General features: G+C 39.7%; 2 protein-coding genes and 3 long non-coding RNA genes across 5 annotated transcripts in view; 3 read left to right on the top strand and 2 right to left on the bottom strand.

Moving 5' to 3' along the window:
- Positions 1-11,215: 11,215 nt before the first annotated feature.
- On the bottom strand, positions 11,216-15,367 carry LOC148116506 (uncharacterized). The gene is made up of 2 exons (XR_015730341.1): positions 12,478-15,367; positions 11,216-11,534 (listed from the first exon to the last, which is right to left on the bottom strand). It is a non-coding gene; the product is annotated as an uncharacterized LOC148116506 (long non-coding RNA).
- Positions 15,303-17,608, top strand: LOC117665184 (uncharacterized). Its single transcript, XR_015730344.1, has 3 exons — positions 15,303-15,467; positions 16,717-16,915; positions 17,338-17,608. It is a non-coding gene; the product is annotated as an uncharacterized LOC117665184 (long non-coding RNA).
- A 4,319-nt stretch (positions 17,609-21,927) lies between these two features.
- On the bottom strand, positions 21,928-27,343 carry LOC148116505 (uncharacterized). Its single transcript, XR_015730351.1, has 2 exons — positions 25,564-27,343; positions 21,928-22,559 (listed from the first exon to the last, which is right to left on the bottom strand). It is a non-coding gene; the product is annotated as an uncharacterized LOC148116505 (long non-coding RNA).
- Positions 27,309-64,250, top strand: PHRF1 (PHD and ring finger domains 1). Its single transcript, XM_087880701.1, is given in 19 exon segments — positions 27,309-27,463; positions 29,914-30,028; positions 36,060-36,173; positions 36,770-36,993; positions 37,526-37,609; positions 38,099-38,220; positions 39,463-39,563; positions 39,936-40,108; positions 41,814-41,943; positions 43,315-43,439; positions 43,630-43,817; positions 45,989-46,111; positions 53,068-53,222; positions 55,958-58,648; positions 59,602-59,687; positions 60,179-60,442; positions 62,905-63,033; positions 63,261-63,353; positions 63,355-64,250. Coding segments are annotated over 18 exon segments (4,941 nt in total). The 5' UTR covers positions 27,309-27,463; positions 29,914-29,937; the 3' UTR covers positions 63,403-64,250.
- A 4,357-nt stretch (positions 64,251-68,607) lies between these two features.
- Positions 68,608-69,236, top strand: part of LOC117666063 (uncharacterized) — a 15,230-nt gene continuing 14,601 nt past the window's right edge. The window contains exon 1 of the mRNA XM_087880693.1: positions 68,608-68,713. Within this exon, the coding sequence (XP_087736819.1) occupies positions 68,695-68,713 (19 nt within the window). The 5' untranslated portion in view covers positions 68,608-68,694. The remainder of the gene's footprint in view (positions 68,714-69,236) is intronic.

Genomic DNA, 69,236 nt, shown 5'->3' with positions numbered 1-69,236 from the left:
TGTGTAAAGAGAGACAGTAAAAGATGACTGGTTGCTACCATTTCAGCCAGATAAAGTTCTCTTTTACAGTGTCCTATGCCTGATCCGCTATCCCACACAATTTCTCGCTATAGATAACGAGATAAATTTCTCGTTATCTCTTCCAGAAGTTCTTTTCTCTGCAACTGTCAGTCTCCAAAACCAAGAAAGACACATGGTGATTGTTCCAAGCTGGGTTCTTTATTGTCCTGCGCCTATAAATAGAATTCTGCCAAACCGAAGTACATTATGATTTCCATCAAACATATACGCTGAGAACTATTAGGGAAGGGCTGTCTTCTCCCTCTTTCTCTCACACAAAATAGCTGTGGACTGAGCTCCCTCTGATCGTTCTGGAATCCAGTCTACCTCATTCCAACACATCAACATAGCACTTCCCTCAAAAATGCTAACCACGAGTTAACAAGCTCAGTTTTGTGAGCATTAATTAATTCATTACAATCTAGACTAGTTCCTGCTGCTTCTTGAAACTGACTAGACCTTAATCAGTTTCATAGCGAATGCTTTTGTTGTCAGGCCCATGAAATTTGGTTATAACTGCACACACTGTTTGGAAAATGATTTTTTTTAAATTTCTGTCATATTTGCCAATGCCATTAACCAAGGTTGTCATAAACAAGGAGTGGCTGTAATGTATAAATATTTGAATATACATTTCTATCTTACCTTTCCAACAAGTCATGACAAGTAGGTGTCTGACTTTTGCTGCTGATTTCCATTATATATTTCAACTTATGGCTAAGACCTTTTTTCTTTATTTTCAGAAAAAGACTTTGCATGTTTTGCCAGATTCCAAGATTGAGGCTGTACCAATATGAACCAAAAGCTGACCATAGTTAAACAATTTTTTGCAAGCCACTTTCCTATTGATCAGAGATTTACTAGTCCTTCTCATTGATCATTTCTATAGTTGCTCAGCAGCCTGTTTCTGGTAAATATTTATATTTCTGCTACATGTATAAACAAGCCCAGAGTATTAGTAAGCTATTAGGCTTAATTTTCAGACAACTCATTGCCACATTATTTCAGTTTAGCATGAGACACAATACAGACCTTTCTGTGGAAAAATTACTGAACTCATCTTGTGGTGTGATTTAAGAACTAATCTACAGCTGATGAAAGGGCAAGACAAGACTGCTGAAATTGGAGAAAAGCCGAAAATTCATGCTTTGTCCTCTGAATGGCCTTGAAATCATGTCATCTTTCAAGAAGCAATTTCCTCTTCTCTTGTTTTCCCCCACCCATACCAAATATATTGCTGGAAGGATTGGATGCTGCCTTCATTAGCACTGACCTTCTCTGAATAGAAGAAATATTTTCATGAATCACAGTATTTTTGTTATTTGTCATCTGGATTGACTATTAAGGAGCAGGATGCACAATTCTTAGAGGTTCAGATTATCTGGTGTTCCTAACAATGAAACCATATCTCAATAAATACGTATTATTTGGTAACTTCTACAAAATCTCCCTTCTCTTTGTATCAACCAATCATGAAAACAGCCTTAGAAATTTAAAATTTTTTTAGAATCAAATCAAACAAAAAAACATAATAAATAAAAATACTAAAATACATAATAAAAGCAGAATTACAGCTCCTTCATTACATTATGAAATAATCACTATATTAGTCAATGAAGCATATATGTAGGACAGGAAGACGCTAGCAAGGAGGAAACATTACATATTTATTACTGTAGGTCCACTTTAGTAAAAATATGGATTGGGTGAAATCCAACATTTATACAAACAGAAGACAAGTGTACTCCATAAAAACTTTCCAACTCCTAGCAGTGCCTTATGTTGTATTGAACCATATTATCCTATCATATTATTCTAGCAGCTCCGTTATATTCCCTTGATCCTCCTGGCTTATGGTGTCTTACAAAGCATAGTACATTTTACTGAGCTTCAGGGAGGCAGAAGAACTGCATAAGCTCCTACATCCTCCAGTGAAATTCAGACAATTTCTCCTTCTTGCTACAATCTGGCAAGGAATACATTCCAATGCTCCATAGGTCTCCTCATGCTTTTTGACAGAGGCAGGAGGAGATGGGATGTGTTCTGGGCATTAAAGTCCAAATTTTAACTTGCCATTGTGAAGTTCCACAACTTCACAACATTTTTTGCATTGTTTATTTTGCTTAAACTAATACAGGGAATCCTCGAGTTACGACCACAATTGAGCTCAAAATTTATGTTGCTAAGTGAAACATTTGTTGAATGAGCTTGCCCCATTTTATGACTTTTCTTGCCACAGCTGTTGAGTGAATCATTGCATTTGTTAAGTTAGTAACATGGTTGCTAAGTGAATTTGGATTCCCCATTGATTTTGCTTGTCAGAAGGTCGCAAAAGTGGATCACATGACCCTGGGACATTGCAACTGTCATAAATGTGAGTCAGTTGCCAAGCATCTGACTTTTGATCACATGGCCATGGGGATGCTGCAATGGTCATTACGTGTGAAAAACGGTCATAAATCACTTTTTTCAGTGCTGTAACTTTGAACGGTCACTAAATGAACTGTTGTAAGTCGAGGACTACCTGTATTAATTGGGCAAAAGCCCTTAACTATATTAGTGGGTTATAGCCATATATTCTGTACACTTTCATGAAAGAAATGCTCACTACAGCACGATTAGACCTTGTTAAGCAACCACAATTGGGCTGGCAATTCCAAAAGCACAGCAATTGCTAAATGGCCAATTACATGAGCCCGACAGGCTTACATTACCTCCCATTCGATTGTTAAGTGAGACATCGCAGGATTGTGACTTTTGATTTTACTTCGGTGTTCTCCATTAAGACTGTTTGCTACAAGCCAGTTGCGAAGCACACAAATAGCAATCATATGACTGCAGTTTTAAATCTGAGAATTAGTCACAAAACTGTTTTTTTAAATACTGTTGCTAAATGAAACAGCCCATAAGTGAGGACTATCTCTATTTCACATACTGTTGGGCAGAATAACATTATTTTGCATTTATTTGTGTTTGGTGATGGAGTTCATACTTGGGCATGCAAAAAATTCCAGATTCAACTCCAGATAAAGTTAAGAGAACCCCTCTCTAAAACTGCAGAAACTGCCACCAGTCATAGCACCACTCTTAAGCTAAATGTCCAAAGACTGATGCTACAGTAAAGTTCCCTGCATAAAGACACACTTTTCATATCTGCCTTGCAGCTGTTGCCTTTATATACTCCCTCCTTTTTTTCCCTGAAGAACACACAAATAGATTCACAAAGTACAAGCAGTCCTTGGGTTAACAACATCCAATGTAAGGGCAAACCCTAGATATGAGTGGGCTGCCTATTTGGCAGACAGTGTTCTCCTTTCCAGCCAATGAAGTGAAGACGTGCATTAATGCAACCTGTTTTCAGCGGTTCCTGAAAGCATTGCTCAATTTAAGCACTTTGTCAGCTTGAAAACGAACAACAACATCTGCCATTTTAGCAATTGGCAGTCCTTTGTAAGTACGAGTTCCAACTCAAATACAAATTTGGATTAGACAGAGTTAGGGTACAGAACTCATTCTTAACCAGGGACCACACTGTATACTAAATAAGCAGTTTGGTTTTATAAAGCCAGCTCTGAAGTTTGCAAACCATGGCTTATGATTTAGTATGTCATGCCAGCCCAGCTAGTGTAATATAAATCAGTGTTTTTCAACCTGTGATCCGCAGACACTGGGAGGTCAGCGATGTCATAACAGGGGGTTTGTGAGAGCTTGAAGAAATGTTATGATCTAAATCTTCAGTTAAGTCTTGGGGGTCCGTAGCCACAAGAGGAATTTAAAGGGGGTCCGTGGTGAAAAAAAGGTTGAGAATCACTGGTGTAGATTATTCAGTAAACCATGGTTAAATCAAGCATAGATTAGCATGTAGTGGAAACTCAACTCAAGAATGTAATACACTAAGACTGATGATATTTTCAAGATCTCTAAAGAACCAGGTATAACATCCTGTTTTTGTCAGATGGCATCTTTAAACATTGTACCTTCAGTTGGTCAAGAGAAGTTGACCAGCTTCTTAGAGAATAAAAATCATTTTCAACTCAAGCAATTTGAGATTGCCTAGCAATACCGTTTAGGTAGAAATGATGAGATTCAGCGAAGTACATTCCAATCTCTGATTGAAATGCCTATCCTTAATTGATGCTCCCAAAACCTCTATGATTGCCATTATGGGTTGGATCAGATGAGTGATTATGATCCAGCTGGGAAGCTCACTGAACATTAAGTGCCGGCTCTCTTTGAGCAACGTTTTGGTTCTACAAGTGAAGAGATGAAGGCCTTCCACCTTACGACTTCATGTGCTTTGACAGAATTTTCAAAACTAGGCACATAGGCTGTATCAATAATACATTCCTGTCATTGAATATTTTATTAATTTGACTTCTGCTGCTTGCTGTTCCCATTTCAAGTATGCTGGGTTGTTTCTAATTAAAATTTTATGTCATGAATAAAATTCATGCTCACTTCAGGGGAGGGTTTGCTGTTCTTCCTCTCAACAATTAAAGCAATAGGGGGCACTTTTGGCCACTGTAAATGGCTCCTAAGGACTGGATGGAAAATGAAGAGGACAATTGTGTCAAGGGAGGCTTTTTACATGATTCCGAACTTTCGTATAAGTCAGTTAGTACTACCTACCGAGTTTTCAGCCAACAGAACATGCCGACATGAAATCTACTATCCCTGCTGCTGATTATTGTTCTGCCTCTATAGCCTCAGTTCTAGCTAGGTGTTCTAGCTAGCAAGATGGAAGTCCTGATTTTGGTGCATAGGGTGTGTTAAACAATGTCAGTAGTTCAACCCTCTGGCTTTGACACCCTCTCCCTTTTGAATGTCCGCATCCAGGAAGAAACCATCTGCCAAGCACAGCACTGGTATAGTTAGCAGAAGGTTTGGACAGATGGCTAGATTTAGCCATCGGCCCAAACTTGTACCTGCAAGCCAACTGATTAGCAGGCTTCCCCAGGTGTGGAATTTTAAGAACAGTAAATCTGTGAAGTTTAAGCCATGCTGATGGTATTAGCAATTGGCAGTTACTCCCTGTTCAGTGGGCAGGGGAGTATCTAGTAAAGCAGGAGAGCTTTAATCTGACTCAACCAAGAAATATTACTGGCAATATAGAGTCCTTCCTCCGGTAACATATCCCCCCTCCTCCTGCTGCCTTCCGTGCTTCTTCAAAATCTATTCTGGAGAGTTTGGAAGTCCATCAAGTAGTGCTAGGGGATCCAAAGAAACAGGGAGTCTGAATCTATTGCTTTCCTTTCTCTTTGCCAAGGGGAAGCATTCTTAGCTCTTTCTGAGGTGAAAAAAGCTAGCTCTAATTCGCTATTGTGCAGTACTCGAAGGAAAACCACAAGCATCAGTTTTTCAAAAGGTTATCAGATGGCTCTTATTAAAGGCCTTTCTTCCCCAGTTTGCTTTTTAGCTTCTAAAAATGCCTTTTGCAATTCGATGTAATCCCAAGGAACCCACTTATTTCAATTATAAACTTATTTTTATGAAACTGATAGAATTATCTACTTATAAAGGGTTAACAATGAATCAGCTAGTGTCAGTTTGAACTGAATCCTTTCAGCAGCCAATGGCTTTGATTTAGATAAGCAGTCCCACAAAAATGTTTTTATGGTTGTAGATTATGACTTATATTGCCATGCACGAATATAAACAGTGCCCTGCTGGATCAAACCTCTGGCCCATTTAGCCTACAGCAATCTGTTCTTACACTGGCTAACCAATGGCACAAGGAAGCCCATTAGTCTCCCAACAAATGGCCTGCGCTGGCATCGAGGCTAATAGTCCTAACTGTACTTTAATATGACTGCTGTAATGAGGAATGTCAGATGCTCAGAGCTATTTCCTGACCGGAGTGGCATACAAATCTAAGCAAGTAAATTTTAAAAAGCCCACCATTTACGGGAAGCCCACCAATCCAATTGAAGCTGCTGCTTGGGAAAAAGGAAAGGTCCTTAATTTTTAACCCCTTTTTGCAGTGGTTGTACCATTCTTGCTATGCTAGGTGGCCCTCAGTTCTTTGGAGATGGAGCAGATTTTCAGGGGACGAAAGGCTGCAGCAAGAATTGACAATAATCGTCTCTTAGAAAAATGGAGCTCCATTCAGAGGATCTGCATGTCTGATACAAGGACAAGGTGGTAGTAGAAATTGTTTTCCAAACAACTGGTTTAATTTAACTGATTTAACCTATCAATATTAAATAGAAGAGTTTTTAGTGAATGTGCAGCTATTTTAGAGTGTCTTTTTCCACGATCATACTTATATACCATACTTACTTTTAGGAAATGCCATTGGATGTGGCTCAAGAACACCAGCTCACTGCCATAGCTTTTTTTTTAGAAATCAAACCCTTAGTGCTACATAACCCTGTTATTAGGATTTAATAAGATCAGTAATAGTAGCCCTTTAATTGTAATGCAAAAGAACAACACTATTTTGGATAGTTGTTATCATATGATGAAATTCTACATTATAATTTAGGAAATCAGGTCCTGGGAATCAATTTTATAATTTTAATTAAAGAAGGCAGTTTACAGAAATATCTAAAGAATATATAGTGTAGAAAGCCAATTGTAAAATCAGACATTTTCTCCAGGTAACTAAAAATAATGTGGGAAAGAAACAGAAAAGGGGAGCAGAGAGAGATTGTACTGCACCTTCTCAATATTGTGGATTTAAATTCTGATCTGTCCCAATCAGCATAGACAATGACAGTGATAAGTAAATTCTAAAACACCTGAGAGGATTAATGGCTTCAATTCACTTTTACAAAATCACAAAAAATGCCATCAGATATCACAAAATTTAATGAAAAAAAAAAGGAAAATGAAAGTACTTAGACAAGGCATAGTAAAAATGAAAGAAAAAGACTATTCATTCCAATAAACAGTGTAAAATCTAATCAGTAGACCAACAAATTGGATGAAGATTCATTGGATTAAGATTCAGCACGAGAAATGAATATATCACTGTATGAAGTAGATGAAAATTGAATGGAACAATTTGATTTATGAAGTACAAATATATAGTTTATATTAAAAGAGGTCAGCAGAAATATTTTAAAAACAGGTTTTCTGAAACCTAACACAAAACTTCCAGAACTATCCCAGCTATGAGGAATGCCATCTGAGTAATAATAATTGTGAACCACTTCTTACCACACCCAGCTAGGTGGCAGAATTTAGCCAGTGCACTCCTGATGTTACCTACGGTAATCTACGTAATGAAACATCTGCAAGAAAACAACCAAGCTCAGAGAGCACCAAAGACCCCTCATTTCAACTCTTGAGCTACAAATATTATCCTTTATTGGAATTTAGCCAATCTTGGCTAGTCTCAAGAAGCCACACAGAATTGGACCTAGTTAATTAGTACACCTGGATTGAATGCCTTCAGAAATACCAGAACTATAAGCTAATTAGGATCTTCAACAAACATCTTAGAAGAAGGCAATAGCAAGTCTATTGAGACACTAAGAGGCAAGCCAGGTTTGAAAGGGTTTACTGTTTATCCTGTCCGCATTTGCCTATATATGCACATGGACACCCATGCACGAACACACACACACACACACACACACACACACACACACACAGAGAGAGAGAGAGAGAGAGAGAGAGAGAGAGAGAGAGAGAGAGAGAGAGAGAGAGAGAGTGTTCAGACAAGACATTAAACAAAAACTTGACTTTAGTGAAGTCCTTACTCTAATATTAGTAAAATTCCACAAGCAGTAACATTTGAGTAGGAACAGGGCTATAAAAAATGAGGTGACAACTGCTGGAATTGCTTCTTTTTTTAAAATAATAATAATAATAATAATAATAATAATAATTATTATTATTATTATTATTATTATTATTATTATTATTATTATTTTTATTATTATTATTTTTATTATTATTATTATTATTATTATTATTATTATTATTATTATTATTATTATTATTATTTTGTCAACAAATAAGAAAACAAGTAACAAAGTAGACACAGACATGGACACATGAAAAAATTTTGGCACAAAAAAAAAGGATATAAATTAGCAAAACATAGCCATAAACACATAGAATGATTACATATAATTGGGAACAGTAGAACAGGGATGGTAGGCACGCTGGTGCGCTTATGCATGCCCCTTTAGGGACCTCTTAAGAAACATGAAAGTTCCAAGGTGGACAGTTTAAGGTAAAAGGTATGGGGATTAGAGAGACTAACAACAGGATCAGGTAGATTGTCCCAGACATTTACTACTCTATTGCAAAAGTCATATTTCCTACAATTAAGATTAGAGTGAATTACATTGAGTTTAAATCTATTGATGGCTCTTGTATTATTATGGTTGAAATTAAAGAATTCACTTACAAGTAGAACGTTTTGGTAAATAATCTTATGAACTAAGCATAGGTCGAAATGTAGATAATGTAGTTCAAGGCTTTCTAGACCTACGATTTCAAGCCTGGTGGTATAAGGAATTTTATTTCAAGCAAAATATTTGAGAACTTTCCTAGAAAAATATCTCTGGACCCTCTCTAATGTAATGATGTCTGAAATACAGTGAGGGTTCCAGGCAGGTGAATAGTAATCAAGTATAGTAACTTGTATCTTTACTAGTGATGCAAGTTAAACATACAAATGATGATCCATTACTAAATCCCCATCCCTCCAGCTTTCCAACACAGGATTTTAACCAACTTTGGAATCTCAGCAAATAAACAGGTGCATAAAAAAGCCAGATTACAGAATTCTGCTATTCTAGGGCAGAAGGAATAGGAACAATATCCCCAGCAATTTAATTATGTAGCTTATTACTGTACCATCAAGGTGATGTTTCATTAGCTCATGGACCAAAATATTTCCCCCTTAACTATGGCTTCATAGAAAACATCTATGTGTGAGATAAGGGAAAATCATTTGTAGTATTTTAGGAGAAAGTGATTAACTTGCTGAAATTATTTGTGATGAAGGGGGAAGTTAATTACTTTATATGCAATATTTATTTTCTTTTTCTTTACTATATTATCTTTTCTTTCTATTTTTTCTTTTCTGCACTTTCTATTTTACTATTTTTGTCTTTTTTTTAAAGATTGCATTAGTTTTCGTCTTTATATTTGTAATGTTTAATAAAATGACTACAAAAAATATGTATCTAGAGGACAAAATGATACTTTCCCTGGAAAACAGAATCTAGGCAGTTCCTGGTAACAGACTGAAGCAGTGTAATTGGGTTTGCTCATGCTGAGATGAAAGCCAAAATGGAAGACACCCTGGACTCGGTAGATCAGAGGTGGAAAAAACAAAGGAATCTTCACTCAACATGCAGAGGTGGGCAAATTCTATTGTTCTATGAATGGCCTGTTTCAGGCCCTGAATTATTATTGGTTCAGAGATTAACTTTCCCCCAAATGCTAGATCCCTTAAATGGTGGAATTGGCACAATTTGAAGAAAGAAAGTAATATTTTGGAGCTCTCTAACAACCTTTTGCGTATAACTAATGCTAAACCCCTTTTTAAAAAAACATAGTTTAGAGAATAAAGCATAATTAGCTGGCTTCCTCTAATACAGTAAAGCATCCAAGATGATTTACAAACTATACTGGTTGTATTATGTATCACATTAAGCGACAAGCAAGCAAGTCATCATTTGGCTTACTATGATGCATCAAACTAGTCATTACAATTTGAGTCATGTGGCACCTTGAAGCATCATAGATTTATTATATAGCACACTGTATAGGGACTACACTACGCTCTTCTTTTGCTGCAGCATTTAAATGTAAATAGCCCCCTGGAAAAAGTTATTCAAGTAAAGTTATGGCAGGATTCAATCACAATGACTGCAAAAAGTATTTTCCAAAAAGACAGCTAAGATTAAATGCAGAATCATATGCTGGGCAGGAATGTGCTTTTTCACTAAGCTGGTCCCTTGGCAAGGGGAAAAGCTGGTAAATTATAGACTGTGGATGGAGAGGCAAAAAAGGAAAAAAACCACCCTAAATCTGGTTCCTGGGATAAAGGCCTCACTCTGCCAGGGCAGTTTATATCAACTAGGCCACAGGATCCTTTTCAGCCAACCTGGTTGGAGGGTACTCTATATACTCAGATGGTTTTAGCAGTATCAGCCAATCTGGATCAGAACATTCTGGCTGTTTCTGGATGACTGAATGCTCTGTCCTGGTGGAATTTTCTGCCAACTAGTTTTAAGAAGCATTACATAAGGCTGTGCTTACATTTTTATGTAAGAAACATGTGCCGTTCTGGTGCTCTCGGCCCAAAATGCTATTTATAGTCTCTTGGGATCATGCTGGTATACTTACAGACTCCATAATACATTAGAAACCAAAACATTTCATTCATCTTTGCTTCATCCTCCAGCTGCCTTCTCCAGAAAAATAAAAGGAAGGAAAACAAGAGTATCTTAGTGAAAAAGACATTAAGAAATTGAACATCCTTCTATGCAGATTCCTTACAGACTGAAAGCATTTTCCTATCTGCTTCTCAGATTGCATAATTTTGTTTTTCTATTTTGCTTAAGGAGTTTACAGTTCAATCCTGAAAGGGTTTGTTGTGGGCTTGACTCGTCACCAGAGTTTTCACATTTACAATACAAAGTTATTGATTATCTCAGTTCTTAACATGCTGATAACTAATCACACAATAGATTAGTAGGCACTTACCACTGAAACTATTGCCACATTGAGCTCCTGAAGGAAAAATGCGACATTAATCTAACAAATAAATATTGCTTCTTAGTACAGATATAAGCAAGAGGTTTAGAAACATCCCTCTCTTAAAATTATGAAATTAAAAAAAATATATAGAAAGTCATTTAATCTTTTTTGAGCATAAGCATGTGAGATTCAGGATAGCAGTGAACAGCACTGAATATTAAAAGGTATTTGACATTAAAGTATTGTGTCAATGTTGTCTATTGTTATTATTTTTATTCTGTTGGTTTTGGGTGTCCTGCTAATTCTGTTTATTCTGGATGTCCAACACCCAAAGCTGCAATTATGAAATGGTTAGCTATATAAATCAATATAATAAATATATCAAGGACTGACTTTGCTTAGTGTTCTAGGTCAGTCAAAGCTGACTGTGTGGCAACTATAAAACTATAGAGGCCCCACTAATTTGAGGATTATGATCCACTATAACTCACAAAAACACTTTTTATTAAAATGTACATAAATAGATTGCAAAATATTTGAGGTAGAGTAAGTTAGGTTGTTGTGCACCTGCTTTTTACAATCAGACTTTCTGTAGGCCAGACTTTCTACAGCCTGCAAATCATCAATTGCTTTTTGTGCTCATCAGATACATATGAGAATGTCCACAAACCAGCACAGCTTTTAACTAGAATCTAGTTAAAAGAATTGTTACTTGTTCAGAGTAATCTGTGTTTCCATCTGCGCACTCCTTTCTTAACATTTTCAACATCATCTTCCTGAATGTACCAGGATTGTGAATAAATAAACTGTGAGAAAGTAAAATAAAATTATTTTAATAATGAACCACTACAGTCTGTTGTATTGGGAATTTTGGAAGATAATTATGTTGGGAATTTAGCGTAAGCATTCCAGTTTAGCAGTGTCATTAATGGATGCTTAGGTGGTCTCTCTCTCTGTCTCTCTTTCTCTTAAACTTAGTTCCCTGTTAATAATGTGGAAGTTCCATTATTTATTTGTTGAGACTGTTGCAAGAAATGATTAAATTATAAAATACACAAAAAAAGCTTAACAGAAGAAATTAAAGTGATAGAAACCATGGAAATCTGATAATTTCTGGTTGAGGCATACAGTGAATTGGAATAAAAGGTTTCTATAACCTAAAACTCTTATATAAGAAAGAAATATTTTCATCACACTATATTATTTCCAATGGACTAAATAAATCCATTCACATATCTAATATAAATCCATTCTCAAACCTAAGCCCAAAATTTGGTATAATCAACATTAAAATACCAATTATAACTTATGAATCTTCACTCCAATATATGCTGCATATTAGTAAGTTATGCTTTTTCCTCCTTCTATTCAATTGTGCCCAATTCTCAGAGACTGTCCAGACAATTCCCAGAAGTTTTTTGGCAAGTTTTCAGAAGTGGTTTCCCATTGCTTCCTTCCTAGGGCTGAGAAAAATGACTGGCCCAAGTTTACCCAGCTAGCTTTATACCCAATGCAAGAGTGAAACTCATAGCCTCCATTTCTATGCTGATGCCTTAACCACTACACCAACTGGCTTTCTAAATTATGCTAGTTCCACTTAAATTCTATTATATCTATTGCAGTTTATGTGAAGCAAATTGGCCTATTCTCAGCTGGCCTATCTCAGATGCAACCAGTCTATAGCTTTTCTGGATGTCATCCTTCAGCTACTTTTCTGTTTTGATTCATTTATGTTTCAGCAAAACTAACCAGTTCAGAATAAAGTCCTTTTCCCTTGTCAGAAGAGCAGCTGCAAAATGAGGCCCAGGGAAAGGTGAATTTTTCCCAGTGTTGGATGAAACCGACCATAAACCATTCCTCTTTACATTCTGGTATAAAATAGAAAATGTGTGAAAATAAGCCATTTTGCAGTGTGCAAAAACTGTCTGGAAAAAAAAGGAACGATGACTAAAAATTGCACGTCTGAGCCGACACATTTTATGGAAGATGACATTGAAAGGAAGAAAAATTAAACGGCAAATGTAAAGCTAGTTTTCTGCATAATTTTGAAGTATCTAATAAATGATTTAAAACCGTGTTGCTGTTTTCATCAAAATTTGAGGATAGATTCCACAGTGCCTTCAATAGCACCAGCCAAAATCTGCCTCAAATGAAGGAACAAGAATTCATTCTGGGAGGAAGATAAATTTAGGAAGGAGGACGACTCCAGAGATAGATCTTACATATAAAAAAAGTAATGGAAATTAATGCTCCCAAGATTAGTCTCCTTACCTGTTTGAAGAATTCATTTCTTCATTACTGCCATGACAGATCTTAAACTCAATAAAATCTCCTTTATGGAAGTTTTCAAGAAAATAATGTCTGTCTGATTGGGTGAGATGCTATCTGTACGTGCATGTTTAAGGGAGGGGATGTTCAATTCCTTACTTATTTTATAATCTTTCTAGGCAGATTTAGATCTCATCACATAACCATTTCACAGGAAGAATCTGAGTCATTCCAACTAAATCCAGACTTTTTCTAGTCTAAAGTTCCTTGAAAAAAAAAAACCAGATTGCTTAAAATGATAACAAATGCATTTCATTCTGAGTCTTTCCAATACACTCAATGGGAAAAAACATTCTGACTGCCAAGTCTGCTTTCTTACAGTAGGTATGGTTGTGCAAGTTGTTAAAAGGTTGGACATTCAACTTTTTAAGAGAAACCTTTCTCCTTATGGCATTCAGGTTGGAAGGGCAGTCATCAGGCTCCAAGATGTAGCTGCTTCTAGAGGGCAGGTGAGTTACAGAAGATGACACAGTGATGTCCGAGAAGCAGGTTAGCCGCTGTCACACGCACAGTGGGGACATAGCAGCACAATGTGCGTTAGTCAGTGGCTCACCTGCTTCTGGAGAATTAACCAAACAGGCATCCGCTTCTAGGGTACCAATGACAGGCAATCACCCTATCTCACCCCACCTCACCCTCTAACTGAGCACCTGAAATAAAAACATATATCAGCAGGATCACTGTCCTTATTAACTGTTTGTCTGCATTATTTCAGAAATTTAGACCTGATTCTAAATAATTTCAAGGGAGCTTCCTTTTCAGTCTCCTTGTCTTGTGTAACACAATAGCAAAACAACAAAACTTTCGGGCCACGGCTTTCCTTTCTCCTATGGCTATGCCCTCCAGATCTGCACTTCCCCTCATTCCTCAGGACAGTATAGCTGTTGGATTTGAGTCGGGGAGCATGGAATTGTAGTCTAACATAACAGGAGAGCAGAGGACTGTTTTATATTCATCCTCAGCTCTGTAAAATATAAACCCACTCTTTAAATAAATTTAGGGGACCTTCCTCTCCATCACCACTCATTCCCAAGACAAAATTGCTTGGGAAAATACTTAGGAAAATACTTTTAGCTACACTACCCCAAGTGTTTCAGAAAGGCAAGAGATGCTACTGAGAGGAGTGGGGTGGGGGGGAACTGTTGCAATAAAAGTCCCCTCTCCCTCTGGAGAACAATTCACCCACTTGTCAGAGTAGTAACAAAATTCTCATTGATTTTTAGCGGAATGAATCGGATCTTTGGTCCTGCAGAGATTTCCTTCGGGGACCCAGGACATACATCCAGGGTATTCGTCCTACTACATTATAAGGCAACTTGATGCTTTTATCACTTTCAACCCCGCAGCTCAACAAGCGGTTCTCCAACATCCTCCAGGAGCAAACAGCGATCCTCTCTCTCCACGCGATCCTCAGCTCAAAGGGCGTCAAAGGCAGACCGGATAAACTTTTTCCAGCGATTAGGCAGGGCTGGTTCTTCGGGCAAAGCATCACTCACAATTTGCAATTTCAATACCCCGCGGGCAAACGCGCTACAAGCAAATCGCCACACCGAAAGTCGAAGCGCTCTTTTTTTTTTTTTTACCTGCCGGGCGAAGTCAGGTCTGTCCGTGACCTCGTTCGAACCCCACCGACTCCGGTTCCCCGGCGAAGGTCCTGCCGTCTTGCTTTTTTTTTTTTTTTTTAAATTCCTTTTGCCGAAGCTCTCCCGTTTCGGAAAGAAGGGACTTTCCCTCTAATTTGCGCCCGTTCGCCAAACGGAGACCGCGTCGGGAGTCCCACTTTCACTCTCCGCGGAGTTCCCCGAAGTACCTGAACTTCGAGGAGCGCTTGCCTGGCGCTGCCTGGTACAGCTTCGCGCTTCTCCTTCCCCAGCGCCAGCTTCCGGGATTCAAGCCTTCAGGGACCGTTTTCCCTTTCCAGCCGGAGAGGAAGAGGGCGGTGGCAAAAGCCTCTTGTTCTCTCCGCGCTCCCTAAGCCAGCCAGCCCAGCCAGCCCAGCCCGGCGCGGCGCGGCTCACACACACCAACCCATGCCGACCACTGCAGCCGTGCAACCTGCTTTCCCTTTTGCTCCCCCGCCCCGCCCTAACTTCATGCAAATCGAGCTCGTGACGCGACGCTACGACTGGCCAATGGGAGCTGCGTCCGGCTACCCGGCAGTCGCGCCCTCCGCCGGTCTGGCCAATCCGAATAGATCCTCTCCGTGCCCGAGGGCCGGGCAACTCCCTCCTTCCTTTCCCTGTGAGTTACAGCGCGGGGTGCGGCGCGTTCGTTTCTGCACGTCCTTACTTTAGGGAGGAACCAACTGTACTTGCCCGGGCTTCAGTACCGCGCTCCCACACCTCCCTTCCCCTCAATGGTTGCCGCCAGCCAACCTCTTTTTTTCATTGGGGACAAGCTTTCACGCCAGGGTGAGTCTCAGGACTCCGTACGTTGCTTTTGACGCGCGTGCTTCGGCTCGCCGCCTTCTCTTCCCCTTTTTCGGGGCGGGTGGGGGGGGGGAGGATGCTAAATGGTACAGCCCGGCTTGGGCTTTGCCATGAGGACAGTGTCAGTGTGCACGTAGCAAGCGCAGAAGCAGCAGAAGGACGGGTCCCAAGCGGCGCGCGGTGCCGACGGGGCGGGCGCGCGCGCGCCCCTGGATGTTCCCCGGACGGCCGCCGAGGCAGCTGCTGTTTGCAGCTGGCGCGCGCTGTCCTCAAAGGCTCTTTGAGCTCCGGCGCCGAACCTTCCATGGCCCCGTTCTAAGGAAGGGGAAGAAGTAAAAGGAATCCCGCCCCGCTCTTTTTACCTCATTTGCTTTTTTTTTTTTGCTTTTTTTTTTTTTTAGGATGCGCGTGCGCGAGCGTGTGTGCGTGCAAAAAGCTCAAGGGACTTAGTTATCTTTAGTACTGGAACAGGACATTCAAGACGCTGCAAATCTTGCATGCTGCCTGGGATGGTGCACTTACTTCATGGGCACCCCACCTGAGTCTCCCACTTTACACGTTGGCGTCCCTTGTAGCTCCAAACAAAATCTTAGCTGGCCTTTATAAACCAATAACGCAGAGAAGATGCATTTAAGAACCCTGAAGAAAAGTGATCCACCAAGCAAATCCTTCTGGAACGCTTTTTCTGAAGCCGCAGATTAAAATATTGTTTATTCTTAATATTAAAAAGAGGCAGGATAGAGTGTGTCTCCTAAAGGAGAAGAGAAGAAGGCAGAAAGCAGCCCCCGTTTTCCTGCCATAGGAAAATAGCCTCAAGCAGAAGCTTAAGTGGCTGGTCTTTAGGAACCGAGATTTTGTATCCATTCAGAAAGACGGGGCCAATTTATTCATTAGACTCCAAATAAGCAACACAATTAGGCATGACAAAGCTGACAAGATTAGCTTGGACAAACACCTGGGATTTGCATTTCCCCTTTTGCCTGTAGAGCCAGCCATGACCCCTACATGACCCCCCTAGGAATCTGGCAACAGCCATTAAAATATTAAAGGACACATTTTTACATAAGAACAGGCATCTCAATCACAAAGCCCCAAATAATGTATAAAAAACTACCTATTCTCAAGTCCTATTTTGTCAGCCACCCCAGAATCATTCTGCTATCAACTAGTTTCTGGATACCAAATAAACAGAGACTTCCTTTTCTTCAGCCTGCCTCCATTTTATTTCTAGCGTCCTTCTCTCGGCTTGGAACCGGACTGGATTTTTCTTCCAACAATTTAGCACACCAGATGGGACTCCAAGCTAACCTGACCAACGGATCTGGCTCAGGTAAACCTCCACCTTGATGGCAGCAGACCCCTTGTGTCTGTGGGTTTCCTGGACCGTGCCCGTTTGGAGCAAGGGTAGTAAAGGGCTGCTTGGAAAGGAGGTGAGTACCTCTAAATTTTAACTTTTAAAGCCCAGGAGAGCAAGGGAACTGTGTGTATGCCTGTGTGTGAGTGAGAGGACCCTTCTCCCAGTCACAGCTGGATTCTGCTCCTTCCATGCCTTTCCTAGCCTTCCCCCAGGCTGTTCACTAGTCCCAAAGAACCATGACTGACAAGAGTCTGGAAAGCAAGAGGGTTTGGCTGGAGTGCAGGACCTTCTGTTAGGGAAAAGGGAGAGGCTGTGTGAAAATGGAACGGAAAAGGTGCACATACTACTGCAGGGAAGCAGAGGTGGTCCAAGAACCTTTTTTGGTCTGAAAACTGCTGGCAGGCTGTTCCCTAGGAAGGAGGGACCGTACTCTGAGAAGGGAACCAGAGTCCTCCAAGACCCTTTGTTGTTGTTTTGGTCTGAAAACCAACACAGGTGGGACAGGAAGCTTGTAAAGAAGCTTGGCTGCAAGGGAGACCTGGCAGAGCCAATTGCATCTCTACATCGGTTATAGAGAAACATGAGAAGTTCCTGCTGGAGGGTCTTGCCAGAATCCCCACTAGGAGACTTGCTTGACGCTTGGGATGAGAGGCGATGGCTGGTATGAGGAAGATATGAGCAAGGAAATTATGCAAGAGATGGACTTTGCTCAGGGACGCTTGAAAACCAATTTGGCTAAATAAAGATACTTAAAAGAAAAGAAAAATATAGTAACATTGATTTTTCTTCCCGTCTAGATTTTTGTGTTTCCTAATTTAGATTAACTAAGATTTATGGTGAGAATGACCAGGGTGTGTAAACCTGAGGGTTCTGTTTTCCCTTTCTTTTCTCTTTCCCTTGTCTTTGTGTGTGTATGTGTGTCAAAGTCTTTGTGTGCCCTCAGGGTAAATGTAACTGTTAAATGTCTCTAATCCCTAGAGACAAGAATTTAAAATTCTGTTAGGAAAAAAATGTTAAACCATAAAAAGATAAATATCTTCACCCTAGTTTGCCTGGCCAGCAAACTGTGTCCATTTCCCCCCCCTCACTGTGCCTTTAAGAACCGCCCAAAGTTGTCAGGAGGGAATGTTTTAAGCTCATTTAATTCCATTGGTTAGAGATATTTCCAAAAGAATGTAAAAAGGTGGATAATGAATATAATAGGAATGTCTGTTTGTCACAGTATGAGTTTGGTGGGAAAAGCATTATAATGGTGGTTTAATCTACCAAACCATTCTTAATTTTATTACATTCCAGAATTTATTATGTGGCATTATAGAAGAGCATCGCACATTTGTGCAAATTCAGTTAAACATAGTTGTGTACATATATATAACTTCTAGACTGATTGACTCTGTCTCATATGTAGTTTGCCACATGAAATCAACTATTCTTACATATGAACAAAAATGACAACTGGCCATGCGCTCTAGCAGTCCTTAAATAATTTGTATGATTTGTTACTTTACAATGCGGTTTTCAGAATGGAAACACTGCACCAGCATTGTGTTGCTTGCTCATGCAGAAATAATACATGGTTTTTAAATAAACATACAAATAAATAAATGTAAAATCCTTAGGAGGAATAGGATTAATATATCCAGCACTTTTACTTTGGCCCTGCTCTTGAAGAAGATCCTGCTGCATTTTTTACCTTTAACCCACCTACCCCCGTTTCCCCGAAACTAAGACCAGGTCTTATATTAATTTTTGTTCCAAAAGACACATTAGGGCTTATTTTCTGATTTGGTCTTCTTTTCAGGGAAATACTAAATGCATCCGTCTGGCTGATAATCTTAACTGGGGCTTATTTTGGGGGTAGGGCTTATATTACAAGGATCCTGAAAAATCATGCTAGGGCTTATTTTCTGGTTGGGTTTTATTTTTGGGGAAACAGGGTAGGTGCTGCCTTCCTATGGGCCTATTGCATGCAGAAACCTTTGGGGCCCAAATCCCAATTACGCTGAAGGGATTAAGATACACATATACTAGCATGGAGGAATGTGAAGATCTTTGTTGCTCTGACCCCTTCCTTCATTGCTGGATGATAATAAAAGGCATTCTGGGCCTTTCCTTCCTTGCAGTTCACATTAGCATAGGAATGTTCTGGCAACACCAGTATTCCTTTCTGAACACATGACATTGGTTTATTATCTCATTCCACACCCATGTTTTAAACAGCCTAACACAGATTCTTAATATTCAGGAAAATAACTGGTTCTTCGACATTGAGCCATATGGTTTAAACTTTATAGTGCTTCTATGCCCCTTTAGAGAGATATGATCATGTAACCAGGCATCTTTGGTCAGACTTTGGTACATTTCCTGGAAGGAGTTTAGCTTAGTTTAGCAAAATCAGGCCTGCCTCTTACCAGTAAATCAATACAAGAAAGGCTGAATTATGTTAAAATTCTTAGTGCGGAAAAGCTCCAACTCAACAATCTTGCAAAAAAGTCACTGTAAGTATTCAGACACTATATAGAAGATGCAACAGGACAATAAGCACAAAACTGAGTATGTCTTTCATATAAATACTAGAATAAACCACAAGTACATGAGGGTTTTTCTCGCTGATATACTTCCTGAGCTGGGCTAAATCAGGGTTAGGCAACTGTAGCTTATGTGATACATGAATGTTGCCATCTCCATGTTGGCTGTCCCCAGAATTATCCTAAATCCAGCCCAAAATATCCCTGGTACACCTTTGCTGGGCTAGCATCAATTTTATTTTTGTTTTATTTTGTTTATTTATTTTATCCCACTTATTTTTTTTATAAATAGCTCAAGGTAGCAAACATACCTAATACTCCTTCCTCCTCCTATTTTTCCCTACAGCAACAAACCTGTAAGGGGTTTTGGGCTTAGAGAGAGTGATTGGCCCGAAGTCACTCAGCCAGCTTTCATGCCTAAAGTGGGATTAGCACTCATGGTCTCCTGGTTTCTAGCCTAGTGCTTTAACCATTAGACCCCCGACAAAGCTTAACCTTGGAGGAGTCCGCGTGCATGAAGAAAATTCTGACTAATATTTATGTGAATAAAACCCTATGAGAACACTGATATGTTTGCAATTTGGCGTTCTCTGGATTTCAATCAGATGCAATGTTGAGATCCCTTTTAAAAATCAATAGATTAAACCTTTATTTGCCTTCATGTGACTCACTTATGTGGCTCAGAGAAAAAACCTTTATAGCCAGGCAATAAAACGGAGCACTTCATGATGGTGTTTACGTGGAAAATGTGTCTGTAGTTCTAATTATCCCAGTGTTTAGCTGTGCGTGACATACAGAGAAGAGGACACTGAGTTTGGAGTAGATTCAAATCCATTCTGTGAAGACAAAGGGTGTGATCATCCTGGTCAAAGTCAGGGATTACACATATCACTATCAAGAAATAGTCATGATTCCCACTAGAAGAAATGTAACACTGGTTCTACAGGATAGATTATTTTAGTCCATAAAAAAAACCTCACATTATTAGACAGATTGAGCAAGTTATTTAGAAAGGGTTTCCATCATTGATTTTATTTAGAAAACAAATACTTTGTCTCTTTCGAGGATCCCTATGGAAAAATGATCCAAATTTGTTAAGGTATACAAGCTTTTTCTTAGAGTAATTGATACCTCTTTCCTATCTATGTTGTAAAGTTAGAGAAGGGCAGGCATACTTATACTTACTTCTTCACTTCCAAGAAGAACAGTGGAAAAGACTTTGACATGATGAAGATACATGGAGAAGCTGAGGTAGAATTTCCCCCTCTCCAATTTCACTTTTTGGGGTTGATTAAAAGTTTTTTTTTAAAGTGTATATATATTCTTTAAAAGTTGTTAATTCTTACTCCATCTAATTACTCCGTTATCCATTAAACATAAGCAGAAAATAATTTTACTCTTGTTTAAAGGTTTTGGAACATTCAGTGGATCTAAAAAAGAGAGTTGGGGCCCACAAGGGGGCAACTATTTTGGATTTTGAGCAATGCTTGCTTTCTCTTTTTAATAATATGTGTTCCTGGCAATGTGGGTCTGAGCTTTCTATATTTTTAGGAAGTTAAATATTATAATCCTTTATTCTGGAGAGTGCATTTGTCCAAACCAGACATGTACGTGCTATGCTGATGTGCATGTCCATTTTTAGAGACTCACCAAGGCCTATGAGTAATATTTTATATTGCTGAGAATGACATTAGCTATTAACAGTTGTTGCCTTGCCTTTCATGTACCTTACTAGTATAACTTACTATAAATTATTTAAAGCATCTGGAAAAGAATAACCTAAAAACTACATTTGCTAACTAGTATAACATTCTATTCAAACAAGAAAAAGCAATCAAATATTCCACGATACCAGGGTTGCCTATATTTTAAGATTGTACATGTCTGGGATTTTGAAAAGTTTATTCAAATGAGTTGCTAAGGGAGATGTGCGGTGAATCCCAAAATATTGAGCACAGCTTAGTTTGGGCTGTCAGTCAGTCCCTCTGTCTGTTTTTTGACTTCCCTTCAAAGTATTTGCATCACCTTTGCATTTCTGAACTGCCTAATACTATATAATTTTATGGGTTATAATCTCGCACATATCATTACTTGGACTCTAAGATTATCTCCAGTGGCTCTCAACTCTGCTAACCATATGGAAGTGTTTGCCATTGTCATAATTATGAATATTTCCAATTTAAGTTCAATTTATTTCCAATTTAGATATCCCAGCCCTGGGATATCTTGGTGGTCTCCTATCAAAGGTTAATCAGGGCCAACTTCTGTTTTGCATGTTTTTTTTTCAAGGCCATCCAAAGTGAGGTAGCTGTTGCTATCTACAGAAAAGGCACAGCAGAGAGTTTATGGAATGGTCTTCCAGAGAGGCTTGTTTAGCATTTTTGGATCAAAAGCTGGGAGGGATGATAAAGTGGAGTCCCCATTGGCAAAGCCTCTCTTTCAAAGACTCCCTATAAAAGTTCTTTATAATAAACAGCTACTGGTCAGAATGAGCTACCCGATACCCCTGAGTCTCCTAAATCTAGCCTGAGGAGAAATAGAAAGGTAGGTAAGATCATCTGCACATACTTACTTTTATTATCTTAGAAGCATTTTGGTCAGAAATGGTTCTTAAATTTTTCACCTTACATTTCATAGGGATAGCTGTCTTATTTCAATGTGAGGAACGTCTTCATGTGCTACAATTAAGAATTTCAAAGTGCTATTTAAAAAGTGACATTAAAAAAAAATAAACGGGGTCCTAGAATAAATCATGGGAGTTCTTCAAATCAGAAGGACACTAATTGGAGGAAGAGAACTGCAATTAATGAAAGAAACTGATTCGGGACTTCTCAAGCTCTAGGCTGATTCTGCAAATCACAGAGCCTTCTTTTCCAGCAGTTTCGGATGAACTGTTGTGTTTTGCAGCAAGAAAATCAACAACCTCCTTTTTTGTGACACTGCAGTACTTAAAATGACATCTGGGTAGTCACTTTTTCATAGTGAGATGTTTTTGTTTTCTCCAGAATATTCAATATGTCTGTTTCCTCACTCTTCTTGCTTCAGCTCACTGTTGAAGATGTTGGAAAGGGACAGCTGACATGCACATGTACACCATGCTTAGCTGTATTTAGTATCATTGGGGAAATGCACCCTCTTTTTGTAAAAAAATTGACAAGGAAGCAGTCTCGGAAGCACGATTTCTGCTGCCTGTACAGAAAGGAAAGAGACAGCTTGCTTTATACATGTTCCAATTTTCTTGTGTTATTTTTTTCACCCATACCGTCCTAACTAGGTTTTCTGGCAAACTCTATCCAATGCTATTCAGATAATCTGACTTTGCATATAGAAGGCCCTAGGTTCAGTTCCTGGTAGTGCTGAAAATCTTGATAAGACAATGATGAAATAAATGGCCAGATTTATTATATTGCAGATTCTTCTATGAAGATGAGCCTATGTTTGAACCAGTTGAATTAATGAATTGCTGAGAACGTTTACACCAAATTAGATTTTAATCTGGATCACAGAAACTATAATTCTCTTGCTTTTGCTCAGGTTCCTCTAAATCCCATAGGATAAAAACTGTATCAGAATACTTCTGCAAATAAAAAGGGTAATTGTTGGCCTCTCCTTTGAGAAACAAACATGAGGACTGCACACCTGGTCTAGTCACTGTGTTGCTAATCCAGAAAGAGAACACAGTTTCATTCCTGATTAGGTGCCAAAAGATTATACTTTTCTTTCTCTTTCTCTTTCCCATTTACTGTTTAATCTTATAGGATGGGCAGCTATTACAAAATACTGGGATGAAGCATTCCAATAACAATATCAGAGAAAATGTATCATAATACATTTTAGTAATTATTATGCTCCAGTACTCCGTATTTAAATTGTTGTGTTTCTTTTAATTAATCAGTTTTCTTCCCCAAACCTTTAAAAATTCTTAAAAAGATTTTGTTGTAGAAGGAAAGTACAAATCTAATAAAGAAAAGTGGAAAGAAAGGAAAAAGATAATAAAGTGCAAAGGAAAAAAAAAAGAGCTCCAACTTTTTCAACAGATATTAACAAAGCCATCATTTCCCCTTCCTCTTAACTATTCGAGAAATCCAATCTTTTCCCCTAATCTGAGGACTTCTAAATACACTAGATTTTCCAGACAAGGTTTTTCAGACTTTTTAACCATTGCCTCATTCCCAGTGCTGGGAGAAAGCGACTGGCCCAAGATTACCCAACTGGCTTTATGTCTAAGGGGTCTAGAATCTCCCAATCTCTTTCCCTCAGTCCTGGGAAGGAAACAATGGCAAACTACTTTTGAAAACTCTTGCCCAGAAAACTGCAGGGACTTGTTCCACAAAATGGACAGGATTGAATAGAAGAACACCCCCCGCCCAAGGCAAATAGTATCTTAGATAAATAATTTGGAAACTGGTGTGAAGTACAGTCTCTTTCTTACCCAGCATTGCAATCCCAGCCTGATTTAGGGGGATCCGCTAAAGGAGCGGTCACCAACTGGTGGTCTGTGGACCACTGATGGTCCGCGAGAAAATTTTGGTTGTCCACAGAAAAATTATTTGCATTTTTTATATTGTACTAAATCAGGGTCCTCAAACTACGGCCCCTGGGACAGATACGTGCAATGAATGTTTGTATTGCTGCAGAGTCTCTCCCTTCGTGGTCTTTTTGTGTGGGTCGGAGGGGGACAGAAATTCTGACTTGGGGTCTGCTTCAGCCTCCTGGTGCAGGGCTTTGGGCAGAGGCTGGAGGGAAGTGTTGCTGGTGGCAAAGAGCCGGAGGACTTTGTTCCAGTGGGACTGCATCATGGCCTGGGACTGGCTGACCATCTTAGCCTGCTGAGCCTCCAGGCGCCTGTACCTGGCCTTGCACTCCTGCAGGTCTTCCCTCTGCTTGGAAAGCCTATGCTTGTAGTCCTCAGTGAGGTGCTTCTAGTGAGCCTCCTTTTCGGTCAGATCCAATTTGAACTGAACTGTTTCACCAACTCTTTCTCTTGATGGCTGCTTAGCTCCAACAACTGCTTCCTGTTGGGGCCCTAAGGAGCCTGGGCGGAAAGGCAAGGAGTGGCTGGGAGGGGAGGGGTTAGTAGAGGCTGGCGAAGTGCCTCTCGACGTGAATGACATCGATTTGGCCACGCCCACCCAGTCACATGATCACCTAGCCACACTCACCCAGCCGGTCATTAGGCAGATCATAGTCGTCCGCGGGATTTAAAATTATGAATTTAGTGGTCCCTGAGGTCTGAAAGGTTGGTGACCCCTGAGCTAAAGCAGCTCTTATCTTTGAGGGTGGGTGAAGGGGAGAGAGTTCTGAGGAGTAGTGATTGCTTTATTTATTTATCTGGGAGGGCACTAATATAAACCGATACACAGCAAATGGGAAACTTATCCTTCCCTGCATGGAGACGTGCTTCATTCCTAAACATCAATTGGCAATCCTACATTTAGGATCTCCTCAATCTTTCAGTTAAGCATCCTTTCCCTTTAAGATCCAGAATAACGCTAAAGCAGGGCCACCTTTTGGGCCCCAGGGACCGGTTCTGTGGAGGGAGATTTTTCTGTGGACCAGAGAGGGTATGGTTTTGCATGCTACCTGCATCCCGCGGATGGGCCTTTGCTTGTTTGCGCAGCCCAGTGTCTGGAATGCTGCGGGCTGATGCCAGTCCGCAGACCAGGGCTTGGGGACCCCTGCCCTAAAGTATTTATCAATTTTTCTGGCAATGGTAGGTCACCAGCTTGATATGGAGCAGGTTATTAATGAAGACTGCCATTTTGTTTGGAATCAGAAATGTATTGTGATGCCATTTCTTGGGGAACTTGATCATCTGAACAATCATCCAGCCAGAAAGGTTATTGTACAATAAGTGGATATTGTATACTTGGATTTTTGAGTCATTCCTTCTAAGGGCTCAGAAAACTAAATCACTATAGAAGAAGTGGTGAGATTTGCTTCTCCTTTCCTCAGAGTGCTTCAAAAAGGAGAAACTTAGAGGGGTAGAAATATTGTGCCTTCTCAACAAAAGAGGAACTTAACGATTAGAACTGTAATATAACTTCTGCCTGAAAATAAACTCTGAATAGAAGTAAATGTGTATATAACTGTGCTGTAAAATGACTGATGGGAAAGATGATAAAGGGTTATAAAATTATGCCTGTTAGGATGAAAAGGGAGCACGCTTTTCCTCATAATTATAAAACCGTACCTTAGCAGGAAAGCAAGCAAGCATTTCCTCTAACACCCAAGTAAATGGATGGAATTCATTGCCAGCATCTGCACGGAGGGCTGCCTAGTTTACGATCTGAGCCATAAAACCGGATTAAGCCAAATTCGAAGTACTGTACTCCTGGCATCAGCCGATAGCAGCTTGATTCGTTTCCTACTCTTCTACAACCGTGGGGTGTACGGTACAACACAGAGGCAGTAAGCGACGTAACCTTTCCCCCTTTTGGGCCGCGTTCTTTCCATCTCCAAACGCGTATTGATCTCGCTGAGCTATTTGGAGCTTTAGTTACACCGCGGTAGGTTCCTGTTTGGGTTAGCGACGTAATCCTTATAATCCCGAAAGCCCTAGCAGAGAATAACGCTGGCGTGCAGCCCTGTCGTCTCCCCCACCCCCCTCCGCCCGGTTCCGCGGGGTTTAACACGCACGGCTCGCTCTTGTCAGACTGAAGCGTGTGGTGTCACGGGAGGGATATTGCAGAGACCTCTTGTGGTGGAAGGCTTGCGCGTTTCTTCTAATTGGAGGCAAACGTTCAGACGTTCACAGGACACAACGCGAGGGAGCGCTTAAACTAAGAGAAGGTCCAGTGGCATCTTACTTGGCACCTTTATTTGACTCAGTGCTACTAATTAGCTAGTAATGTTAATTAAGGAAGACTAACGTTTGTGTTTTAACGTTTAGCAGAACAAATAATCCCCTACTTTCACTGCTTTAAAGAATCCCAAAAAACTCCATACTCTCGTCCTGAACTCAGTGCGTTTGGACTGATTTAAGTCTTCCTTTTCCCAATTAATACATCCAGATATGCACCTGTCTAAACCACCATTGCAGCTTGCTTGCCTTTTACTGAGTTTGTTGTGTGAACTCGACTGTTTGTTTATTAATCATGCTTTGTAAGAAGTGGGTTCACACAAGCCGATTTCAAGAGCATACGGCAGTGTATTTAAATCAACTAATTGTAATTTATTCCACAAACCTTGGTTAAATCACGGACTACGCAAGAATATATTACCTAGAATCTTAATACTAATTTAAAAATCGGCACATTTTAACTTTCTATCGAAATCATTAGTAGCTTTTATGTTACTTTCTCGTAACTTTTGAGAGGGATTTTCGACCTTTGCGTGAAAGATTGTGTTGCTTACACTAAATGACCTGCATGCATCACATTGACTTGTTTCTTGAGTAAGTTTCCACAAGACCGGGCTATCCGAAGGAGCAAAATGTGTGTTCGCTTTTTGCAACTAGACAAAAATAAAGCGCCTCGAATAATGTCCGGAGTCCATGGAAAGAAATCGAGCTTTGCTTTAGACTGAGTGCACTAAACACAGCTATCCATATCAGAAGCTGAAGGTGATGCCTCCAGTTAAAAAGATCGCTGAAGACCTGCTTGGCAGCAGCTGCCGATTACAGTAAAATGTTAATAAACCAGATTGAGAATAAAGCAATTTGGCAAACGCCACGGCAGCAATCCTATGGGTAGCCCTATGGCCAACTTCACGCCGAGATCGTCTCCGGAGCCACCTGCGGCGGGAGCAGATTCGAAAGTGCAGCTTGAACGCGAATCTTCCATAGGAATTGGTACAGCCGGAACAACGATCCATGCTTTATCACGATCCGCTCCTCCCCCGAAGCAAATGGAAGAGTCCTATAGACTTTCTCTTCCCCGCATCTGGCGGATTAAGCAATGTGACCGCCGGAAGAGAATCCATCCTCTTCCGGGTCAGCGCAGCGATTGGAGGCGTTTTTTGGCCTTCAAAGGAGGCCCAGCTTCGCGTCGCTTCGGTTCCTTCCGTTTACCGACGGTAGTAACGGCAACGGGCGCCCCCGCGCACCCTCCGTCCGCTTTTCGACATTATCCCTCGGGGTCGCCTCCTGGCAGGTGAGTGGAAGTCAGCCGTCCGGGTCGTGGTGCATTAGTGCGCCCACCCACCCCCGGATACGACCCCTCCAGCTGTCCGGGAGGAGAAGCAGCCAGGCGGCCCGAAATTAAAGATGCGGGCAGGTTCCCTTACAGATGTACAACCGGCGACGGGCTTTGGGAGCCTTGCGAGGTTGCAATCTGCGGCTGCTGGCCCAGAAAGAGCTGGGGGTGGGTGGGTGGGGGATCGAATCTGCGAGGACTTCCCTTTCCGTGTCGTTGTGTTTTATTGCCACTCGTGTTTCTGAGCCCGGCGTGGATTGGAACTTGGGCGACCGCCCCCCCCTCCCTCCCTCCCCCACGTTTCCCTCCGCGTTTCCCTCTCTTGGGCAATGTTTTCGTCTCGCACTTAGTGACGTGGCCGCAACGCTTGTGCTCTGCGTTGTTTTCGCCTGGGAGTATCGGCCACTCGTGCCACGGAACTCTCCATGAAGACCGAGCTGAAACAAATGGAGCGACTTGTTCGCTCCTTAGTCGAGTGTGTTAAAACGTGCGCACTTATTATTTATCTTCGAAACGCTCCAAGGCCGCTTACAAAAAAATGGTAGAAAAAAAGAAGAAGCGGCAGAGATACAAGAGTCACAGCGGCGGTTAATAAAAAATGCCAGGGAAAATACCAAAGGTCTCAGTTTGGGGCAGGAAAAGATGTTAAGTAGGAAGGGCGGTGTTGACTGGGAAGGTCTTAAAAGCTTCTATTCCTGGAAAATGTCTTTTAGCTTCGCTTGGCAAGGAGGGGTTTGCTTGAAGGCTTCCGAGGATGGTTGGAGAGCCTAGGCAAGCCCATGTGGTCCCTTGAATGGTCATTCAGGGCTTTAATATACCATAGTGTTTGCTCCATATGCCGAACAGATTCGGTATAATTACAAACAATTTTGGATTGAGATTCTTCAATAAAGATTTAAATATGAAGATTGATTTGTGTTTGTGTAGGTCAGGACAAAACCAGAAATGGCTAAGGCTTCCAGTGCAGCAGGAAGGGAGTATGTTAGAGGAAGGTGTTAAAATATTAATCAGCAAGGACACATAATTTTTAAAATAATTTTGCAACAAAATCCTAATGTATATAATTATCTGAAAGTATATTATGAGTAGATCCATACATGTGTGTACACGCATATAATCCCCATTATGTTCAATAGGACTTCCAGATAAGTCAGAGCACCAACAGATAAGCAACAAATATCCCCTGATTAATATGGGTTTAGATGAATTGATTGTGGCATGCTGTTTCTTAGCATACACTTTATTAATTTTTAACTGCCTTGCACACACAAAATTTAATCACCTGAAGTTTTCATGTAAAATCCTTGCAGCATTCTAGTGTATTAGTATTGTATTTGCAGGCATATCTTTTCCGATATTTCATTAAACTGATTCCTGCAAATGTGAGTAAGAATCTAATATGGACATACAAATGTATGCTTTTCAAATCAGCAGTTAGAAGCTACTTTGTGTGTTTGTCTCTCTGTGTGTGTTACTTTTGTTCAACAAAGTTGGTAAAGTCATGTAAAACCTGCATTTACAAGGAAATCCTGAAATAATGTGTATTAAAACCGAGGAGGGTTCAGTTTTTAATTTTCATTCAACATATTTTTGAAAATTTGGCTATTATAACCTGGTGATGTAACTGTAGAACTGAAACAGAAAATCTTATTATTGGGTTCATTTGCCCCTCTGCTATATTTTGAACTAGAATCCATAAAATTAACATGTTCTTCGTTGCTTTTGAATAAAGAATAGAATAGTCTTTTTCAATAGAAAAGAATGTGTCTGGTTCATGGGCCTCAAATGTGTGAAGGAACCCAAGTCCTGGCTGTATGAGTATTGTTGGCTGAAATATTTCCGCAGCAGCTATGCATTTTAATTTTTGTATTTATATCTATAATTGCTGTTAAATAGATTAGAAATAAGGAAAAATATTGCGTATGACATTTGCTAGATTTATATTCTGCCTTTCATTTAAGGTAGCAGACATATTATTCGTTCTTTGTATTTTTCTTCACAATTGTCCAAAGGCACCAAATGAGCTTCTGAGGACGGACTAAAGCAGTGGTCCCCAATCTTTGTGGCTTGGTGGCCCAGCAGGAGGGGGGGAATGGGGAAATAGTCCGTACAAGTGGTGGGCCGGTGTGCGCATTTGAGAATGCAATGCCGATCCACTACTTGTGCAAGTCAAGCTGCACGCACATGCGCCAGCCCACCACTCACACAGCACAGTTTTGAATAGGCCACGGCCAGTAGTAGGCCATGGCCCAGAGATTGAGGACCCCTGGACTAGAATATGGGTCTCCCTGATTTCAGTTCACCACCCTAATCATTGTTCTACAGCAAGGGTGTCAAACTCTATTTCATTGAGGGTTGTGGAAGGTTTTTTTTTTTACAAATAATTTCATTCTGCTTTACGCTTGTAGGAAGCCAGTTCCAAATGCCCCGCAATGGATGAAGACAGCCAGGATGAACTCATAAACAAGAATGCTGCAGTAGGCAAAGTTAAAAGAACAAATGCGCTGCTCTTTAGTGATGCAGGTAAATGAAATTACTTGGTGTGCATTCCAACTTTCTGGTCTTTAATCAACTAGTATTTATAATAAAATATCTCCTAGTGGTTTTGATAATTCCTTGGCTCCATAGTTGTAAACATTTAAACATAGACATGGTCTTGTAAATGTTTAAGACAGTGGTTCTCAACCTTCCTAATGCCGCGACCCTTTAATACAGTTCCTCATGTTGTGGTGACCCCCAACCAGGGGTGAGTTCTAAATTTTTTTACTACCGGTTCTGTGGGTGTGGCTTATTTTGTGGGCATGGCTTGGAGGTCATGTGACTGGGTGGACGTGGCTAGCTGGTCATGTGACCGGGTGGCCATGGCTATGTGTATAGGGACTACTCAGAGGGCTGAAAAAAGTCATTTCTGACAGGTCCTCGCACTTTTGACCGGTCTTCGCACTTATGACTGGTCATCATTTATGCCCATTGTAGCATTCTTAACAACCATGTCACTCATTTCACAACTGCTTTTCTTCACGATGGTGACAAGATAGGGCAAAAACGTAAAATGTGAGGACAGTCGTAAGTTCGAGGACTGGTCAAAAGTGCGAGGACCAGTCAGAAATAACTTTTTCAGCCCTCTGAGTAGTCCATGTGCATAAAAGGATACAGCAATAGAGAGGGATGAAGGAAGGGAAGGGAAGGGAAATTAGAGTAGGAGTGAGGGTAAGAGAGGGAGGAAGAGAGGAGGAGAAGGAGAAAGGAAGAGGAAGTAGGGAGGAGAAGAAGAGGGTGAGGAAGAGAAAGTAAGAAGGAAAGAAAAGAGAGAGGTGGTAGGTTTGAGGAGAAAGATTGCTGTACAATAAAAAAGATGAAAGGGAAGAAAGCCAGCCCCAAACAAATATAAAGATATTAAGATAAAGAATGAGTTGTTAAACTTTAAAGAATAAAAGAGAACAAATATGAATAAATAACAATAATTAGAAACACACATACAAACATACAATGTATTTTCTTTGAACAGAGTATTTGGCCGGTTCACAAATTTAAACAGTGTTTAGTCATTTCAATTAAATTTACAATTTCTATATTTTCTTTTTGCCATATCTATTCCTCATCTATTTTTGTAAAAAACCAATATTACCCTTCATCCTCATCTCTAATCTTAATCAAATTCAATTTTTAGGTTTTTTTTAGGTTTTTTTTGATTTGTATACCGCCCTACTCCCGAAGGACTCAGGGCGGTGAACAGCCAACAATAAAATACATAAATACACAAAATTTAAAAACCCGATAAAATCAAATTAAACTTTTTGGCCCAGACAAATTAAAATACCCCAATAATTTAAAAACAGATTAAAATTTACATATTTTAAAAAGGGAAGAGATCAGGCCAAGCCCGCTTGATGGAATAAAAAGGTCTTCACAGCACGGCGGAAGGAACGCAGATCCGGGATCCTCCGTATCTCCGGGGGGAGCTCAATCCAGATGGTAGGTGCCCCCACAGAGAAGGCTCTCCCCCTAGGGGCCGCCAGTCGACACTGTTTGGCTGACGGCACCCGGAGGAGTCCCTCTCTATGAGAGCGTACTGGCCGGTGGGAGGCTATTGGTGGTAGTAGGCGGTCCCGTAAATAACCAGGCCCTAAGCCATGGAGCGCTTTAAAGGTGGTAACCAAAACCTTGAAGCGCACCCGGAAGACCACCGGGAGCCAGCGCAGCTCGCGCAGGAGAGGTGTTACATGGGAGCGCCATGTCGCTCCCATTACCACCCGCGTGGCTGCACTCTGCGCCAGTTGGAGCCTCCGGGTGCTCCTCAAGGGGAGCCCCATGTAGAGAGCATTACAATAGTCCAGGCGGGAGGTGACGAGGGCATGAGTGACCGTGCGTAACGAGTCCCGATCCAGAAAGGGACGCAACTGGCGAATCAGGCGGACCTGATAAAAAATCCTCCCGGTCACGGCCGTCAAGTGCTCTTCTAAAGACAGCCGTGAATCCAGGAGGACGCCCAAGTTGCGAGCCCTCTCCGTGGGGGCCAATGATTCGCCCCCAATAGTCAGTGATGGCGTCAACTGGCTATATCGGGACGTCGGAAACCACAGCCACTCGGTCTTGGATGGGTTGAGCCTGAGCCTGTTCCTCCCCATCCAGATCCGTACGGCCTCCAGGCACCGGGACATCACTTCAAGGGCATCGTTGGGGTGATCCGGGGTGGAGATGTACAGCTGGGTGTCATCAGCGTACTGATGGTACTCCACCCCGAAACCACGGATGATCTCGCCCAGCGGCTTCACATAAATGTTGAACAGGAGAGGTGAGAGGACCGACCCTTGCGGCACTCCACATATGAGGGGCCTCGGGGTCGACCTCTGTCCCCCTGTCAACACGGACTGCGACCGGTCAGAGAGAAAGGAGGAGAACCACCGCAACACGGTGCCTCCCACCCCTAACTCTTCCAACCGGTGCAGCATGATACCATGGTCGATGGTATCAAAAGCCGCTGAGAGATCTAACAGGACCAGGACAGAGGAGCACCCCCTATCCCGAGCCCTCCAGAGATCATCAACCAACGCGACCAATGCCGTTTCCGTGCTGTACCCGGGCCTGAAGCCCGACTGGAACGGATCCAGATACGTCGTTTCATCCAGGTGCTGGGGAAGCTGTTGCGCAACCACACTCTCAACAACCTTTGCCACAAAACGAAGGTTGGAGACCGGACGATAATTTACCAACATTGCCGGGTCCAGGGAAGGCTTCTTGAGGAGAGGCCTCACCACCGCCTCTTTCAAGCGAAGCATTTATAATCCCCTGGATGAACTTTATCCCCCCTCTTGACCCCGGGCCCCCCACCCCCCATGCCATGCTCCACAGCCTTACCTGGCCCTCCCCTTAGTGGGTTATCCCCCATACCCACGGCCTTACTTCTGATCCAACCCCCCCCCCCTGGAACCCCTTAAGACATTTGCTAAAACTTTATCTAAAAAACCCCTCAACCCCCTCTTCGTGACATGCCACCTCTCTGGGTTCCAAAGCCCTTCATCGAGGTAGGCCTTCGATAACATGGAAGGCCAGGCTTGCGAGAGGGGGGAGTCTCGCAAGGCAAAGAGCTCAGCCGGTGAATACATTTTTCCCTTCTATTCTATATTATACCCCTTCCCATTGTCATCTATTTTTATATCCATCCTCACATTGGTTAATTGTGTAATATTACAGTTGTTTAATATAAATTCAACATTTTAATATAAATCAATTAGTTATATCAGTGGTCCCCAACCCCCGGTCCGCGGACCGGTGCCGGGCCGTGGAGTACCTGGCACCGGGCCGCGCAGCGGCCGGGGGACATGAACGCTGCAGCGCAAAGGCTCCTGGGCCGTGCGCAAAAGCTCCTGGGCCGTGCGCAAAAGCTCCTGGGCCGTGCCTCCATCCCTGCGCGCGCTCAGCGGGCCGCGGCGATAAAAAGGTTGGGGACCACTGAGTTATATAACTACCTTTTTTGTATATTAATCAATATGAACATGAATATTCCAATTATTTCCATGCAATCCAATTTCTTACAAATCAATTAATTATATTTACCAATAATAATAAACCAAATAATTTCCCCCATATATTCCTCCAAACCACAACTTAACCATTTCTGCTTTCAACACAATATACAATTAATAGTATCTCAATTATTACAATTCCCTAGTTAAATAGAGCTTTTTTTCTTTTGTGTTTTAAAATCTTGAACTCTCCTCTTTTTCCCTAAATTTCCCATTGTTTGCACCTACCTTTTTTGGTGAGGAAAAAGAAAAGAAATCTGCCTGCCTAATTTTCCAACATTGCAGCAACAGCAAAGCCAACAGCCTGCTTTATTTTCAGTTTCGTTTTTCAGCATAGCTAGGGGAAAAAATACCTGCTCCAGCAAGCAGCAGAGCCCTGAGCAAAACAGCTGAGAGCAAATCAGCTGAGAGTCGGGAGCCGATCTAATCAAGGGCTAATTAGCCTATGCTGAAGCTCCACAGGCCAATAAAATTACAAAAAAACACCGAACCATTTGTTAAATTGCTGGCTCACCCGCCCCTCACCCACCACTATTTATTGGCAATAAATAGTGGTGCGGAGGGGCGGGGCAATCCAGCAATTTAACAAACGGTTCGGCCGAACCCCTTAGACCCGGCAGAATCCCACCACTGGTTATAGGGCGGCCCTTTGAAGCCCCGCGGCAAGAATTTAAACAGTTTTTTTTTCCTCTAGCCATCAGCTGGGACTCAGGAGGCAGCAATAGATTGGGAGTGGGCGGGGTAAGCGAACGGCTGGCGATCCAACAGAGCAGAGAGTGAGGGTGAGTGAAGGTGGGGGGGTGAGAGAGGGCTTTGGCGACCCCTGTGAAATGGCTGTTCGACCCCCAAAGGGGTCGCGACCCCCAGGTTGAGAACCGCTGGTTTAAGAGGTCAAGGAGCAATTTGCAGTACAAAATTCATACTGTATGACTCCTGCCTATTCTTTTACTCTAGGCCTTAGCAGCTTTATGGGCTAAGTCTCTTAAGGTATTGACATAAATGCATTCTTAATCAGACTGGAGCCTGAGGAATTTAGTGCCAGAAATTATGATATACATACAATAATCTCTAGCACTCTCCTAACTTGGCAACCAATCTCCAAACCATCTTAAAAGTGGTAAAATTACTGGAAGGGACTTCATCTTCCCACAAGTGCTGAAAGAAAACCCTAATTGGTGGGCTGCTGTTTTGACCCCCTCTATTTACTAACATCAACATTTCTCTGCAGATCTCCAAAGAATGGACAGATTCTTTTATTTTTGCCCATTCAGTCATGTCTAATTTTCAGAGACTGCCTGGATAAGTCCCTGCAGTTCTTGGCCTGATTTTCAGAAGTGGTTGCAGAGAGCTTAAAGTGAGAGGCTCAAGGTCACCCTGTTGGTTTTGTGCCAAAGTCCTTCCTTTTCTAGCCTTGTGCCTTAACCATTACACCAAACTGGCTCTTAATTAATTAATTATAATACCTTACAAAAAGGACAACAAAGCCAATCTAATCACCATCCTGTCGGCTTACTATGTATAATTAGCAAATTATATTCTAAACTTCTTTTTTATAAGCTTGCTGATTTACTGGTCGAAAAAATAATCTTAGCAGTGCAGCAACTCAGTTTCAGATAAAGTTTTTCTATTGTGGTTCAGTGTGTTGCTCTGCAAAGTGTATTAACCTTCCTGGAGGCATTTTTTCATTCTTTACATTCATGTGAGAGGTTGTGGCGAAAAGTAGCAGCATAATCTCCATTGACCAGTGGCTCCTGCAACCAATTTTGATCTTGCATGAATGGACTACAGTGCAGGTCCAATATTCAAAAGGAGAACTGACCGACCCTATTCCAACTTCTAAGGGAGTAAACAGGGATGCCTCCTGTCCCCTCTATTATTTAATTTATGCATTATTGATTTTGTTCAAGCCCTTACTAAAACCAAATTTCACCCCTCTGCTCTGACAAGTAAACCAATCTCCATTCTGTTATATGCCTATGCTGCTGCAACCTTGTCTGTTTCCCAAGTAAAGCTGCAACATAGCCTTTGGGCCCTAGCATCCTACTGCCAATCTGAAATGCTAGAAATCAACCATGTGAAAATTAAGATCCTTGTATTCACCAAACTACCTGGAGGATCAATAATGATCAAACTGAGGAGATCAAAGCTTTCAAATGTCTTTCCATCTATTTCCAGTCATTTTCCCAGGAAGCTTCCCTTTCAAACCCTTCTTTGCGATCCCAATCAGCACTAATGCAATCCTTAGATATTCAACCCACAAGGGTAATAACTATGTGCCCGCAGCAATTAACCTTTTTGAACCCAGAGTGCTAAGTGTTTTGTTATACGGCACACAATATTGCATTTTCAAGGACATTGGTGGGGCCTTAGAAGCTGTACAATCTTAATTTCTGAGATCCTTACTCCAGATTCTCCATTTGGTTGCTAACACCCTTTTCCAGGTAGAATTCAGTCAAAGCCTTATTTACTACTTTACAGTCTAGTTGATAATGTCCTTTCTGGATTTTCTTTACTCTGTTTTTCAAAAGAAAGCAGCGATGGAAATAGCGGAGATTCTGATGACACAGGAAGTGAGGATGAAGGTGATACTGATGAAGATGGAGACGAAGAGAATGAAGAAAGTGAAGATGAAGATCTAGAAGGTGATTATAACAACTCTTTCAGTAATATTAATTAAAGAAGTTTTACATTCAATAAGTGAGCTATTTTTAAAGCTACTTTAGATGAGAGTTGTTGCTAACTTGCCTAATTTGCATCAAATCACTATAATTGAACTGTAGACAATTACATTTCTCTTGTAACTGTTTTGGTTGCTTGCTAGTCATTCGTAGTATTGCAGGCTGCCATCCAGGCATGGAATACATATGTTTGCATGCATGTGCGCGCACGCATACACACACAGAGAGCTGCTCTTTGTCACATACAACGTGAGTCTTATACCTTGGCCCTCATCTTTGTTATTGGCAATCAGGATTTGGGAGGAGATATAAATGTTACACCTGATTCAATTATACATGATTTGTGCATTTCTTGCTAGTAAGTCTGGGTCACCAATGACAATGGAAATACCTAATAAATATGTATCCAATATTACACAGATAGTTTTCAACTATTGTATAAACTGTCTTACTCTTTTCTACTCTCTCATGTTCCAAATAAAATAATTTTCCAGCCTTCCAGAACAGGTTTGGTGATATGTATATATGAGATTTTTTTTTGTTTGTTTGTTTTTGGTAAGATACTGAAGAGGAGGAGGCAGAAGATGACATGGAAATGACTTCTGAGCAACCAGAATATTCTATTAAAACAAAGCCCGAACTTAATGGAGAAATTAATTCTTCTACTGATGAAGATGCTGAAAACTGCCCAATATGTCTCAATACATTCAGAGATCAGGCAGTTGGAACACCTGAGAATTGTGCCCATTATTTCTGCTTGGATTGTATAGTTGAATGGTCTAAAGTAAGAACTCATTTAATTGATAAAATTATGCTAGAGTTGATGCTATTTTGTGAGCACTGTGACTGTTTCATAATGTGTCTTTTTACAGGTCATATTTGGTTGGTAGCAAATAATCATTAAAGATCGTCTAAAGTTCCCCCAAAAAGCTAATTTGTATATATATGAACTTGGATTATTTTAATTATCATTCTTTTTCAATTCTTATGATTAATAATTGCTGTCTGCTCTTAAAATAGTTTACTGTTCTCTGGTTAGAATTGAGAAATATAAAGCCAGATGTTATAGCAATGAAACATGCTGACAATGTACACACAATTATTTCAGTTCAGACTTGTTAAGCTATGAAAATAGAAATATGTCAGGTTTTTAAGGCAGGTCCTCAGCTATACAATCAGTAAGAATTTAATCAGTTCAACATAACCAGTTGAACAACTATGAATGTTTAATTTATTTAAAAATGGAGATGCTTTTGAAATTGGTAACACTGTCCCTTCCTCCTCTTCCCCCCTTCCCCACCCCCTTTTTTTTACAGAATGCCAACTCTTGTCCCGTGGATCGGATCATTTTTAAATCTATTTGTGTTCGTGTGCGCTTTGATGGAGAAATTTTGAAGAAAGTAGGTATTTTGTTTTCTTAAAAATAGCAAAAATCAGAGTGTGTTTTGCAAAACATAAACAGCGTTTTTGAAGTTCTTCTGAAATATATATACAATAAATACCTTACTGCTCCTTGTTTAATTTACTTTCATTGACCCATTCATGAAATAGAAACAAGCAACAAGTAAGAATATGTAGAAAGAACACTTAACATTTGGAAACTCTGATATTTAAACTGAAAATGCTTTAGGTTTAATTTTTTTTTAATGATACCCTTTGGGCATGCTTGAGGGAAAAAAAATCTTTATAAAATGGAAGGAAAAAAATCCATATAAAATGGAAAGAAATTAACTTTATAATGTGGTGACACCTTAAATCTGACATCATGATGAAAGAACACACAAAAAGCTCATGTTTGGACAGAATTAGACAAAGATGAGTTGTGCCTACATGAACTGTACTTGTTTTACAGTGAACAATGCAAAATTTCCTTAAAATGTTTTCTTTAGATACCTGTTGAGAATACAAAATCTCAGGAAGATGGTCTGGAGGAAGATCCCACCTTTTGTGAAGTGTGTGGTCGAAGCGACAGAGAAGATCGCTTGCTGCTTTGTGACGGATGTGATGCAGGGTAAAGGAGTCCTTGCCTTTAAAAATCTATGTTGATTGTAACATTTGTCAAATGCTTCTTGAGATTAGGATTCCACTTGAGGGTGTTAGTTTGCTTTTAATATAGACAATATCAGATTTTTGCTGACATACCTGACCAGGTGTCTCCTTTAGATTTTTCCAGCTATTCATAATTTGCATGTTTGAAGAGTGACAAGGATACCTTGCTGTATCACTGGAAACCTTAGGCAGAAATGTAATTGCTTTCAGGTGAATCTGGTTATAAAGCTTCACACTTGCATTGTGATTTCTGATGAAAGGGCACTTTGTACTTACTTGTCTACAATTATAGTTTTACTATTAGATCTTTTGACAAAGACGGGTTGCTCAAAGATGGACAGGGTGCAACCACAGTGAGCTTTCTTGTTTTACTCTGCAGTTAGAGGTCATGAATATCTAAAGAGGTACCCTCATACAGAAAATTTCAAAATATATTTTATCTCTTTCCTTAGCACCGCTCCTAGTTAACATACCTTATAAATGTGTTAAGTAAATGATCATTCTAATTGGAACATACAACTTTTTCTGGTTTCTTAGATTTTTGGTGTTTTTTCCGGTCTACCAGGGCAACCTGGTCTACCCAAATAATGGATGGAACATACTGCTTCCGCTTTCGCCTTTCGGCCCCAATCCAGGAATCTTCGCAGGTAGTAGTTTTCCCAACAAACCATCAAAAATAGCTTGTCGCGAAAGCGACTGCCTGCAAAGGCTCCTGGATTGGGGCTGAAAGGCAAAAGCATAAGCAATATGCCCCGTCCCATATTTGAGTAGATCAAGTTGCTCTGATAGATCAGTCTCGCCATAAAAAACACTTAATCTCTCCCCTGGAGTAGCCGACAAAGTGAAGAGACCCCGTGGCTTAGAGGTTAATACATCTACCTAATATGTAAGTAGCCCAGGTTTGAATCCCAGAAGGGTATGGCTTGCTGATGAGAGCTAAAAAGCTTGAAATGGATCTATACTAGCCTCCCTTTATTTGTCAGTAAATATAAATCCAACACAAAAATAGATTTTTGGTATTTTGCTAGCTCTTGGAATATTTGTTAATTCCGATATCAATGAATGTTATGATATAGTTTGAATAGGAAATTGTGCATGTACATCACTCTGTATGAAGGATTAATCTGCATAATAGGCAAAAGGGCCTGGTGTTCTCTTCTACCTTTACAGTTTTGTAAGAATCCCTTGTATACTCTTTCTTTAGTTACCATATGGAATGCCTTAATCCACCTTTAAGCGAGGTACCTGTGGATGAATGGTTCTGTCCACCATGTGCACCTGCAAATGCTATGCCTGCTGAGGCTGGCAAGTATTTTCTTTATAACATATTTTTAGTTTGAATGACAGAGATTTGGACTTTTTTTACCATTACAAAACATACTGGAATTTAATTTTAATGTTACTGTAGTTTTATAGAAGTATACTAGCATGAAAAATTTTGTGAAAAGATTTATTCTATGTAGTGCTGTTATATGGCAGCAAAATTCAGTAACCAAATGTTGCTTAGATATAGACAAAGTTTTCAGAATGGTTGAATGTCTTGCATACATAAATTGTTAATATAAATATCTATATATCATCTCATTTATTTGTAAACTGTGTAGCGCTTGGTCTCTGGAAAGGTGCTCAAGTGATGGTTGAAATATAGCTGAAAACTGACACAGATCTTCTTTTAAGAAACAGATCAGGTGAGCGAAGAGGAAGTTGCTTCACTCATCGCTGATGTAATCCCTACCACCAGTCGCCTGCGCCCCAGTGCCCGGACACGAGCTATTGCTAGAACACGTCAAAGTGAGCGTGTGCGGGCCACGGTGAACCGAAATAGGATAACAACTGCACAGAGAATTCAGGTACAGTTTAATCTGATGGAATTATATAGACTTCAGACATCTATTCTGTAAATGACCAAGTGTACGCAGCGTAGCACTGTTTGCCCATAGGAAAGGAATGGGGTGCAATCATTTCTGGCATGTAAATCAAAAGTGTGAAGATTCCTGGTAACAGTTCATTGGTCCCAGTGATTTATGTACAAGTTTAACAAAAAATTAATAATACTATGTTGGTATTCGGTACTCATCTGGTTCTGTAGATTTGTATAGAAAACATAGAAAATCATTCCTCTGATATTTTTTTTTTTTGTACTTTTCTGTCCTTATATTCTAAAGTACTTTTAGAATGGGATAGATTTTACAAGAATCTTGAAGCTCCTAGGCTGGCTATAACTTTGCAGGACTAAGGTAATATGTACAGGTAGTCCTTGAGTTACAACCACAATTGAGCCCAAAATTTATGTTGCTAAGTGAAACGAGTTTGTCCCATTTTACAACTTTTCTTGCCACATTTGTTAAGTGAATCACTGCAGTTGTTAAATTAGCAACACTGTTGTTAAGTGAATCTGGTTTTCCCACTGACTTTGTTTGTGAGGTCACGAAAGGTAGTCACATGACCCCGGGACATTACAATTGTCGTAAATTTGCATCAGTTGTCAAGCATCTGAATATAAATCACGTGACCATGGGGATGCTGCAATGGTCATAAGTGTGAAAAATGGTCAGAAGTCACTTTTTTCAGTGCCATTGCAACTTTGAATAGTCACTAAGTGAACTGTTGTAAGTTGAGGACTACCTGTATTTGTGTCACTGCAGACATTCAATATATAAATATATTTCTAAATATATAATTTCACTTAAATGTGTGTAGGCGTGCACACTGAACAAACAGTTGTAATTGAGCCTGTTGTGCGGGTCACCACATAATTGTGCCTGATTTTACAACCTTTTTTGCAATGGTTGTTAAATAAATTACTGCAATCATTAAGTGAATTTATTGTCTGCAGTATTTTTTTCTGGAAGCCAGGAGTAAACACCAGTTACCAGTAAAAAAAAAAAACAACCCATAAATTGTGGTCTCATGACTGCAGAATAATACAAACAGCAGTAAATGTGGGCCAGTTGTTGAGCACCCAAAATGTGATTACATTATAACTTTGAATGCTATGTGAATAGTCTGAGAACTGCCTGTGTGTTTGTGTGTGTGTGAAATCAAAAGCATCCAGAGCTGCTCCACTTCTAAAATTAATCATGCAGTCAAACTTAAAATACTTTAAAATGTCAACATTGGCAAAAGTACCACAATGGTCTAAAGGTAACTTTGGTTAAATTGTAGAAAGAGAGACTGTTTGCCTTGGGTTTATATCTCCTTCCTGCAGATCAGTGCAGAAGGACAAGAAATGCTTAAAATATTTTTCACACAATCGTTGTGTGGACAGGACATGATGTTCACTTGTGTTTCCTAATGGAATGATTGATACATTGACCTGATTCACCATTCATTTGCTTTACCAATAATTTATGGTAGAGACAAATTTATGGCTTCCTGGGCTGAAGGACTTTGAAGTGATTGAGAGGGAAACACCTGCTGGTAACAAAGAGATGACACAATTTGGGAGAAAGGTTAGAGGGGAAAGGTTTTCTCTTCCATCTTTTCAAGTGAGATTTACAAATTTAGCATTAGTTAGCTTCAGCCAGTAATCATAAACATTTGTCTTGATTTTAGCATGTACCAAGGTACCTTATGTCTTCCTTTCTTGACGAAGCAATTGAGGCAGTTGCAGCGGGTCTGAGTACAGCTGTGTACCAGAGACCATTAACTGCTCGGACCACAACCAGGAAGAAACGAAAAGGAGGTAATTCAGTCATAATGATGGCACTTAGTCACATTTTCTACGGAAGCTTGTCATGCATTTCCCTCCCCCCGCCTGTCCTGGAAAATAGAATTGGAGGAACGTGCCTGACTTGTCCACCCATTGTGCCAGTACAGTTCTGATTGAACTCAGATCTCTTTACCCTTAAACTCAAATGCCCCCCTCCCTGGTAGATTTCATTATTTATGTAATGTTTTCATTCTACAATGTGTTTCCCCAGTGTAAATTAAATAACTTCCATTTAATAATGCAGAGGTTGAACAAACAAGACAAAAACATTCTCGTGAAACATTCTTTTGGAGGGGGGAAATAGCAAACGGCTCAGGATGGCAGAACAGGTAGAAAAATTTTCTTCCAAAATTTTACAGCTGAAAAATACATGCGAGCAGCAGACTTTCTGTGTGATGACCGTAGCTTTCAGTAAAGAACAAAGCAATTCCTGTTTACAGAAGCTTATTAATTAATGGTGATAAGCTTTTGATAACCATGCATACATGGCCATAGATCTAATGAAACATCCCTATATTAATGCATTATAGAATTGCTTTTGATGAGAAAAACCATTCAATTGGAGATTAATGTAGGTTGGAGATGTATAAGGAGTGTGAAACTTGTGCTGCTTGGTAAACATGGGAAATGTGGCATGAGCTAATATTTTGCATTATGCAGTCAGTGAAATTGTCAATGCACTCAGACGATCATATATCTCAATCCTCCTAATAGTTTTGGGCAAATAGATGTTCCCTGTGGGAATTTTAAGCACACATCCTGTGTCAGTGGGGATACCATAGAGACGTGGCTGATCACAATGCATGTGCTTGTTAGAACACTGTGTAGCTGATGGGGGTAATAGTCCCTACCATTCCCTCTAGCTCCGATTTATATTTCTCTTCTCTCTGAGGAAATTGGCACATTTTTAAACTAAAAAGTGCACAGCAGCCACCCCCATTTTTCTTTTCTAAAAGAGACTGTGAAGCATTCCTGAAAATAAAATGAATGCTGGCGTTGAGTTCTTTGTTTTGCATCATAATTTAACTAGTGGGTAAAGAAGAAATCTGTGAGGATATATGTTAGCACAACAGCCTGTTGGGGACCTTGAAATTTTCTCACTCATGTAGATATCCCAGAAAGTCTGTCTGAAATTGCCAACTGGGGTGGTGCAGTATAATAAGAGTCCCAACAGAGCATCATCTATTTATTGTAATTTCCATTTATTCTACATTGAAGTGTAAGGCTGTTTAAATTGAAGTTGACATCTAATTGTTGTATATTATTTTAAGCATGGAGATGTGCCAAGCATCCCGTGTTTGCGGCTACTTAATATTAAAATCTTTGATATTTTGCTTAATTCAGGCAGGAGAAGAAAAGCCTCCAGTAAAAAATGGCGCACAAAATCATCTGCTGGGAAAAAAGGCACTGGAACTTGGATTAAGAGACGCAAGCATCGGACAAAGAGGAGAAAGGGGAAAAAACTCCAGGTATTCTCCCACACTGTTTTCAGGAGTACAGAAATATAGTTGATTAATCAAGTAGCATGTTTTATTGGGATTTTTTAAAAAATTCAGTGATAATTTTTCAGAGGATGTTGGTGGCTGCTGTTGTGTATTTTCTGTTTTGCTTCTTAAGTTAACTGGACGTTTTTAGCTTAGCTAACAATGTTCTATCCAGGTGAAGGCTGAGGTGACAGCTCGTTCTCGGATAGCAAAAACCCTTCATCTTGGCAAGCCTATACGTGGTACTTCAATCCCTTCCATCTGCAAGCCAATAGAACCATCACTTGGGTTTATGAGAGCTGATATTGGAGCTGCCTCCCTCTCTGTCTTTGGGGATCCCTTTGAACTAGATCCATACAACAGGTAAGCATAAGATAAGTGGGAAAATGAATGTTTAAAGAAACCAGAGTAAGACTCCAAGTGATGTCATGTTTGGAATTGCTTTGAACACATCAAGGCTATTATCTGATGTTCACTTTTCTTTAAGAATTTGCAATGCCTTATTAAGTTACTCATTTTGAAGATTAATGTTTTAGATAATGGAATCTCTCTTTAAAGAACAGTCAAGGTTGCTCAAATTCTAGCATGAAATCTGAGTGTAGCAATAGCAATGGCACTTAGACTTATATAGTGCTTCATGGTGCTTTACAGCCCTCTCTAAGCAGTTTACAGAGTCAGCATATTACCCCCAACAATCTGGGTCCTCATATTACCGATCTCAGAAGGATGGAAGGCTGAGTCAACCTTGAGCCATTCAGAATTGAACTGGAGTGAGCAGTGAGTTAGCCTGCAGTACTGCATTCCAACCACTGCGCCAGCACGACTGTATCTCTTCTTTTGTGTATTTTGATATTTTCAGTGGTACATATTTCACGTCTGATTATATTACACATTTACTTCTCTTCCTTTGAGAACCTCATATTGATGCTTCCCTCATATTGAACATTTTACTTGGCATTTTCTTCCTCTTGAATTTTTTTTTTACTTTGCTTTACTTTACTTTTATTAGATTTCTATACCGCCCTTCTCCCGAAGGACTCAGGGGGTGTACAGCCATATTAAAACAGATAAAATTTACAAAATTTAAAAACCATTAAAATCAAATATACAAAAATTTGGCCCACAAATTAAAAACTAACATACACCCATTAAAATTCATATTCATATTAGGCCAGCCCGGCTTGTTGAAACAAGAGGGTCTTCAGGGCGCGGCGAAAGGTGCGCAGGTCGGGGATCATATGAACATCTAGGGGCAGTTTATTCCAGAGGGCTGGTGCACCCACAGAGAAGGCTCTCCCCCTGGGTGTCACCAGTTGACATTGTTTGGCCGAGGAGCCCCTCTCTGTGGGAGCGTATTAGCTGGTGGGAGGTTGTCGATGGCAGAAGGCGGTCTCGTATATACCCCGGTCCTAAGCCATGGAGCGCTTTAAAGGTGGTAACCAACACCTTGAATCGCACCCGGAAGACCACGGGGACTCAGTGCAGCTTGCGCAGGAGAGGTGTCACGTGGGTGCGATGAGTCTTTTTTCTTCCTCTTAACACAATGGCTTGTTAAATGTTTCATATCAATACCTCCAATGTAATGGGTTTTCTCATTTTGTTTTTCTTGAAACTGAAAATTTGTGGAATGTTCCATTTGGGCCTTGCCAGTATGACCACTCTAGGGGTGATCTGATGATTTTCCAGAAATTAATTGTCCAACTGGAAGCACTTTGATGTTCTGAACATGGCTCCTCCTTGAAGCAGACTTGTTTTATCAAAACACTATGTCTGGAACACCATAAGCTATATTTTGTTCAGAAAATTAACTTCTAGAAAAATGACAAAACTCACAAATAGCTCAATCAGTATGCCAGAGAAAAAATGTTATGTTCTAGAGTTTTCCAGAATGTTTCACTCTCTAAATGTTAAATTGTGTACATTCCTATTTGGGATTCTTAAAAAAAGTTTAATGTATTCCTTATGGCAATTTCGACAGTTCTCAGAAAGAAATATTTGTGTCTTTTTGAATACTTAACTGCTAATACAGCGCTGGTTGCACGTTGCATTGAACTTACCAGGAAGGAAAAAAAATTGGGTCTAGTGCCAAAGTACATCCTGAAATTTACTCAAGAGAAATTAATGTATTGCACGTGTGCTTTCCCTCAATTTCAAACATTTTCCATCTATTATTTCAATCATCATCATCATCATCACAACAATAACAACAACAACAATAATAATAGCACCACTTGAACACCATCGGCATTGACAATCACCATCAGTCAATTGCAGAAGGCAGTTCTACTTAGAATAGCTGACATCCTGCAACAATTCCTTGAACAGCATCAAACAATGCCTATCCAGGTCCTTGGGAAGGACTCCATAGGTGGGTCAAAATCGCCAAATCCAATCTAAACATCTGGTTGACTGTGGGACTCACAATAATAATAATAATAATAATAATAATAATAATAATAATAATAATAATAATAATAATAATAATAAGCTATGATTGGACATTTTCAGTGATTTTTGAGTTTTTCTCTCCTTAGCAATGAAGAACTTCCTGTTGCTAACTCAGCCTCACCAATGAGCACCAAAAGAAGAGGTCTTTCCCAGTCAGCACTTAGATCACATCGCCCTGTTGCTAGGCCAGTGGCTGTTGGGCTCCCAGGGTAAGACTAGTCAGAGAAGATGCTTCCTTCTATGAAGTACTTGCTTGAGCTTTCTAACAAAGTTTTCTTCTGCCTGGTGATCTCTTATGATTTCTTTGCGTGCCACATTGAAAAGCTACCCTTTCCTCCAGTGCAAGTAATATAAGCAGAATATATACCTTGACAGTCTTGATGGTTAATCGTCTTTGGGTAAGATATGGATGGTTTCGTTCCATTTTTCTTCTGCTGAAAAGATCACAACTAATATAATGGAAGAATTGATATACCTAGCTAATATTACAAAAGGAACGTTTTCATTGAATTCTGAATCAGAGGGAAATTAATGAGGAAGCAGTGCAATAATAATAACTCTCAAGCGTTGCATTTATTGTGCTGCTTGCTAGCAGTTTGTGTTCCAGGATAAAGCCTGTTTGGCATAACGAGTATAGGATCCCATTGTAAACTTTTTGTAGGATGTTCAGTTAAAAAACATATACTTCCAAGAATATTGGGAAAAGCCAGCATGATGTAACACTTGAAGTGTTGACTAGGAGAAAGGAAACCCAGAATCTAGTCCACCCTCAGCTACAGAAGCTCATTGAGTAACTTTGGGCCAGTCATTCTCCCTTAGCCCAACTGATCACACAGAATTGTGTTGGATTGAGGGGAAAAAAATAGGAGAAAGCACTACAGGTACTAATTTGAGCCCCTGAATTAAAGATGTGACATAAAGTGAATGAAAGATACGTGTGGTAAGCTCAGAATATTTAATTTAGAATACTTTTTAAAATACTGAGAAGAATATTGAATTAAAAAGTGAATTTCCTTACAGAGTAGCCAAAGTAGATCTTTTTGCTGTTATTTTGTACATTCACGTATGGCTTTAGAATTAGTTGAGAAATACTGTTTTTTACAATTCTGTTTAGCTTTCTCTTTTAAAAAAAGAATGTGCCTGTACTAAAATTGAGTTTAGCAAAATGAAAATGTTCAGTGTGTGCCTAGGTGATAATCATTAATATTAATATATGGTTAATGTTTACATGAATATATGCATATATACTAGCTTCATACTAGTTGATTCTGTTTTTGTGGGACTATGAAAACATTTAATAGTTTTCTCAATATATGGAAGGTATGGTAGTTGAAATAAATGTAGCCTAATAAATTGCATTCTTCTATAGAAAATCTTATAGGTACTCAAAACAATTACTAAATAATTGATGGTCAGAATGAGGCAATTCTGTTTGCAGCCTGGGGAATGTATCCTAAAGGATGCAGGAGATATTTTTCTGATGTACATAAAATAAGGTGTATGTATTTCTGAAGGCCACTGTCATCAGTATCCTCTGTTTTGATGGAGATAGCCGAGGAAGGGAAAGGCCAAAGCCCTATTCCTTTCTTTGATACCCAGTTCTGCCTTTTTTGGTGTGTGGGAGAGGGGAGGAGGAATGGGGATGGAGGAAATGTTACAAACCAGATTTATAGATCACAGAAAGTTCATTTCTGTTTTAGAGAAATCAACTAAGCCAGAAAGTAGCTTTATGTGGTGTGTAAATCTTTGTTTATAAGCCATAGTTTTTGGCTCCGTATACTGGGAAAACGCAGCATGGGTTGTTTAACAAACCATCTTCAAACAAGCCATGGTTAGTATATACATTTCTTTCTCTCAAATTCTATTTTAAGCATACTCTGCATTTCACTATAAACATTTTTGTTTCTTACTTTATAATAGTAAATGTAAAGGAAATGTTTTTGTTCTTGTGTAAGCATACTTCTCTTGCATACAGGCAATCCTCAGTTTATAACCACAATTGAGCTCAAAATTTCCATTGCTAAGCAAGGCACTTGTTAAGTGAGTTTTGCCCCATTCTGTGACCTTTCTTGCCACAGTTAAGTGAATCACTGCAGTTGTTAAGTTAGTAACACGGTTGTTACGGGAATCCGGCTTCCCCATTTTGGTGATGTTTGTCAGAAGGTCACAAAAGGTGATAACTTGACACCAGCAGCCATCATAAATACATGCCAGTAGCCAAGTGTCTGAATTTTGATCACCGGACCATAGGGATAGATGCTGGCAGTAGTTGTAAGTATTAAAAATGGTCATAAATCATTTTTTTCCAGTGCTGTTTCAACTTTGAATGGACTCAAATGAATGGTTGTAAGTCTAAGACTACCTATATTTATTAACATTTTGAATGTTTGCTTATTTAGATCAGGGTTAGATACCAAGCATTTTATAAAAAATGCAAAACTTAAAAGGATGCAGTGTTCCATATATTCAGCATTCTATAAAATAAAATGGTAGAACAGCCAATCACAAACCCCTGAGTTACCTATAGATCTTTAGAGTAACTGCTTCTACTGATGAGTTTGTAGGATGCAACTCGTTTACTTCCTTTTAAATAGTGACCATGTTCCTTTAACAGGCATATGAGAAGGAATGTTGGCTCTGGGGGTGTTCTTTTGCAGTTGGAGGCAATCCCAGTCAGGGATTGGGGATTTGGCCAGACAGGACGATTACTTGTGGGTATGAGAGGAAAGGGCAAAAGGGGGCTTACTTCAAGTTTTGGAGGAATGAGTGAGACAGTTCTATATCATTGGCCTAAAACTGTTGTTTAATTAGATATGGTACCAGCTACGTCTTTGGTTCTACTTACAGGAAGAGAAAACAGGCCCCTGCTTTAAAAGAGCTGACAACTGACATATAGGGAGATAAAAGTCACGAGCTAATCAGAGGAAGTACCTGAAGTGACTGATTTTTTTTTTTATGTGAACTGTATCAATATCATCTTAAAGCAGTTTATTGCATAAACTTAGCTACAGTGAAAACTGTGACAAATGCTTTGTGGAAAAGTGGATTTTAAGCAAGAACTTGAGAATACAGCAGTAAGAGAAGTGGCATCATAGATCTTGAAGGCTCAGAGCGAAGAACTGTTTCTGGATCTTCGCTACCCTACATGAAATCTTTCACTCTTGGTTAGGAAGAATAAAAGGGGAGGTTGTAAGTCAACCAGCAAGTCCAGAATTTGTGGCTCCAAGCCATTCTGGGAAGCTTTTTTCAACCTAATAACATTTGTATCCAAAATCCAAGCCAGCACGGTTGCAGTTGAAGATGCCATGTTGTCAAAGGCTGCTTTCTGCCAACCAGCTTTGAAGAGAGAGTTTGGATATTACGATATTATGAATGGGAATTCAGATAGAAGCAAACTACATCTAATGAAAAGCAATCACGCTTATTATTCTTTCCTGTCCACAGTCAATATGGGAGTCAGTGAAGTCAGTTTTCCATATCAGGAATACTAGAAGATATATTTAAGGAAGAGCTTTTGCTCTTCTCTTTTGCATTTGGCTCTTTTTTCCTTCAACATTTCAGTAAAAGTGGCTAATTCACAATTCCTCAGTGATATTGAATATGCCAGATTATTTTTTTTAAAAAATTACTTGGTATTATTTATTTTGCCTGGCTTTCTTTTCAGTCTCCTCTTCCCCCACAAATTACTATCATATGTATGCTGTGAAATAAGTAGTAGAGGGTGAGAAAGAGAGAAAGCATCCTAGAGTTTTGACTAGTAAATTGGCATACAAGAAATAGTTTCCATGTTTAGGATTTGAAGAGGGTCATTTGGCTGGATTCCTGCTCCTCTCCCCAAGAATTATATTAAAAAAATGAAGCTTCTGTCATGTGGATCTATGCCTGTAAAATACTATTACTATTAATAAATATGCTTTAAAGTTTAGGGAGCTGTCTGCTTCCTTTTTATTAGGAGCCATACTGTAAGCCGAATACACTGAGATGTCCCCTCTAGAGCCAGAGGGCCAAAGCTCATTGAGATTTAGGGGAGAATCTACTAAAGAGCAGGAATGCAGCCAAATGTTAACCTCCAAGGAAGGCAAATTGAAGGTGAGTTTCTACAGGTAAGGTGAAACCAAAATGGCACCAGTAGGAATGCCATAATGACATTCCAATTTGGGAGCAATTTATTGGTTTTGTTGTTTTTAATTTTGTTCCAAAATATGTATTGAACTTTAGTTGAACATAAGGGTTTCAGAATTAAGTTCTTGGATGCCGGGTATTTTTTTTAAAAAATAGAAATACAGATAGTCCTCAATTAGTGACCACAACTGGAACTAGTAACTCTTGCTAAGGACCACGGTTGCTAAGCAAAACATCCCGTGACCATGATGGACTCTTGACCTCACTTCCACTGGGTTTGTTAAACAAATCACCTGTGTTTGTTAAGCCATCACTTCCACTGAGGTTGTTAAACAAATCACCTGCAGTTGTTAAGCAAGACATCACATGACAGTGACTTGCAATCTTGATTTCTCCATTGACTTTGCTTGTTGCCACCCAGTTGCTAACCACACAAATAGTGATCCCATGACTATGGACACAACTGTGGTCATAAATACACACCTACAAAGCACTCAGATGTCAATCATATGATCTCTGGGATGCCGTGATGGCCATAGATGCAAAGATTGGTCATAAAGTTACATTTTCAGTGCTGTTACAGCTTTGAATGGTTGCTAAACGTGGTCAGTAAGCAAGGCCTACCTGGATAGTTTTAGATGTCACTTGTTCAAAGTGATTGCCTATCTAGCGTCAACTTGTGATGTATTTACATAGCTGTCTTTCATTATTTCGGCATTTCCAAGAAATATTTGTAGTGACAAAATGGCCAGATAATTTAAACCAATGGGTTGCATGGAGCAAAAGCTTCTCTTGGCTGGAAAGATGCCTTCAGTTACCAGGAAATGTTCAATCTGGTGCAGTTTTGCTGTATGCTGAATAGGAGTTATGCTCTCAGGAGTTTCTCCATTCATCTTGTTGTGTGGTATGGATCACAGATCAGTGGGAGTGTCGCTGGTGAGGAACACAGAGAGGGAAGAAGGATGGACTAATATCACCTCCTCCCATTCTGCCGGTTGACATGTTTTGAGATGATCCCATGAAGTTAACATAAATTTTCTTAAAACTGCTTGGTCAAAATAATAGTCAAATAATCCTATTTAAAAAGCAGGTTTTAATTATTTGCTGAAAAAAAGACAAGTTTCCATAGGCAGGGCAAATTATTTGGGCAGGGCTTACTATAGTGTAGGTGGTACTGCAAAAAAAAATTTTTTTTGGTATGCTCTGAATTCATCGTATTTCTAGTCGAGAACACACAGCAGGGCCTCTTGTGTATATTTTAAGGTTCAGACACATTTGTATAGATAGAGGAGGATTTAAGGTGCTCCATTATAGATTTTAGGATCACTTGTTAATCAAAATGGAGGTTATAAAATTGAAGATATAGATTGCATTTGCCAATTCCAAGCAAATGCTCATTTTGAAAGAAAGAAAAAACTTCAATCATTCTAAGATTTATTTCTCCTTTGTTTTTTCTTCCTTTCTACATATTGCTGTTTTGCAATTTCTTTTCTACTTGTTTTTCTTTATGAGGAATGGGATGTGTTTTAGATTGTATTATGCATTGTTATAATTTAAAAGCCCATTTTGCAATTTTTTAAAACAGAAACTGAATTGTTATATCTGATACTTACATTGAATTCTTAAACTTGCAACACAACACATTTAATTAAATGAAATTAAAGAATTGTGGCTTTTCCTTTTTACATTTGGTTGTTTCTAACCATTGTATTTATTTGGGCATATAATTCACTAGTTAAAACACAAATGCATGGATAAAAAACAAAACTTCACCTGACATTGAAAAATAAACAATATATATAGCTTAACTTCAGGATTGAAAAAAACAGTCATAAGTCACTTTTTTCAGTGCTTTTGTAACTTTGAATGGTCACTAAATGAACTGTTGTAAATCGAGGAGTACCTGTACAAAATCTGGAGCAAGGAAGGCCCACTTCTGCATCTTCATATAACACGCTAATCTCAGACTCTTAATTTAAAATTTGAAGATTAGTTGTTACTGTGTGCTCCTTTAAAACCCGTGTCATATGTTTTCTGGAAAATGTTTCAAACAAGACTATTCTGCATTTTCCACCAGCTGCATTTTCAGTTTGTCTTCAAGGAAGCCCTGCGTAACATGCATTGCAGTAGCCTAACCATGAACCTAGTAGAACAGGTTTCAAACTGGATTTCTTCAAGGGCTGGATCAGCATTGTAGTTCTCCGCGGGCCAGCCGGGGGCGGGGGGTGGGTGGGAGAAGGGACACATGCCTCCTGCAGCACCCTGCTGGCCAAAACAGGGTGTGGGGGTCCCACGCGGATCCCTCGTGCCCCATTTTTGGCCTGGATGGCCTCCTGAAGCACCCTGCTGGCCAAAATGGGATGCCCGGGGGGGGAGCGCACGCAGCCCTCCTGCACCCCGCTTTGTTGCCAGAGGCACTGAAGGCCGGTCCTTTGCTATTTCTGGGCCAGCCCCGTGGGCCTGATTTAAGCACCCCAAAAGCTGGATCCGGCCCGCAAACCTTGAGTTTGACATCCTTGTAGTAGAAGATAGACTACTTTAACTAGGCTATTATTGCCCAGAAAAGATTGCACTTCATGGGCCAATTGCTCAAATGCATTCCAGGTAACTGAGGCCAATTGAGTGCTGATGAGAGAGAACACCGGCCTGCTCTGCACTTGTCCCTTCCAGATCAGTGCCACCCCATTCAGAGTTTGAGATCTCCCTAGTTCCCAGAAACACATGTTGCCCATCTCCAGCCCTTTCAGGATTTTCATTTTCTTGGCCGCCTTCCAGTCCATAGCTAAACTTGCATGGACCTATGGGATACAACATTGCATTTTTTTCAAACACTTTCTTTTCAGCAGTCTAGACAGAAAAAAACTGTATCTTTTGTTCCCTTATCGTAATTGTTTTATTTCATTTTTTGTGCTCCCTTTTTTTTTAGAACAGGTAGTTGTGCTGAGTTCATGAACTATACTTCTGAACTTCTAAGGAAAGCTAATGTACTAAGTTGATGCAATTGGTGTACTTTTGTGCAATACAAAAACATTCTGATTTATAGGAGGGGTGTTCCTGCCTTGATACCGGAGCCAGAAGCTGAATCAGCCCCTGTGCCCGACTTGTTGGGGAGCATCCTGACTGGACAGAGTCTCCTTATGATGAGTGGTTCTGATGTTGTTATTAATAGAGATGGATCCTTAACAGCAAAGAAAACTGGTGAGATCTAAAGCTTCTAACAGCCTTGTTTTTTTAGTTTTATTATTTTATTTTATTTTATTTTATTTTGATTCATATAGCCATCCATTTCAAAAATGTGGCTCTAGGTCAGGGGTGTCAAACTCACAGCCCGCGGGCCAGATGCATCACATGCTGGCCATGCCCACCCCCATTTTAGCGAAGGGGAAAGTTGTGATACAGATGACAATGTGTCGTTGCGAGTTTGACACCCCTGCTCTAAGTGGTTAACAAACTGTAGATAGCAACTAAGGGAAAAACAAAATCACACAATCCAAACAACCAGAAAACGGGCTATATCACACACACACACACACACACACACACACACACACACACACACACAGGCTTAAGCAGAGAAGCAAATCTTCAAGGCTTTGTGGAATGCCAAAACATTCAGAATGCCATTCTGCTCTCCAGACGGATGACATTCCAGAAGGCATCTATGCCATGGAACAAAAAGCTTTTCTTCCTGAGCGCTACCAAACAACACTTTGGAGCTGACAGGACCCAAAGCATGCCCCTCCTGCTGAACCTGATGGGAATGGGTAGAAATATCCAGGGAGAGATGGTTCTTCAGGTGGCTTTCCCTCAAGCCATGAAGGGTTTCAGAGGCGACGCCAGCATCTTGAATTGCACCCGGAAGCATATTGGTAGCCAAGGCAGCTCTTGGATCAAAGGTGTCACATGTCACATTCTGTACCAGCTTTTGATTACTCTTTAAGGGCAGTCCATGTACAGTGTTTTACAGTTGTCGTATCAAGAGGTTACTAGGGCATGAGTGACCGAACAGAGTCTCCTGGTCCAGGAAAGGATGTAACAGACATACGACCAGGAGCTCCTGAAGCAAGAACTTTGAGTCTAGAAAGAACCACAGATTGCACAGTGGTTTTGTCTGAAGTAGCGCCATCCTGTTCAAAACCAAAACTGAAATGTGCCCAGAGCCGTGGGGGTGGGGTGGGGAGGGGATGTTCAAATACCCAGAGCCATTTGGTCCCACTAGGACTGAGTATTGTCAATACAAAGCACTGAGTCTAAATCTATACATGTGTTTTGGGCTTGGGTTTTTTTTGCTTAGAAGAATATTCTAATTTTTGTAATGTAATATAATATTTTTGTAATATAAGATAATTGTTACATTCACATTCTGCTAACATTAAAATCTTGTGTTGGAAGCAATTAGAGAATATTTATGCTTATTTATTTCAAAAGAGGAACTCAGTATATGATATATGTAAAAGGAGACAACTTACTTTTAAATCTGGAAGCAATACAAATAGATGTTTTGAATTACAGTGAAATTGTTTTTAAATAGCTTATCATATAAGAGGGATTTTCTAAAATTAATCTTAATTTTAGAAAAAGAGCACTGATTTGAGCATGAGCAGATCACTTATTCTGTATTAAAAGCTACTAAGATTGAATGTAGCATTTCAATATATGGCAATTAACTTTGATTATATCATGAGCAATTGCCAAGATAAATATTTGAGAAATCATTTCCCATTAATCAAAAATAATGCAATATGTTCCTCTTTGTCACAATTGCATATTTTACAAGAAGAGAGATTATTTTTAATTTGAAATTTTCATACATTGTTTAACACTTAATGTAAAAGTGACTTCTCTATATAGTCCATATTTTTTCCTTTTTTATTAATTATACTAGCTGATAACCTGGCGTTTCCAAGGTATTTATTTATCCCAATCCTGTATTAGACAGGAAAAGCCATTGCTCACTGTGGTGAGAATTAGAGACCTAATTGCCCTGGCCAACAGTCTGGGAAAAATTCTACAGGCTTCGAGGTGATTATCTGAATTAGCAGGCACCTCCTCCCCCCCACCCCCCAACTTGTCCTCTTTGCTTGAAGCTGAGGGCCTAGGGGGTTTATTGTTTGTTTGTTTAAGAACCAATCCCCCTTATCAGAGGGAGCCCCCTTGTGGAGTACTGTGAAGCCCTTACTATGGCAACTCCATTGTGATGTACATTAGAAGCCATTTTAAGGCACAACAGACTGTATCTTATCAGAACTTGAATACAAAATGCACATTATCACTGTCAAAAGTACTGTGATTTGACACTATAGATATAATTCATTCCTTTTCATTTCAGCAGCCCAGGCATTCCAGAGTTATGCTGGAAACACACACACACACACACACACACACACACACACACACACACACACACACCCTGAAGGGTGTTAAGGGTGTCTTACCCCACAATATTTGTTTCCAGAGGGTAAGTCATCTGTATACCAAGTTTGGTTAAAATTGCTCAAGGTGCTCCAGTTATGCTGGATCGTGTGTGTGTGTGTGTGTGTGTGTGTGTGTATACATACATATACACACGTATATACAAACCCTGAAATAAGCGCTTGGCCTTATTGCCATGTGCTCAAAAGCCCGATTGGCCTTATTATCAGGGGATGTCTTATTTTGGGGGAAACAGGGTAAATCCTTTTTTATATATTAAGGTTCTGTTTTTTATTTTTGTTTGTAGTTCTTGGAGGTTTTGTAGCTGGCCAGAATTTTTATATTTTTATCTAATATAAAAATACTTGCAATAAAATAATTTTCTAAAAACATTTCAGTGGTGGCTCATTTCATAAGGATAACGGCTGCTCAAAATAATTTTCTTTCATTTTAACATTGTAATGTTTTTTGTATTAATATGAGCACAATTGAAAACTTATTTTTTTCTTAATTGTTTTCAGTCCCATTACTGCGTGGCAGTTCACAAGCAGACGAAGCTTTGGAGGACAATTCCCAATCAAGGACACCAATTTTGGAGACCTTAATTACAAACTCTGGCACTGATCCTTCCAACTCTAAAACTCCTATCTCAAAGCCTTGCTCGTCATCGCCATTCTCACTAAGTGTAACAAACAGAACAGTGACTCCTCCACATGCTACAATTGGGAGGACGCCAATTCGATTTGATTACTCCATGACTCCAAGATCTGTTCAGACTCATAATTTAGCCAATCTGAATAGAATCGGGAGCAAACTAGGTGACTCATTCAAATTTAATGGAGGCTCTAAATTACCGGTGGGCCCTCTTTCTGCACCTCCTAAACTAAACAACAACTCCAGTTCCATTTCAAAAGCAATTTATGGCAAACAGCCTTTGAAATCTTCTCCTAAAAGACCCGATATCTCTGAACTTCCAAGAATACCAAAGATTAAGAAGGAAGCAAACAGTGGACACCTGGGACTACAACCTGCCACTGACCAAAATAATAACATTCCCAGCTCCTGTATAACACAGTTGACTGGCAAAGGAAACACAAGCCAGCCAATCAAAAGCAACAGAATGGAAACCAGCAAACCACACGCTACTCAGCAACAAACCCATTCAACCGGGGCCACTTCTGCAAATACTGTTGCTCATGGCAGTTCCTCGTTTTCTTCAACAAGAGGGAAAGTTGGAAGTTCTTCCTTTGAGAGCTTTAAAATCAACATCCCTGGAAATGTGGCTCATTCTAATAGACTGTCTAATCCCGGATTTTGCAATACGTTTCGACCGGTGGACAATAAAGTGCAACAGAAAGAGAATCCTTCACCCCTTTTTTCACTGAAAAAAGCGAAACCCGTCAAAAGTGAAATATATGATCCTTTTGATCCCACAGGCTCTGACTCAAGCTCGACACACAGTAGCCCTGAAAGGCTACCCCTCACTAATATTACCAGAACAATATCCATAGGAAGTTCAAAAGTTCAGACCTTCCAAACCGTGCGCCGCATTACTCCCTACCCGCTGGAAAATATCTTTGAATCTGAGGTTGATTCCTTGGAGGCACCTTCAAGTAACGCAGACTCTCATGATGATATGGTAATAAAGGAGAGATTTGTGGAACAGGTTTCTGATGCAGAAGAAGATAAAGTTGATGATAAGGAAGACTCAGATACACCTTGTAGCTCCTCCGCTATTAAGCAGGTTATTGATGCAGAGCAGATAAATGACGATGATAAAGATAGCCCTGGGGTAGATTTTGAAGATGATTGGGATACAGTTAGGGTTAGCCCCTCAGTAGAAAAACAGCAGCAAAATGTTAAACGTGAGCAAGCAAGAAAGCGGTCTTTTTCGAGATCCCCATCAAATTCCAGTTCTCAGAGTCACAGAGAAGTTAAAATTAAAAAGATAGACATGAAGGAAGGCAAACCTACTAAATCAAGATCTAGATCAAGGACACATTCAAGGGACAGAAATTCCAGATCAGCGTCCCACTCAGTTGAAAAGAAATATAGCAAAAGCCATGGAGTTAAAGCAAAAACTCGTCGGTCATCTAGTGATTGTTCCAGTAGCCACGAGCGATCGAAAAAAAAGAAAGCAAAAAGTAAAACTAAAGATAAAAAACCAAGTGTCTGGCCCAAAGAGCATAAGAGATCTCGTTCGCAATCTGGTAGTCCTGGCAATTCTTCTTTTGAAATATATGGAACCAAGAAAAAGAAAAAGCACTCTAGAGCAAGAGATCCAGAATGTTCCCGATCAAATAGTGCTGAGAGAGCTAAAAAAAAGAAACACAAAAGAGAGAGGAGCTATGATAGGTATGAGAAGGAGAGGACCTCAAGCTCAAGAGATACAAAAGGATCTAGATCTCGGGAGAAACATAAAAGGCATTCAAGATCACCTCCTGAGTTAAAAGTCCATGAATCAAAAGGATCTAAATCTAAAGAAAAGCCACTACAATCTCAATCCTGCTCCAAAGAAAAGAAACGCAAACCAAAAAAGATGTCTCCACAACCTCTTCAAGAAAAAGAGCTCAGATCTTTGGATGACCAAATCAGAAATTCTGAGCATTCTCTTTCTTGGGGACAGGAGTTGGACAACACAGAGCAAGAAGCAACAAATATTTATTGTGATCTAATGCCTGAACAAGAGATTTCTTCAAAGGATAACATAATTAAAGTTGCATTTGATGACTCTACTAGAGTGGATGATGATAAGTTAGATAATGAAGTACTTCCTTCCCAACTGGATTGCACAGATTTTGAAGCGTTACCCGATAATATAGATTCCCCCATTGAGAATGAATTGACAATAGACTATGATTCATCAATATTTGATAACCAAAGCAGTGAGAGACAGGAGGAAATTGAAATTAAACAAGACGACGATGATATATGTCCTTTCTTAATAGATTCTTTTCCCGAAAAGGAGGTGTATACACCAAGCTGTGATGAGGCAAGTCCATCTCAAACTATGCCTGAAAGCAAAATGCCAGTACTGTCAAAAGATGTGGAGCCTGTATTAGTTGAAAGTACAGTTGGTATAAATAAGACTGAACTGGAAGCAGTAGCTCAGAGTCCTGTGTTGAAATCTAAAGCATCAGTGAAGAGAGTTACGTGGAATCTTCAAGAAGAAGAAGAAGAAAGTGATGTGGTGGTCGTAGATAAAACAGCAAGTAAGTAAGATGAATTTTTTTTAAAAAAAAGAAATTGATCACAATTTAGAATAAAATCCAATTTTTCAATTTTAAAAATTATGTCCATCTTGATTCAAACATCAGCATCTTGTGAGATTCACCGCTAATGAGATTTCTGATACGCATTTACAGTGCGTAAGTGGGAACTGTGCAGATACACATTGGGAGATTGGGGGAGACACATGTGCCCCAGTTCCATGCATGCAGTGTTTTTGATTCCTGTCTCATATGATTGTTCTGAAAACTTTTCAGATATGTAGTCTGTAAAGGAGAAGGTTGAGGATTATTGTGATAGACAGGTACAGATCAGATATGTGCTACGTTTAGGAGGGTAATTACAGATCTCTGAGAACATTTCCTGAATAGTAATCCCTCTTGGCTCTATTTATCATGTCTTTTGTGTATTGTACTGTCATATGATGGATTTTTAATTTTTAGTCAGTGTTTTTTTCCTCATTTGGTCTCCCTCATTCTTTTGTGTTTTATGAACTGGCAATTGACCTCATAGCCAGTATTGTAAACCAAAGTTTGACTGTAATTTGGAGGCAATTGCAAATCATTACTTTCTAGTTCAGATATAAGTGCCAAAGGTAATGTCAGGCACAGTGTTAACTGACCCATGTTCCCTACACCTAATGAATACGCGGTATGTTACTAATCAGTAGGAAAATTTCATATCTTTAGGATTTAATTATCTTCACCCTTATTCTGGAATCACACCAGGTGTGCTAAGTATCACTCAACCTAGCATGTAATATGCTAGTCAATTTGAATGTAGAGGTAATTATAAAAACTGAGAATAGCCTTTGTGCTAAAATAAGATTTGCTTCAAATATATTCTTAAACAGTTCTAGTGTTGATTAGATGAAGATGTGTTATCTGCTGTGATCATCTGGATATATTGCTATGTTGAAATTTTTCTTCTTTTGGAGAATTTTTAGGGACGCCATTCTGTAAACAGCAGAAACCGAAAGAAGGGGTCTGGAAAGCTGAGGATTTGACCCAGTCGTTAAATCAGGTGCAGTTAACTGAGCCTCCTCCAACCAATTATATGATTCCTGAGCCTATGTTTCCCGATCTAGATTCCTCTCAGGTTGGTTCCCACTCCAGAAGTTGAACATGATGGAAGGCCATTCCACTCCCATCTGTGAATTTGTGTCCTGCCCAATTTCATTGCAGAATGCTCTTCCTCCCCTACCTGCAGTACGTTTCATATTGCCCAGACTACTCTGTGACCTTTGGATTACAACCTGTTCTATTTATGATCTCTTCCTTCCCCTAATTCATTGGATGATATTTCAGAACAACATTTTAAATTCCATAAAAACACTTTTTTTTGAAGTCAAGGACCATTCATTGTCCATCAGTAGTAGGAGTGAGGCCCTTTTGAATTGGCAGTAGGTCATGCAAAGCTCTGGTGAAGACAGCCCTTCCTGAAGTGTTGGGAAAGGGTCTGCAGACTTGGTGTTTAAGCATAAATGGTGACTAACTACTGTTTCTCTTCTTCAGGTTTACAATCAGAACCTGGCGTTGCCCGTACCACTTCCTTCAGCTCTCCCTCCTTACGCACCAGTCAGTCAGCCCACTGTTCAGTTCATCATACAAGGGAATCTTCCTGTGCTGACCTGCGTGGCAGAGCAGGGGTTAATTCCAGAATCTGGGGGCAATTTGACCACAGCTTCAGAACCAAGTATTCAGGCGGCTTCCACAGGAGATGCAGAAGAAAAAGTCAAAGCATCTAAGTCTCCAGTGGATAAAACAAAAAATGAAGAGGTAGGTGGCTAGGTTGATGATGTCTTTAAGGTCAGTTGATCCATTTTTAAGGATATAAAATCTGGTCTTGAATGTCTTTGTTGATGGTTTTAACTGTTATTTGGTTCCAGACGGAACATGGCTGACACATGTTCATTGGGGAAACAATTGTTGAAGGCATCCTCTATGAAAGTGCCACCTTCTTTAAGGAATCTTAAGTTAGTTGCTATAACCCATGGTTGTGGCCAGGAGCTGCATACATTAATGTTGCAGTTCATAATATTTCTTGTAAAATATTTCTGAACAGTTTCATTGGATGATCTCGTATTCTAGCTTCTGTCCATTCAGTATTTCGTCTGCATCATGTTCTTCCTCTTTCTAAGAAAAAATATCCTGAGCTCAGAGTCACCCGAGTCACTCTCAAAGTCAGTTGGGGACTCAGGTCTTTCCAATCTAATATTCTAAATTCTGTATTGCAGGGATGTTTTGTTTAGGTAGGAAAGTGTGCAGTGTTTTTTTTTTTTTTTTTATTTCGAATTTATATACCGCACCTTCTCTCGAAAGACTCAGGGCGGTGTACAGCCAGATAAAAACATACAATACAAACATTAAAAAACAATTAAAAGGATATATATTAATTTGGCCCCAGATTTAAGGTAACAAACCAATTAAAAATTAAAAATATGTTAAAAAATACGTTAAGCCAGCCCGGCTTGCTGAAAAAAGAAAGTTTTAAGGGCACGGCAGAAGGCACCGAGGTCTTCGATTCTCCTTATCTCTGGGGGCAGCTGATTCCAGAGGGTAGGTGCCCCCACAGAGAAGGCCCTACCCCTGGGGGTCACCAGCCTACATTGTTTGGCTGATGGCACCCCGAGGAGGCCCTCTGTGGGAGCGCACAGGTCGGTGGGAGGTCATCGGTAGCAGCAGGCGGTCTTGAAGATAACTAGGTCCTAGTTCACTTTAGTGTTCACACTAAAGCCCTTGTTGGAATAGGAAATCCTGCCAATGTTTTAACTTTATGCCTTTCTTTCTTTCTTTCTTTCTTTCTTTCTTTCTTTCTTTCTTTCTTTCTTTCTTTCTTTCTTTCTTTCTTTCTTTCTCTCTTTCTCTCTCTCTCTCTTTCTTTCTTTTCTTTCCTTCCTTCCTTCCTTCCTTCCTTCCTTCCTTCCTTTCCATCCATCCATTCATCCATCCATCCATCCATCCATCCATCCGTTTTTATGCCACCCATCTCCCCTACAAGGTGGTTCTGGAAGGCTTCTTACTGTCTAAATGTACTTATCTATCAAATGTTTCTGCAAACTCCACCACTGCAGCTGCAGCTGAATCTTATGGGGCTGCTTTCATTGAATGGCCAAATATGGTAAAAATATATAGCATTTGCTGTTGCAAAAACAGAGATGGCTCTCAAGTTCTATATTTTAAGACAAATGCATGCAGTGCATTAATGGCTACTGCTATGGTGGCAGTATGGCCCTTAATACTAATTATAGGAAAAGTTAGAGAAGACAGTATTGTTGTGCTTATATGCTGTACATCCAGGGCCATTTAGAAGTCACTTTTTCTAGGGAAAAAATATAGGTTTGGCGTCTGATCCAACATGACTCTTACCTAGTATAGATAGTCCTCACTTAATGACTACAATTAGGATTGGCAACTCAACACTTAAGTGGTGCAGTTTTTAAGTGAAACATCACTTGACCGCACTGACTTACAATGTCATCTCTGGTCATCGTATCACGATGGGTCATTAAGCATGACATCACATGATCCTGACTTTTGACTTCTTGTAAGCTTCCCCATTGACTGAGCTTGTCAGAATCTGGCAGGGAAGGTCACAAATGATGATCACAGGACTGTGGGGTACTGCGGTCATTGCAAAGGCATGCTGGCTGCCCAGTGCCCAAATCGGGATCACGTGATCGTGGCGACACTGCAGCAACTGCAACTTCAAGGTCTGGTCCTAAGTCTCCTTTTTCAATGCTATCATCACTTTGAAAGGTCACTAAAGGAGTGGTCAGTAAGAGAAGACTACTTGTACAACAAAGCTAAATTAATGAAGAAATTGGCTGTGAGCTTCTATTCAGATCACACTTAAAATGCTTTCTCTCTTATGAAATCCAGCCACTTATCTTTTCCAAAGAATTTGAAGGAAGAACCGTTTGTGCTATTAATCCTGAGAAAAAAATGTTCATGTTGTACATAATATACAGAACCTTATTGGTATCTATACTGTAGTACCTCTGCTCCTCTCAACAAAGGAGAGGAGTAACATCTGGAATGATCTCAAAATTCCGACTTCCGTTGTGTTGCATGTTGATGCTCAGTCAGTAAAATAACAATTTTGTAAAAAAAAAAAAAAAAAAAGACAGCAAAAAAATTTACGTGCCAAAATTTATGTAACCAGAAGATGTTTTGACTGAACGTTGTGAGATGCTCATTGCCCAGAAGTCACTGAATGAGCCTTCTGTCTGTGCTTGCAGTACATGAAGAAGCTTCACATGCAAGAGAGGGCGGTGGAAGAAGTGAAACTCGCAATTAAACCCTTTTACCAGAAGAGGGAGATCACAAAGGAGGAATACAAGGACATTCTTCGGAAAGCTGTGCAAAAGGTTGGAATTGTGGAATGGTTATATTTTCTTCTTTAGAGGGTGGCTGTTTTAGCGCGTGTGAACGAGACAGAAAAGAAAGGTAAGTAAATAAGTCTGAGTGTGGTTGTCTTGGTGGCTGGTTTTTAGCAGCTGACACAGCAATCTCCTGCTAGTCAATCTTAAGAAATACAGAAAGTGCTGCTTGCATTAACTCCTGGAACTGACCTACCCTTTGGGTCTCTCTACAGATCTGTCACAGCAAAAGCGGTGAAATCAATCCCATGAAGGTGGCTAATCTCGTGAAGGCATACGTGGAGAAATACAAACATATCAGGAAACACAAAAAAGACTGATGCTGAAGAAGAGCCTCATGACTCAACCAAGAAATGAGAAGCAACCGTGGGAGAAGCAGAAAAGCTTCTCCGGATGACAATGTTTTCCTTCCCTTCGAGGGAAGCAGAAATACACCATTGCATGTTGCAATCCCTTCTCACCCCCACCCTGGAAACTGGATGCAGAAGACCTTCCTGCAGCTGGGCACACTTTCACATAGGAGCCTGCCTTTCTTGGAGTTGATTGCTGATGAGGAACCCTTGGGCTCCTTAACCTCTGAGGAAACACTGGGGAAAGGATGCGTGTGTGCGTGCGTGTGTATGGTGGGGATGGCCTAATTATTTGTCATGGTTTTACTTCAGCCTCAGTTTTTTTTTTTTTTTAATTTCTGCACCACTCACCAGAGTTTAACACAGACACTTTTATATCCGGCATACGACAGTGTGTGCTCCTCCCATTGTTGTTCTTATTTATGAAAAATATAGATTCTTTTGTGATTCTCAAAAATTGGTTTCATACTTGAACCGTGATATTTTTTTCCCTTGTCCTATGAAAGAAATATTGGACTTGTTCAATCAAATGGGACATGCAGATGTATGTTAACCTTTATAAATTTTTTCTGAAAATCCTGCCATGGAGATGGTGATTATTTACATTCTGTAACAATGTCGTGATGAGGAACTTTATTTGGGGTCTCTGGGACAGCGTGGCAGTGAACTGAGTTGTGTCATGCTCCCTGTGAATAATGTACTGAAGGCTGGTTCTGAGTCCATCTTGCATTCAACAAGCTGTCTTTGAACAAGAGAGATGGAGAAGACCAGAGTTTGGAAAGCAAACACAAGGAATGCAACCAGACCATGTATACAGCAGAAATCTTACAATTTATAAAATTATTTTGAATTGTTTCTTATTCATACTTGTTTATTTGTTGATTCTGGTCTTATTCCTGATTTCTAGTGTTAATCAAGGTCAAACGGGCAGAGTTTTCAAGAATTTCGCTTTCTTTAAAATATTTAATTTAAATAAAAAGTTATAGAGAAGGAAAGGTAGAAGTCATATAAAGAAAAAAACTATAGTTGTAAAATACAAATAAGTAAAATAGAATCTAAAATGTCACAGAGGTTACAGTTTTATTATGTATCCTTAGTTACTTTTTATAAATTATGAAATATATGACTTTTTAAAGAAGTAAAAATCACCATTAAGCTTTAAACCGGAAATTCATTAAGCTTTAAATTGGAAATGCATCCTGGTTAATACAGTACAGATAATCAACTAAAATTACAAACTATAATAAATTAGATTAAAATAATATACTATAATAAATTAGATATTAAAAATACTCATGAAAATTGAAATATAAATGGCATAACTAGAAAAAAAAACTAACATTGGGGTATGGTGCAAAATACATGTATCAAATTGCAACACAGGAATGGTTTCCATTTAGAATTGAATTCTGCATCAGATTTACTTTTTAGATAGGAAGTTATTCTGGAGACAGGTATATTGCCACAAGTTGGTTAACTATTCTTCCAAGGAAGGAACCAAGCAACCTTATGTATAAGGAATATATCCCTGTGGCAGTTAACATATTCAAAACTGGTTCATTTTTTTCTTTCATTAGAAAGCAAAAAGGAGAACTCGTTCACCCCACTTCCCTCTAGTCTTCTATTATGTTCTGTCTCCCTCAGCTGAACATTGTGGGATTTTTTTTTTTAGGCAGCTAAGCACATATTGAAAACATAAAATGGGCTGTCACAAGTGACCATTTTATTATCTTTTTTTTTTTTTTTTTAAATTTGATTTATATGCCGCCCTTCTCCGGAGACTCAGGGCGGCTTACAGTGCGTTAAGCAATAGCCTTCATCCTTTTGTATATTTATACAAAGTCAGCTTATTGCCCCCACAAACTGGGTCCTCATTTAACCTACCTTAGAAAGGATGGAAGGCTGAGTCAACCTTGAGCCTTGGAGAGATTCGAACCAGCAGTAAATTGCAGGCAGCTGTGTTAATAACAGGGTGCTTTAAACCACTGTAGTACCAAGGCTCTAGAGATGTAGGTCCTAGAATCATTCTTAGAATAGAATAGAATAGAATTCTATTGGACGCACAAGGAATTTGTCTTGGTGCATACGCTCTCAGTGTACATAAAAGATATGTTCATCAAGAATCATAAGGTACAACACTTAATGATAGTCATAGGTTACAAATAAGCAATCAGGAAACAATATCAATATAAATTGTAAGGATACCAGCAACAAGGTTACAGTCATACAGTCATAAGTGAGAGGAGATGGGTGATGGGAACGATGAGAAGATTAATAGTAGTGCAGACTTAATAGTTTGACAGTGTTGGGGGAATTATTTTTTAGCAGAGCAATGGCGTTCGGGAAAAAACTGTTCTTGTTCTGGTGTGCAGTGCTCTAGCGTCGTTTTGAGGGTAGGAGTTGAATAATATTTTTGCATTTCCTTTAAAAAATTAAAAATCCATAAGGCTGAAAATTAGGTGGATACCAGAAAAAGGATTTGGCAGACATCCTATTACTGTCTGTAATATAACATAATTTTTTGTTTAGATGATGACCTAAATCACTTGTCATCAGGAGCACTGTGCAGATAATTCTGGATATTTATTTTCCCCTACAATTTATTATTGGACATTCCAAATTAACAATACCTGTAAGTGTCATCTGCTGGAATAAAGCGGCACAGTCTTAAGTACTCTGCTGAAGTGTCAAAGAAATTGGAGAAGAGGGTATGCTGAGATTGCTGCTGTCAAATTGCCAGTTCAGGTGAGAGTAAGTTTTAGTGTAAATTAATTAATACAAAGTGTAATCAAGATGTACTGTTTTTGCCCCTTTTCACTTTAAAAGTTGGGGATAGGCACCAAATACATCATTAAATCCAGCAAAATGATTTCTAAAACCATTTAGAACAAAATAAGTGAAAAGATTCTAAAAACTAAGAGTAAGAAATGTGCTCTATGAAGTGCTTAATGTTGCACCTTCCACATACAGATTACATTGGTTTCATGTGTGCCCTTCATAGGGACTTGTAGGAGTGATAGCATCCTCACAAGCACTTTGCTGCCATTAAGAGAAGTAAGTCATGGGGAAATAAATTAATGTTCAGTGGAGGAACTGTTTACAGTGTTAGTAATTAAACTATCACGTCTGGAGGACATTTCATTCCCTGAACAGTTTCCAATATTTAAGAATACTTAAAAATTCTTTTTTCTCTCCTGTGAAACAAAATAGTGCATTTCTGACCTTCATTTGGATTATCTAATGAGAAAGTGGATCGAATTAATATATAATCCACTCCAGTCCAAAAGAACTTTGGGCAGGCAACAACAAGGCACCAAATTTAAAATGTGCAATAAAGACAATAAAAACCAAAAATCATTGGTATCATTAATAATACCTATGACAATCATCCATAATCAGATGGGTTTAAGCATGTTGGAACACTTGAGTTTACTTTCCAAAATGTAAGGAGGATAGTGGCTGCCTGAAATACTACATAGGAGATGTTTCAAAAATTGGGGGTTACCACAGGAAGGGCTGTCCACATCTTATGTACAATATCTCCAAAAGAGGAGACTCTTAGAAAACCATGCCTAGATGTTTTTTGCAGGAATAGGATCAGGCATGGCTGTAGACATTTTGGTGCCCTAGGCAAAGACATATTCTGGTATCTCCTATGGTTAAACTCATCTTCTAATTTTGTTAGGAATTCGAAAAATGCATCCCCCCCCAATTTTTGAGCTTAGAATTTTCTGTGAAATTATGTTTACCCCTTGAACAGATCCACTGACACCGAGTGCACTGTTTACTGCTTTTTGCTTTTTAATGGGTTTATTGCAGTTTGTTAGAAGCCTTTTCAATTTTGGTGTTCCCTAAAATTTGGCATCTTCGTTGACTGGTTACCTAGACCCAAGTCTGGTTGTTGCACGATGTAAGCAGATAATGAAGTTTTAAAAAATGTTTGTGCTTGGCAAGATTGCAAGTCGAGAAAGATGATATAGACAATAGATAATAAGGTGGAGGGAAGAGGTCAAAGATCATATTGGAATGTCTTTTAGTGACTGCTAGAATTAAGTTTGAAGTGGCAAGCTACAGTCACTAGAAATGAAACCCAACTTCTAGCATTTAAAACATTACTTCTTTGTTTGGTTGTCCCATTATTTTTGGAGCTCTCATTCTTACCCCCCTCCCCCCAGATCACCAACTAATTAAACATAACAAAACTCACAAACAAGTAAGATAAATAATTTAATCCTAAATCATGCAAATAAGCTTTTAGACGTTTTTCATTTTACTCATATTTCAGTGATGCTAAATGAGCTATTTGCTAAACATTATGGACACCTACGGAAAGTTCTCATCTTGCCTAGCTGAGATTTGGAACCCAAATATTCTTTGTTGCTTCTGCTAATCAAAATAAATATCTAGTTTAGCCATTTTATCCATTCTTACCTGGAAACACATTCGATAGTAGTCTTGGCAAACGCTCATAGGATCATTCTTTAAATTGTTCATATTAAAATGATGCCTCTAAAGTGGAAATAACAAGTCCCATGTAGGCATTTGTTCTAAAAAATGGAGTTGACACGAGAAGAACCTTACTTTGAACATGTTATTCTCATTGTCCTTTCTCCCCGCTGCACATAATAGATTCACTGTCTTCTGATTGACGAATTTCAGAATTTTGATACCGCAATCAATGGACACAATGCAAGTAGAGAATACCAAACATAAGAGTTGCATGTAGTATCATCTGTCACATCACTAAAAGAATCCACCTATCAAACACTTATCATCCCTCCCCAAATACTCATACACCGTGTATACACAAACAATCTGTCTTCTGGGATGTGTTCTCAAAGCAACTACAAAGTTAAAAGTAAAACCAAATTCTACTAAGAATATCAACAGATTCTCGCCCTAGGTCAGATGATCTCTGAAATGCCTCAATTTTCATGGCATTAGCTGAAATTGGTAAGATTAAACATTTAAAAGGACACCAAAGCTTTAAGAAAGAACAGTGTTACAACTGAACATATGAAATGATGCTTTTTTTTTTTAAGTTTGTAGGCATCATTTTTCTGGAAGTGATGGGAGCATTTTATTAGCAGAGAGCCCTCAGTCTGCCCTCTATGGGGAATCCAGTTCTTCCTCTTTCATTTCCCTTGGGTTGCTCAAAGAGAAGGGAGGGGCTATATACAGTATTTAGAAAGGGGCGGGAGGGAGCTCAAGCCTTTTCAAAATGAAAAGATTTCAGGAAATGAAAATAGAAGGCAAGGACACAGTTGCCGCTTGACAAATAGGGAGCAGAGGCCAAAATATGTCTGAGCACAGACCTAGTAAGTATCAATCTTTAATTCCTATTAATTGCTATGTATAGTTGAGAAGATTAGGTGAGAGGTGATTTAGGTGTCTGCAGCCTTATACTACCTGGGTACTTCCACTAAGGCACACATGTGGGCAAGGGTTGCCCATCCCTTCTTTTTACAGGCTGGGCTGTAGCAGCTTTTATGCAACTTTTTTTAAAAAGTGATTTTTTTCCCAATTGGATTCATGCAAATTGCTAAGCCACTCATCATGGTTTACATCACGTACTAAGCAGTAACTTTAATCAGCTGTCCAACAATGGGACCCGCTCATAACTTACTTATCATTGACCTGCAGTCTTGAAATCAGGCTGCTAAATTATGGTACAAGATTGTATGAATCACAGCAAAGTCAATCCTTTGCCTCACATTTTTTGCAATTGTGAGATGATTCACATAGAAGTTATTCCTTGATATACTATTTTGGTTTGCACTGTCAGAACTGGGATATTATTTCCGTGTCTATAGTACAGAATAAATTATTTTCAGTGTTGTT

The sequence above is a fragment of the Pantherophis guttatus genome, chromosome 1 (genome assembly GCF_059756535.1).
Source record: "Pantherophis guttatus breed Tessera chromosome 1, ASM5975653v1, whole genome shotgun sequence".
Classification (NCBI taxonomy): Eukaryota; Metazoa; Chordata; class Lepidosauria; order Squamata; family Colubridae; genus Pantherophis; species Pantherophis guttatus.
This window is presented reverse-complemented; position numbering and strand designations above follow the sequence as displayed.